Source organism: Camellia sinensis, chromosome 5, assembly GCF_055761805.1.
Source record: "Camellia sinensis isolate YWXY chromosome 5, ASM5576180v1, whole genome shotgun sequence".
Classification (NCBI taxonomy): domain Eukaryota; kingdom Viridiplantae; phylum Streptophyta; class Magnoliopsida; order Ericales; family Theaceae; genus Camellia; species Camellia sinensis.
Window position 1 is genome coordinate 17,867,977 of NC_138965.1, and position 72,089 is coordinate 17,940,065.

Consider the following 72,089-nt stretch of genomic DNA (forward strand, 5'->3'; position numbering starts at 1 on the left):
CTAAACCGCGGAGTACATCCCCTATCTCCTCCTCTACACATAACGTATATAAACACATTGGTTCTATATACAATCACACAATACATACAATTAATGTATTCAATTAACCGTCAAGTTCCATGACACATTTCGTTGATTAGTTTCAGTTCACCTAATCATCATGCATCGTCTACAACAATCACGACTATCCTCCACCGATAGCCCAAAGCAGTTATTTCTAAACAGAAAATAAATGCACAATGGATATTCAATCAACATTTCATTTCTTCATTCTTCTCAATTAATTATCCCAATTAATTAAACAATGTAATTAGGTCAATTCCCATAATTAACATTTCAACCCTTAGGTTCCATTTTCATCAATGATTCAACAATCATTCCATTTTTCTATGCCAAACATGCATCTAGGTTTATTATGAATAAAACCCCAACTTTTGTAAAATTACACAAAAGCCCCAAACTTTTACAAAATTACCAAACCAAGCCCAACATCTCAAAATACCAAAATTTAAAGACAAAACCCATAGAGAGGAGTAGGTTATCCCTACCTCAAAGTTTAAGCCAAAAAGGAGATGAAGACTCCAAGATCAACTTGCTCCAAATCCAAACTTTTTCAGATTAAATTGAAGCTCTCAACGCCCTCTATCTTTTTAACAAAGGCCCTAGGCTAGATTCACACCCTAGGGAGATGAAATCTTAGAGAGAGTGCAAGTTTAGAGTGAGAGGGTGTCGGATTTAGGGTTTAATCAAAGAAAAGGACTGAAAAAGTGATGTTTTAGACGCTGCTGTCCGCTGATATAAAACACGCTCGCTCGAGCGAAGGATTGGTCGCTCGAGCGACCAGACACAGAAAACTCTCGCTCGAGCCAAGAAGTTCTCGATCGAGCGAAGAAAAACCCAGACCGCTCGAGCCACGAAAAGCTCGCTCGAGCCAGAAACTACAACTCTCAGGTCCAGAACCGGGGCAACACTACTCTCGCTCGAGCGACAAACTCCTCGCTCGAGCGAAGGACCAAAAATCTGGGCAGCAACACTAGGCTCCCAAGCACAACCAACCTGTAACAAACCTGCCCAACACATTCCATAACTCAAAATACAAAGTAAAGAGGATGCAAACTAGGAAATAAACAACTATCAACATTCACGGACACATGTCCGGATCACTGTACAACAAGGGTAAACCCGGGATCGCTATAACCTCCCCCCCTTAAAGAATTTCGCCCCCGAAATTAAGCACAAGTTTTCAAAAACAGGTTTTCCTTCATTTTGAACAATGTTACAATTTAACCTTCAATAATTCGACCCATTACCGGTCATCCCATCCCTTTAACAAGAGACATATCACAATATGTAAACAACATATGTACTTTCAACATGCATCAACATTATGCACTATCTTTCCAATTTTAACAATATATTCAACATATATAATGTTACATTCAACTTCCATATGAGGCAAGTTCTAAAACATACTTCCAATAATCAAAACATTCTCAATGTTTCACAACTTAAGACATATATAAAAGCTCTTAAGTTCAACAAAATGTAAAATTTAAATACAAGATTACAAATCAATAAACAAGTCCGGATATTTCTCTCGGACTTCGAACTCACGTTCCCAAGTGGCTTCCTCCACTCCGTGATGTTTCCACAAGACTTTCACCAAAGGAATGGTCTTGCCACGCAGGACCTGATCCCGCCTATCCAAGACTCGAACCGGTCTCTCCTCATACGAGGCATCCTCATCTACCTCTAAATCAGTCCAATCCAACACATGTGATGGATCTGGCTCATACTTCCGAAGCATACTCACATGAAACACGTCATGTACTCCGGACAACTGCGGTGGTAAGGCTAACCGATAAGCAACCTCGCCAATCCTCTCAAGGATCTCAAAAGGACCAATAAACCGAGGGGATAACTTCCCACTCTTTCCAAACCTCATCAGACCTCGCCTAGGTGATATCTTCAGAAAGACATGATCACCTACTTCAAACGCCAAAGGTCTCCTCCTACGGTCAGCATAAGATTTCTGCCGACTCTGGGCTGTAACAAGCCTCCTACGGATAAGCTCAACCTTCTCCGTCGTCTCCCTAACCAACTCCGGACCCAACAAAGGTGCATCACCCACCTCGGCCCAACAAACTGGAGACCTACACGGTCGGCCATACAAGGCCTCAAACGGTGCCATACCGATGCTAGACTGAAAACTGTTGTTGTAGGCAAACTCTACCAATGGCAAGTGCCTCTCCCACGTCCCACTGAAATCAAGGACACAACCCCGAAGCATATCCTCGAGGATCTGAATAGTACGCTCGGACTGCCCGTCAGTCTGAGGATGATAAGCCGTACTAAAGGTCAACTTAGTGCCCAAGGCACCCTGCAAACTCTGCCACAACCTAGCAGTAAAACGAGGATCTCTATCTGAGACGATCATCACTGGGACCCCGTGCAATCTCACTACGTCCCGAATATACAAATCGGCAAGATGATCTACCGAATCTCTCACGCGCATAGGAATAAAGTGCGCCGACTTAGTCAACCGGTCTACAATCACCCAAATAGCATCACTACCCCGTTGAGTCCTCGGAAGACCTACAACGAAGTCCATAGTGACATGCTCCCATTTCCACTCGGCAATAGGCAAGGGTTGCAACAAACCCGCTGGCCTCTGATGCTCGGCCTTCACTTGCTGGCAAGTAAGGCATTTCGATACGAAAACAGCCACATCTCTCTTCATACCCCGCCACCAAAACTGGCGACCCAAATCCTGATACATCTTAGTACCTCCCGGATGCACCGCAAGGCGCGAATGGTGAAACTCTCGGAGTACTTCCTCTCGGCAAGACTCCGGTACAAACAAACGGTCTCGGTATCTCACACTCAGGTCGGGATACACCGTCAAACCCTTCTCAACTTTCCCACTGGAGATCTTCTCTCGGAGGAATTCTACCTCAAGGTCACCTCTCTGCGCCTCTAACACTCTAATCACAAGTGTAGGCTGCGCAACAACAGAAAACAAGGCCGCAGCCTCGACAGATTCGCCCAGTAGCAAATCAAACTCGCCAAGTGCTCCCAACATCTCCCATTCCCGGATGGCTATACAAGCTACATCACTAATAGATTTCCTACTAAGGGCATCGGCCACAACATTGGCTTTTCCCGGATGATAATGCAACTCAAAATCATAATCCTCGATGAATTCCATCCATCTCCTCTGCCTCAGATTCAAGTCTCTCTGTGTAAACAGATACTTCAAACTCTTGTGGTCCGAGAACACCTCGAACTTCTCACCATAAAGGTAGTGCCTCCAGATTTTCAAGGCAAAGATCACAGCTGCTAACTCTAGGTCATGTGTGGGGTAATTCTTCTCGTGTATTTTCAACTGACGTGAGCCATAAGCTACCACTTTCCCCTCTTGCATCAACACACAACCCAAACCCTCTCGTGAGGCATCACAATATACAGCATAACCCAACCCTCTCTCCGGAATAATCAACACCGGAGCGGTGGTCAATCTAACTTTCAACTCTTGGAACGACTTTTCACAAGTCTCACTCCACACAAACTTGACTCCCTTCCGAGTCAATCTAGTCAACGGTGACGCTAACCTGGAAAAATCTTTCACAAACCGACGGTAATACCCAGCCAATCCCAGAAAACTGCGGATCTCAAACACACTCTTAGGCTGTGCCCAATCTTGCACTGCCTCAACCTTGGATGTATCAACAGACACCCCTTCCCCGGATACCACGTGACCTAAGAATTTGACTTCCCCCAGCCAGAACTCACACTTCCCAAACTTGGCATACAGCCTATGGGCTCTAAGTAACTCAAGCACCACTCTCAAGTGTGCCTCGTGCTCCTCCTCAGAAGACGAATAGATAAGAATGTCGTCCACGAAGACAACCACAAATCGGTCTAAGAACTCCCGGAAAACCCGGTTCATCAAGTCCATAAAGACTGCCGGTGCATTGGTAAGCCCAAATGGCATCACCAGAAACTCATAATGGCCATACCGCGTACGGAATGCCGTTTTCGGAATATCTTCCTCCCTGACCCTCAACTGGTGGTAACCCGATCTCAAGTCTATCTTAGAGAAACAACGGGAACCCTTCAACTGGTCAAACAAATCATCTATACGGGGCATAGGATACTTATTCTTAACCGTAGCCCGATTCAACTTCCGATAGTCAATACACAATCTCAAGGCACCATCTTTCTTTTTAACAAAGAGGGCCGGCGCTCCCCACGGTGAAACACTAGGGCGAACAAAGCCCTTCTCTAGCAATTCCTGGAGCTGAACTTTCAACTCAACCAACTCTGCTGGAGCAAAACGGTAAGGTGCCATAGAAATCGGCGCCGTACCAGGCACTAAATCAATAGAGAACTCTATCTCTCGGTGAGGTGGCAAACTAACAAGATCTTCGGGAAAGACATCCGAATACTCACAAACCACCTTCGGTAACACAATCTGAGTCTCAACACACTCGCTACTCTCAAAGCTAGCTAGTAAACCACTAAGCTCACTTCGCCCTCGCGAATCATACCCCGGTGGCAAAACACTACCAACCCGGTCTCCCAAGAAATGGAACCACTCCCCGCTCAAGGTACATAACGTGACCCTCTGGCGGTAGCAATCAATAACAGCCCGGTATGACGATAACCAGTCCATACCCAAAATAACATCAAAACCCTTCATGGGCATGACAACAAACGGAAAAGGAAGCCTATAGTCGGCGACCTCTATATCACATCCTCTAACACCCTGTTTCAGGATCAACTCACCGCCCAAAGGCGATACCACACAAATAGGAGATGCTAACTGTGCTAACTCCAATTCCAAAACAGATGCAAATGCAGCAGATACAAAAGAATGAGATGCACCCGTGTCTATCAACACACTAGCAACCGAGTTGCAAAACAGAAAAGTACCTCTCACCACCGATGGAGCCGGTACTAAATCCTGCGCGGTAACAGCATACACGCGCCCCGTAGGCCCCTGGTCTACCTGCTCACCTCTCGGAGCAAAAGACTGCTGCACAGACTGGGATGACGAAACTCCCGGATTGGCCCTCGAGGCCTGCACAGACTGAGCTGGCTGAAAACCCTGCGTCTGCCTAGAGCCAGACGCTCCCGAAGTGGCACTCAACTGTGGGCAAAACCTCTTCATGTGCCCAGGTTGTCCACACTGATAACAAGTCAAGAGCTGCCCCCTGCCCAAACTCTGACTCTGCGGTCTAGCTGATGAAGAAGCAGCTTTCTGACCTCCACCCTTCTGCGGGCAAACAGAAACCTTGTGGCCCAGCTGGCCACACTTGTAACAAGTGAATTCCCCCTGACCACCTCTCCCTGAGCCTACACTCGGCACTGGGAAGGTCGATCTAGCAACACCACCCTGCGACTGCTGAGGGTTAGAACCCCTCTGTCTCCTGCCATCACTCTGACTATCCTGGCTCCTCTTGGAGCCTCTCTGCCCCTCATCCTCCTCCTGCATCATAAGCTCCATATGAGCTGCAGCATCCACCAGGTGTCTATACTCTCGGATATAGGACCCACCAACTCTCAACTTGAGGCCCCGCCTCAACTTCCGCTCAAACTCATAGCAACGGCGTTCCTCAGACGCCACCAGTTCAGGCGCAAACCTAGACAGACTGGTAAAAGTAGCCTCAAACTCGGCCACTGACAAGCCCTGCTGATTAAGCCGGCTAAACTGATCCCTCAGCTTCTCCCTAGCTACTGCAGACAAAAACCTCTCCTGAAAAGCATTCACGAATGCCTCCCAAGTACCACCAACACGAGCTTTCTCGTATTTCCACCATTGACCCGCATCTCCCTTCAGCTGGAAGGATGCCAAGGTCACTTTCAATGCTCCATCCTCGATGCCAAGCATCTCAAACGTCTTCGTTGTCTGTTCGAGCCATTCATCTGCCTTAAGCGGCTCTTTAGGATCCCCGATAAACTCGTCCGGATTACACCGAAAGAACTCCCTCTTCAAGAAGGAAGGCCCTGCCTCAACTGCCTGATTCTCAGCCCTAAGAATACCCAAAGCTCCTGCTATCTCTCTGGCCAAGGCACCCATAGCCTGCTGACCCACTGGTTCGGCCACATTAGCCTGCCCCACTCCCTCCTGCACTGCCGGAATCTCACCCTGTAACGGTGCTTCCTGCCTCGCAGGTCTACCTCGCCTAGCTCCTCTTCCTCGTCCTGACATCCTAATAAAGGTAACACAGAACGTTAGCACATTCATAAATGTGCCGAAACTAAACACTCACGTCCTAATGCATGGACAACTGTAATTCACTCCACATAAGCACATAAACACATAAGCACTTACGAATTTCATTTCCGGATAATGATAGTCCCAAGACGTTACTAGAGTTCCGGTTAGAAACAGCATTGATCAAGTGCTTTTCCAACAAGACTTCCAGAAACTCAAGGATCCAGTCAACATCCCAGAAATTAAATCCCATACCCACATAGTCACATAAGCATGTTATCAAGTAAGCACAAAGCATGTGATACTACATCCAAGTCTCTATCAAGCGAGACAAACCCATTGTGATACAAATCACTTCCCACGTACCCAAAGTATTCGAACCCGGTACGCTCTGATACCAAGTTGTAACGCCCTCTAAATAATAACATTAAACCCAACAAATAAGACAAGCGTTGATAGATAAACTAACCACCTTCTATCATTCATTAGAGTTCCATTACATAAGTATTACATGTTAATCTCATAACAAAATGCCCTACGGGCTTACAGCTTTCCAAGTTAACACTTGGTTACAACAAAGAGTTCTAACTCGTTTACACATTAAGCCCTTGGCTTGAAATTACATGTAATACATCAAAAGTAAAACGACAAAACTATGCCCGCCACTAGCCTCCCAGCTATGTCCTTGGAGGTGGCATGCTTCCTGCACCTGAAAATGATGTTCCCATATAGGGTGAGCCACAGCCCAGTAGAAATACACTAAACCAACCATGGACAATGACTAAAACATTAGCAATTGATAGTTGGTCAACACTGATACAATCACATAAATTACATATTTATGTCAACGACTTACAAGTCCCATTTACTTTTCATTTTCCCTTTTTCAACAGATAAGCATGCTAGCTCTATCATCATTTCCACAGATATGTATAAAAACTATATCTCACATTCAGATAAGCATAAAAGCTATATCCACAATCTCAACAGATATGTATATCAACAATATCCACAGATAAGCATACAAGCTGTATCCACATTCTACAACAGATATGTATATCAACAATATCCACAGATAAGCATACAAGCTGTATCCACACTTCACAAAGATAAGCATATGAGCTCTATCTTCACTTCTCTAGACAAGCATATGAGCTCTGTCTACGGAGTACATCCCCTATCTCCTCCAAATACCTATCCGGTTTAGAGGTACATCCCCTATCTTCCCCTAAACCGCGGAGTACATCCCCTATCTCCTCCTCTACACATAACGTATATAAACACATTGGTTCTATATACAATCACACAATACATACAATTAATGTATTCAATTAACCGTCAAGTTCCATGACACATTTCGTTGATTAGTTTCAGTTCACCTAATCATCATGCATCGTCTACAACAATCACGACTATCCTCCACCGATAGCCCAAAGCAGTTATTTCTAAACAGAAAATAAATGCACAATGGATATTCAATCAACATTTCATTTCTTCATTCTTCTCAATTAATTATCCCAATTAATTAAACAATGTAATTAGGTCAATTCCCATAATTAACATTTCAACCCTTAGGTTCCATTTTCATCAATGATTCAACAATCATTCCATTTTTCTATGCCAAACATGCATCTAGGTTTATTATGAATAAAACCCCAACTTTTGTAAAATTACACAAAAGCCCCAAACTTTTACAAAATTACCAAACCAAGCCCAACATCTCAAAATACCAAAATTTAAAGACAAAACCCATAGAGAGGAGTAGGTTATCCCTACCTCAAAGTTTAAGCCAAAAAGGAGATGAAGACTCCAAGATCAACTTGCTCCAAATCCAAACTTTTTCAGATTAAATTGAAGCTCTCAACGCCCTCTATCTTTTTAACAAAGGCCCTAGGCTAGATTCACACCCTAGGGAGATGAAATCTTAGAGAGAGTGCAAGTTTAGAGTGAGAGGGTGTCGGATTTAGGGTTTAATCAAAGAAAAGGACTGAAAAAGTGATGTTTTAGACGCTGCTGTCCGCTGATATAAAACACGCTCGCTCGAGCGAAGGATTGGTCGCTCGAGCGACCAGACACAGAAAACTCTCGCTCGAGCCAAGAAGTTCTCGATCGAGCGAAGAAAAACCCAGACCGCTCGAGCCACGAAAAGCTCGCTCGAGCCAGAAACTACAACTCTCAGGTCCAGAACCGGGGCAACACTACTCTCGCTCGAGCGACAAACTCCTCGCTCGAGCGAAGGACCAAAAATCTGGGCAGCAACACTAGGCTCCCAAGCACAACCAACCTGTAACAAACCTGCCCAACACATTCCATAACTCAAAATACAAAGTAAAGAGGATGCAAACTAGGAAATAAACAACTATCAACATTCACGGACACATGTCCGGATCACTGTACAACAAGGGTAAACCCGGGATCGCTATAACCTCCCCCCCTTAAAGAATTTCGCCCCCGAAATTAAGCACAAGTTTTCAAAAACAGGTTTTCCTTCATTTTGAACAATGTTACAATTTAACCTTCAATAATTCGACCCATTACCGGTCATCCCATCCCTTTAACAAGAGACATATCACAATATGTAAACAACATATGTACTTTCAACATGCATCAACATTATGCACTATCTTTCCAATTTTAACAATATATTCAACATATATAATGTTACATTCAACTTCCATATGAGGCAAGTTCTAAAACATACTTCCAATAATCAAAACATTCTCAATGTTTCACAACTTAAGACATATATAAAAGCTCTTAAGTTCAACAAAATGTAAAATTTAAATACAAGATTACAAATCAATAAACAAGTCCGGATATTTCTCTCGGACTTCGAACTCACGTTCCCAAGTGGCTTCCTCCACTCCGTGATGTTTCCACAAGACTTTCACCAAAGGAATGGTCTTGCCACGCAGGACCTGATCCCGCCTATCCAAGACTCGAACCGGTCTCTCCTCATACGAGGCATCCTCATCTACCTCTAAATCAGTCCAATCCAACACATGTGATGGATCTGGCTCATACTTCCGAAGCATACTCACATGAAACACGTCATGTACTCCGGACAACTGCGGTGGTAAGGCTAACCGATAAGCAACCTCGCCAATCCTCTCAAGGATCTCAAAAGGACCAATAAACCGAGGGGATAACTTCCCACTCTTTCCAAACCTCATCAGACCTCGCCTAGGTGATATCTTCAGAAAGACATGATCACCTACTTCAAACGCCAAAGGTCTCCTCCTACGGTCAGCATAAGATTTCTGCCGACTCTGGGCTGTAACAAGCCTCCTACGGATAAGCTCAACCTTCTCCGTCGTCTCCCTAACCAACTCCGGACCCAACAAAGGTGCATCACCCACCTCGGCCCAACAAACTGGAGACCTACACGGTCGGCCATACAAGGCCTCAAACGGTGCCATACCGATGCTAGACTGAAAACTGTTGTTGTAGGCAAACTCTACCAATGGCAAGTGCCTCTCCCACGTCCCACTGAAATCAAGGACACAACCCCGAAGCATATCCTCGAGGATCTGAATAGTACGCTCGGACTGCCCGTCAGTCTGAGGATGATAAGCCGTACTAAAGGTCAACTTAGTGCCCAAGGCACCCTGCAAACTCTGCCACAACCTAGCAGTAAAACGAGGATCTCTATCTGAGACGATCATCACTGGGACCCCGTGCAATCTCACTACGTCCCGAATATACAAATCGGCAAGATGATCTACCGAATCTCTCACGCGCATAGGAATAAAGTGCGCCGACTTAGTCAACCGGTCTACAATCACCCAAATAGCATCACTACCCCGTTGAGTCCTCGGAAGACCTACAACGAAGTCCATAGTGACATGCTCCCATTTCCACTCGGCAATAGGCAAGGGTTGCAACAAACCCGCTGGCCTCTGATGCTCGGCCTTCACTTGCTGGCAAGTAAGGCATTTCGATACGAAAACAGCCACATCTCTCTTCATACCCCGCCACCAAAACTGGCGACCCAAATCCTGATACATCTTAGTACCTCCCGGATGCACCGCAAGGCGCGAATGGTGAAACTCTCGGAGTACTTCCTCTCGGCAAGACTCCGGTACAAACAAACGGTCTCGGTATCTCACACTCAGGTCGGGATACACCGTCAAACCCTTCTCAACTTTCCCACTGGAGATCTTCTCTCGGAGGAATTCTACCTCAAGGTCACCTCTCTGCGCCTCTAACACTCTAATCACAAGTGTAGGCTGCGCAACAACAGAAAACAAGGCCGCAGCCTCGACAGATTCGCCCAGTAGCAAATCAAACTCGCCAAGTGCTCCCAACATCTCCCATTCCCGGATGGCTATACAAGCTACATCACTAATAGATTTCCTACTAAGGGCATCGGCCACAACATTGGCTTTTCCCGGATGATAATGCAACTCAAAATCATAATCCTCGATGAATTCCATCCATCTCCTCTGCCTCAGATTCAAGTCTCTCTGTGTAAACAGATACTTCAAACTCTTGTGGTCCGAGAACACCTCGAACTTCTCACCATAAAGGTAGTGCCTCCAGATTTTCAAGGCAAAGATCACAGCTGCTAACTCTAGGTCATGTGTGGGGTAATTCTTCTCGTGTATTTTCAACTGACGTGAGCCATAAGCTACCACTTTCCCCTCTTGCATCAACACACAACCCAAACCCTCTCGTGAGGCATCACAATATACAGCATAACCCAACCCTCTCTCCGGAATAATCAACACCGGAGCGGTGGTCAATCTAACTTTCAACTCTTGGAACGACTTTTCACAAGTCTCACTCCACACAAACTTGACTCCCTTCCGAGTCAATCTAGTCAACGGTGACGCTAACCTGGAAAAATCTTTCACAAACCGACGGTAATACCCAGCCAATCCCAGAAAACTGCGGATCTCAAACACACTCTTAGGCTGTGCCCAATCTTGCACTGCCTCAACCTTGGATGTATCAACAGACACCCCTTCCCCGGATACCACGTGACCTAAGAATTTGACTTCCCCCAGCCAGAACTCACACTTCCCAAACTTGGCATACAGCCTATGGGCTCTAAGTAACTCAAGCACCACTCTCAAGTGTGCCTCGTGCTCCTCCTCAGAAGACGAATAGATAAGAATGTCGTCCACGAAGACAACCACAAATCGGTCTAAGAACTCCCGGAAAACCCGGTTCATCAAGTCCATAAAGACTGCCGGTGCATTGGTAAGCCCAAATGGCATCACCAGAAACTCATAATGGCCATACCGCGTACGGAATGCCGTTTTCGGAATATCTTCCTCCCTGACCCTCAACTGGTGGTAACCCGATCTCAAGTCTATCTTAGAGAAACAACGGGAACCCTTCAACTGGTCAAACAAATCATCTATACGGGGCATAGGATACTTATTCTTAACCGTAGCCCGATTCAACTTCCGATAGTCAATACACAATCTCAAGGCACCATCTTTCTTTTTAACAAAGAGGGCCGGCGCTCCCCACGGTGAAACACTAGGGCGAACAAAGCCCTTCTCTAGCAATTCCTGGAGCTGAACTTTCAACTCAACCAACTCTGCTGGAGCAAAACGGTAAGGTGCCATAGAAATCGGCGCCGTACCAGGCACTAAATCAATAGAGAACTCTATCTCTCGGTGAGGTGGCAAACTAACAAGATCTTCGGGAAAGACATCCGAATACTCACAAACCACCTTCGGTAACACAATCTGAGTCTCAACACACTCGCTACTCTCAAAGCTAGCTAGTAAACCACTAAGCTCACTTCGCCCTCGCGAATCATACCCCGGTGGCAAAACACTACCAACCCGGTCTCCCAAGAAATGGAACCACTCCCCGCTCAAGGTACATAACGTGACCCTCTGGCGGTAGCAATCAATAACAGCCCGGTATGACGATAACCAGTCCATACCCAAAATAACATCAAAACCCTTCATGGGCATGACAACAAACGGAAAAGGAAGCCTATAGTCGGCGACCTCTATATCACATCCTCTAACACCCTGTTTCAGGATCAACTCACCGCCCAAAGGCGATACCACACAAATAGGAGATGCTAACTGTGCTAACTCCAATTCCAAAACAGATGCAAATGCAGCAGATACAAAAGAATGAGATGCACCCGTGTCTATCAACACACTAGCAACCGAGTTGCAAAACAGAAAAGTACCTCTCACCACCGATGGAGCCGGTACTAAATCCTGCGCGGTAACAGCATACACGCGCCCCGTAGGCCCCTGGTCTACCTGCTCACCTCTCGGAGCAAAAGACTGCTGCACAGACTGGGATGACGAAACTCCCGGATTGGCCCTCGAGGCCTGCACAGACTGAGCTGGCTGAAAACCCTGCGTCTGCCTAGAGCCAGACGCTCCCGAAGTGGCACTCAACTGTGGGCAAAACCTCTTCATGTGCCCAGGTTGTCCACACTGATAACAAGTCAAGAGCTGCCCCCTGCCCAAACTCTGACTCTGCGGTCTAGCTGATGAAGAAGCAGCTTTCTGACCTCCACCCTTCTGCGGGCAAACAGAAACCTTGTGGCCCAGCTGGCCACACTTGTAACAAGTGAATTCCCCCTGACCACCTCTCCCTGAGCCTACACTCGGCACTGGGAAGGTCGATCTAGCAACACCACCCTGCGACTGCTGAGGGTTAGAACCCCTCTGTCTCCTGCCATCACTCTGACTATCCTGGCTCCTCTTGGAGCCTCTCTGCCCCTCATCCTCCTCCTGCATCATAAGCTCCATATGAGCTGCAGCATCCACCAGGTGTCTATACTCTCGGATATAGGACCCACCAACTCTCAACTTGAGGCCCCGCCTCAACTTCCGCTCAAACTCATAGCAACGGCGTTCCTCAGACGCCACCAGTTCAGGCGCAAACCTAGACAGACTGGTAAAAGTAGCCTCAAACTCGGCCACTGACAAGCCCTGCTGATTAAGCCGGCTAAACTGATCCCTCAGCTTCTCCCTAGCTACTGCAGACAAAAACCTCTCCTGAAAAGCATTCACGAATGCCTCCCAAGTACCACCAACACGAGCTTTCTCGTATTTCCACCATTGACCCGCATCTCCCTTCAGCTGGAAGGATGCCAAGGTCACTTTCAATGCTCCATCCTCGATGCCAAGCATCTCAAACGTCTTCGTTGTCTGTTCGAGCCATTCATCTGCCTTAAGCGGCTCTTTAGGATCCCCGATAAACTCGTCCGGATTACACCGAAAGAACTCCCTCTTCAAGAAGGAAGGCCCTGCCTCAACTGCCTGATTCTCAGCCCTAAGAATACCCAAAGCTCCTGCTATCTCTCTGGCCAAGGCACCCATAGCCTGCTGACCCACTGGTTCGGCCACATTAGCCTGCCCCACTCCCTCCTGCACTGCCGGAATCTCACCCTGTAACGGTGCTTCCTGCCTCGCAGGTCTACCTCGCCTAGCTCCTCTTCCTCGTCCTGACATCCTAATAAAGGTAACACAGAACGTTAGCACATTCATAAATGTGCCGAAACTAAACACTCACGTCCTAATGCATGGACAACTGTAATTCACTCCACATAAGCACATAAACACATAAGCACTTACGAATTTCATTTCCGGATAATGATAGTCCCAAGACGTTACTAGAGTTCCGGTTAGAAACAGCATTGATCAAGTGCTTTTCCAACAAGACTTCCAGAAACTCAAGGATCCAGTCAACATCCCAGAAATTAAATCCCATACCCACATAGTCACATAAGCATGTTATCAAGTAAGCACAAAGCATGTGATACTACATCCAAGTCTCTATCAAGCGAGACAAACCCATTGTGATACAAATCACTTCCCACGTACCCAAAGTATTCGAACCCGGTACGCTCTGATACCAAGTTGTAACGCCCTCTAAATAATAACATTAAACCCAACAAATAAGACAAGCGTTGATAGATAAACTAACCACCTTCTATCATTCATTAGAGTTCCATTACATAAGTATTACATGTTAATCTCATAACAAAATGCCCTACGGGCTTACAGCTTTCCAAGTTAACACTTGGTTACAACAAAGAGTTCTAACTCGTTTACACATTAAGCCCTTGGCTTGAAATTACATGTAATACATCAAAAGTAAAACGACAAAACTATGCCCGCCACTAGCCTCCCAGCTATGTCCTTGGAGGTGGCATGCTTCCTGCACCTGAAAATGATGTTCCCATATAGGGTGAGCCACAGCCCAGTAGAAATACACTAAACCAACCATGGACAATGACTAAAACATTAGCAATTGATAGTTGGTCAACACTGATACAATCACATAAATTACATATTTATGTCAACGACTTACAAGTCCCATTTACTTTTCATTTTCCCTTTTTCAACAGATAAGCATGCTAGCTCTATCATCATTTCCACAGATATGTATAAAAACTATATCTCACATTCAGATAAGCATAAAAGCTATATCCACAATCTCAACAGATATGTATATCAACAATATCCACAGATAAGCATACAAGCTGTATCCACATTCTACAACAGATATGTATATCAACAATATCCACAGATAAGCATACAAGCTGTATCCACACTTCACAAAGATAAGCATATGAGCTCTATCTTCACTTCTCTAGACAAGCATATGAGCTCTGTCTACGGAGTACATCCCCTATCTCCTCCAAATACCTATCCGGTTTAGAGGTACATCCCCTATCTTCCCCTAAACCGCGGAGTACATCCCCTATCTCCTCCTCTACACATAACGTATATAAACACATTGGTTCTATATACAATCACACAATACATACAATTAATGTATTCAATTAACCGTCAAGTTCCATGACACATTTCGTTGATTAGTTTCAGTTCACCTAATCATCATGCATCGTCTACAACAATCACGACTATCCTCCACCGATAGCCCAAAGCAGTTATTTCTAAACAGAAAATAAATGCACAATGGATATTCAATCAACATTTCATTTCTTCATTCTTCTCAATTAATTATCCCAATTAATTAAACAATGTAATTAGGTCAATTCCCATAATTAACATTTCAACCCTTAGGTTCCATTTTCATCAATGATTCAACAATCATTCCATTTTTCTATGCCAAACATGCATCTAGGTTTATTATGAATAAAACCCCAACTTTTGTAAAATTACACAAAAGCCCCAAACTTTTACAAAATTACCAAACCAAGCCCAACATCTCAAAATACCAAAATTTAAAGACAAAACCCATAGAGAGGAGTAGGTTATCCCTACCTCAAAGTTTAAGCCAAAAAGGAGATGAAGACTCCAAGATCAACTTGCTCCAAATCCAAACTTTTTCAGATTAAATTGAAGCTCTCAACGCCCTCTATCTTTTTAACAAAGGCCCTAGGCTAGATTCACACCCTAGGGAGATGAAATCTTAGAGAGAGTGCAAGTTTAGAGTGAGAGGGTGTCGGATTTAGGGTTTAATCAAAGAAAAGGACTGAAAAAGTGATGTTTTAGACGCTGCTGTCCGCTGATATAAAACACGCTCGCTCGAGCGAAGGATTGGTCGCTCGAGCGACCAGACACAGAAAACTCTCGCTCGAGCCAAGAAGTTCTCGATCGAGCGAAGAAAAACCCAGACCGCTCGAGCCACGAAAAGCTCGCTCGAGCCAGAAACTACAACTCTCAGGTCCAGAACCGGGGCAACACTACTCTCGCTCGAGCGACAAACTCCTCGCTCGAGCGAAGGACCAAAAATCTGGGCAGCAACACTAGGCTCCCAAGCACAACCAACCTGTAACAAACCTGCCCAACACATTCCATAACTCAAAATACAAAGTAAAGAGGATGCAAACTAGGAAATAAACAACTATCAACATTCACGGACACATGTCCGGATCACTGTACAACAAGGGTAAACCCGGGATCGCTATAACAAGGCTACAATTCTTAACGTTTGATGTTGTATCACATTGTACATTTTTTTAAGCCATTCTCTGCCAGGAACTTGTGCAATTTTTCAGTTTACAATGGTTGTACTAAATACTTGCGGCATGCACAACCTGCATGTACTGAAAGAAAAACAATGAGACGAGGTAAAAATTACGAAGAAAACTGTTAGTTATATTCAGAACAACCTTATTCAGAACAGCCTCATAGAAGAAAAATGAACAGCTTCACAAAAGAAAAATTCTAATTCATGAAAAACATTTTTCTTCTTATTCCTTTTGCAGCTGGGTCATGGTGATTTTTTATCTGCAAATACCAAAGTTTTGCGAATGGTGAATACCCTTGCAGTTGACAATAAGGCAAAACAGACAATAGAGACTTCACAAAGTGAGTTACAGAAGAGAAGTTGTAAGCTGTTGAAGAATTAAAAAAGCAATCACGTATCAGGGATTGTTCTTTAAACTATATCATGTCTCTATCATGGTTTGCGGTCCTTCTTAAGCAGCTTGTAGTTAATATCAGTGGTGCAAAAACTTGTTTTTTTATGGTAACACATTACAAAGTAGTAATTTTTTGGTTGAGAATTGTAAATTCAATTTTTGGATGTGTTATTTTGGGGGTGATGGTGATTGGATATTAAATTGAATGGGAAAGTGAATTAATGTTACATTTGCTGTTTGAATGGGAGTTATTATTTCAAATTAGTGCTATTCAGTTTTATTATAGGTATTTTTTTAGTTCAATCACATAAAATTATCACATTTCCAAAAAACAAAAAAAAAGAAAAGAAAAGAAAAGAAAAGAAAAAGGATATCACGTCGTTTCTTAAAACGCCATTTAAACCCTAAATTTTAAAAAAAAGATATGACGGTGTTTTAAAATATCGCTAAATATCATAGTGACGTCATGATACAGTTAAGTAGGACATTTGGTAGGGTTTTTAAAAATGCCTCCTATACTAATATAATAACGTTTTTAAAATGCCATAAAGCTATAGCGACACAATTTCAGCGTTTGGTACTAAACGTCACAGAAAGAATTAGCGATGTTTTTTTTCACCTATAGTGGCATTTCTTAAACGCCACTAAATGTTGATTTTCCAGTAGTGGTGGGACCACCACAACACAATGTGGCTAACGATGGAGTGTACACCAGTGGCCTTTTTCTCTAATATTATTGCCCCTTAATGCCTCCGTTTATAGTATTTACTGTGTGTATTGAAGAAAGCTATGACTCATTAATTTTGTTTCTTAGCGAAATTTTTTTCAAACATATAACCAATCACATGAATCGTACTAGGTGATAATATGAAATGTTGATAAAAATTCAGAATACATTTTTGCTATATATATATATAAAGTGTGTTCCTCATGCTATAATTCTTCACATAACATACAAATTTTAGCCAAAAATTCATAATACATTTTTACTATATAAAAAAGAATATATATACATATATATATATGCAGTGTGCTCCTCATGCTATAATTCTTCACATAACATACAAATTTTAGCCAAAAATTCATAATACATTTTTACTATATAAAAAAGAATATATATACATATATATATATATATATGCAGTGTGTTCCTCATGCTATAATTCTTCACATAACATACAAATTTTAGCCAAGTAGCATTTACGACTATGAAGCTAAGAGCCACCCTAATGGTCCTCTCTTATATCTTGCATTCATTCATTTAACAAGATAAATGCATAAATGCATAATGCTACATGACAAATTGTATAATACTTTTGTTACTAACTCAGAAATTAAATATAAAATTTATACAGATAAAATTTTACAAAAAGAATTGGATTTTTTGGAATTTACTTATTAGATAAGGATCTCGCATAAGGGAATGAATCGGATTCTACTTTTGAAAAATCTTATCATTTATATATATTATCTATTTAATTTTGCAACTGATTTTTGTGATCATAAATAATGTTATATAAATAAAATTTCTATACAAAAATTTTACACAAAATAATATGACTTATTTATAACCATACTCTGCAAATATATATATATATATATAAAGCCATCACAATAAATCATACTTATATAAATATTATTATCACATCATTTGTATAAATTTTTATATATTTAACATTTTATTTTTTGTAAGTACATAATTGTTTTAGATATAATTATTGATAGCAACTGTTCAACCTTTTATGATTGATTTCAATTGCATGGGAATGGTATATAGCATATTATTTTTTGGCTTGTCACGGAGTACTAGGTGAGTATTTACAACTTTAGCATCTATATTTTATTTGACTATGTATAGCATCCTACTATACGGCTTCTTAAGTACTAAAATGGGGTGTGTTAGGGATTTTAACTTTTAGTCATTCATGTGGCACATGAATTTCATACATAAGGAGCACATGCTCCTTTGCTTTTCTCTACCATTAGGCCGCATTTATAAAAATAGATTATTTTAGTAATTTTTTGACATTTTATGAAAAGATATATAGAAAAATAAAAAGAGTGTTGTAATAACTTCTAAAACTTAGGTTCTCTTGGAGATAATTCGAGTGTCCTGAAATTAACAACCGAACAAATATTCAGTAATTTTTTAAAATGACTTGAACTTGATATATTGAATTTTATTGTCAAGTTTTTACCGTTTGGACTAATCCATTGGGATTGTTAATTTTATATTTGATTTACAACTATTAGTGTTAAAATTCAATTATTTTCGTCAAAATAGTTTTACTTTTTGTCAAAAAAATATGAATAAATTACATTATAATCTTTCAAGAGATTTGAAGAAAATATATTGAGTCTCATAGGTTTGTCATAATTAAACTAGACTTCTAAAAATTTTAATTTACATAATATTTAATAAATTTTTCATCAGTAACTTGTTAGTCATATAGATAGAAATATGTATTATCACATATTTTACATAAAAATATATATTTTACTCATATTTATTTATGCGTCTACACACTATTAGTACTAATTTAACTCGCTTTAGTTTTTTATTAAAAGAGAAATAGATGTAATTATATCGAACTTAAAAATTTTATGATTTTTCACTATAATTTACTCAACAAATTATCTCTCTCTCTCTCTCTCTCTCTCTCTCTATATATATATATATATGAAAATGGTGACTCGTGAATTGTTTCTTAGAACAAAAATCTATAACTTATATATAAGAGAATGGAAGCTAGCAAGTCATTTTGAATCTAACGCATGAAATTCCCTCATTTGCCCTGCCTCGGTTGTAAATGTTTCTGTGAATCGGTTTGGTTTAGCTTTTTCTCCCCTGTTTCCCCTGTTGGTTTTTTGCTCTGGATGTTTCTCGTTATCAGTTCATAGTTCAGTCAGTTTGTTTTTATTGTTTCTTGTTTTCCCAAGATGCAGAGCCAAGAAGGTGGGTCATTCTGAGTAATAAATTAGTATACAGAAATTGTGAGGTTCTAATTTTCCTATCTGCAAATCACTGATTGTCTTACATGTGGTTTGCATCAGATGGCCAAGTGTATAGGATTATATATATATACACCTTCTACTGCTGATGTTGCTATTATCTGCATCTGTATCAAACAAAATAACTGGTATGCTTATCTTCTCTCTCTCTCTCTCTCTCTCTCTCTCTCTTTGCCTGTTTCCTTGTTTTATACCTACTTCTATTTAATGTTATTATACATTCATGGGCTTATTTTATTGATGATGTGTTGTGTTTTTTATGAGATGATTTGTCCACCATGTGTTTGTAAATATGTTTGAATAGGAGATTTAGATGTTTTGGCTTCCATACATTCTTCGCCATGTGCTTGACAATATGGCTAAACCACAAATTGAGTTTCAAAATCAGAAGATCAGAAGAGAACAAAATTGATTTGGAACACAAAGTTGTGTTGGCTTCCATATATTGTTCACCACGTGTTTAATAATGAATTACAGAATCAGAACAGAACAAAATTAAATTACAATAAAATATCAGAAAAAAGCAAGAAAAATTAATTTATCAAAACACTTAGTGATCCAAAAAGGCCATGAAAGATGTTAATTTCACTGCATTATCTACCCACTTCACTGAACAACCACAACTCGCATATTAGCAACCACCAAAAGAAGGGTGGCCAAATTAAATTTTGACAGTAGAATCTATCCAAACAAAGAAGTTCCACAAGAAGTAGATGCTATTTATGCAAGAATATTTCAAAACCGCGAAGGAATTTGCATTTATGCTTTTGGAGACACAATACCAATGAAATCTATAGAATATGCTAAAGCATCAGCTTTATGTCGTAGATTACAAATTGCAGCAAAAAATGAATGGCCAAAGATATGGGCAGAAGGTGATGTAAAATTCTTAATCGAAACAATTCTTCACAATACACAAAGAGATTATTGCAGCACCGTATGAAAACTCATAGGCAACATCCGAAGAAGTAGACCAAATTTTGAAGATTGCAAAATTACCTTCATTTGTAGATAATGCAACTCTACAGCAGACGCATTGTGCAACCACATCAAAGGAAAATATGGGAACTTCAAATACGATGACAAAACTTTTTCATGCAAAATTAAAAATATTGTACATCAAGAAAGACAAGGATATATCTATACACATTGTACATAATCACTCTAACATAGAGTACTTCTTCTACTTACTTCTTTTAAATAAATCCTCGCTATACATATCTACTATAATGTATGAATTTTGTTCTTTTCAATTGTTAAAAAAATTTAATTACTATGAATTTCAAAATACAGATTCTTTACAACTTATTTCGTACCATTATTAGTAAAAATTATGCTTATCCCCAATCGACAAGGATTAAACAAAAATTTAAACCAAACAATTAAATAAGGATAACCAAGCAACTGTGTTTTTTATTCAAATGCCTTGAAAGTACAAGTAGTTCTTTGGAACAAAAGTTACAATCAACAAGATCAAATAAAATAAACAAAGCAAACTAAAGATGAATTCAAGATGGAACCACCAATGTTTACAAAGATTATTTGTTTACAAAGATGTTTACAAAGAGAAACTACTCCTAAATTTAGATAAATCTACTTCTAAGATAGAACTAAGTTATTGTTGGATTGTTGATCTCCTTTTTTTCTCTTGCTCCTTTACTGCCTTTATAATGCCCCAAATCTCAGCCATGCCTTCCTTCATTTTAGCCACTATCCCATGATCTTTCAAATTGGCAGGCCACTTTCATTCAACTACTCAAAATTGCCTTGGCCTTCTTGAACCTTCAAACCTTCTTTGGTTCCTTTTTCTGAAGCAAAACGAAGTTCCTCAATACTGCCACATGTTCCGCATGATCTCTAGCACTACGTTCGACAGACGAAAACATTTTACTAATGCCCATAACTGCTTGCAACCTCCTTGGCTTCTTTAAACTTTTATCTTTGACCCAACTCCGTTTTTAAACCTCCAACCACATCATCACACAATTTTCCTTCAATTAATGAGCATGATCGACAGAGGAAAGCTGTCCAATGCACAAATATGGTCCCCTATAAATCAGTCCACCAAGCCAATTAACCAATTGATAACTAGCTCATGACCCTCTTAACCAATTGATGCACATGATCAATTCCTTCACAACACGTAGCCCCTTGACTGCTGAAAGACTTCATTTTGACTTCACTACCACATTTCATTGTCCGATTAATCCACCTGTCGATAGGAATTTTACAAAAATAGGTACAAACAATGCCCCCCAACTCTTTAAGAATGAGAAGACTCGAATTGTTGAAGAGTTGTATATAAAATTGATTTGTCAAGAAACCCTCACCAAAATAAATCTTTTTTACTAATGAACAAAAAAATAAATATTATAAGCACATGTTAATAAAATAGCCACCAAAGGCCATATGATAAGCATGTTATGCATCCTTTACAAATGTAATCCACTGTAGGCCATGTATGAGTTTTTAAATTGGTCATAGATTACTTTAATCGACAGTGTATGTACACAATTGACAGAGCAATGCATGAACCAAGTGTTTAAACCATAGAAATACTTCGACAAGAATTAGCCCATCAGTTGGAGCACAAAAATCTTCCAATGTCGACAGACACTCTAAACCATAAAGCAAATATTTGTGACATCAGATTGTTTTACTTATTGGTACTTCGAAATTGACTAATCAAGAAATCACAATGGGTAATATATTTCTATAACTTTTTGAACTTTGTTCTCTAGCTAGCCAATTCATAAAGAACAAACTTTGATGTGATCCACAAATCCAAAAAGGACTTTGAATAATAAAAGCCATAGCATAAGGTGGCCTTAAAAACTCTTACTTCACATCTTGAACAATGTCAAAGATTTCAAATTCATGAACATTTGATTGTTCATAATTTTCAACCATAGTTGGCTTAAGATCATATTTTTTAACCAAATTGTTTGCATTACTCTTTGGACTAAGAGTTGCAACAAAGGGATGATTTGTTGTTTCAGACATTAGTAGGTTAGAAATATTTTTGAAAAATCCAGAAAGTATCTCTTCTTTGTGAAATTGGCCCCTACCATGGAATTCTTATTCACATGGCCTTTTATTTTTTTCACCCATAACAACTAATGAATTAACTTTTTCATCATTCACAACCTTTAAAGGCATAGGAAGAACAACTGAAAAGCCACAAATTTTGGCTTCTGAAAGAAATAATTGCTTCTTCAAATAATTAACATTCCACCTCCGATGCAAAAAGAATGTAAACTTTATTGTTAGTTAAAAAAACAAATATGATAAGCCTTGCTTAACAGTGTAGACACCCCATTTTTGACCGTCCTCAAGACTTGGACATCACCATTGGAACACTTGGTGATTACCCCTGTTTGTGTTCGTTTGGAGTTCTCGGAGGTCTCAGCTACGCGCCTTGCCTCAGGATCTCCGAACTTGACTGTTTAGTGTCTGGTTTTGCACCAAACACTTGTGTTTTGCCTTGGAGGGGCAGGGAATGCCTTGTGAGGCATCCCCACACACCACCGGCAGTGGCTAGAGGTCACCGGCTGGTTTTTGCTGCCATCGGCACTTTTTGTTGCCGATCGGCACTATTTGTTGCCGGTCGGCACTCCTTTTTGCCAAAATAGCATCTTTGGCCAGCCGACTACTGTGCATCTGCTTTTGTAGATATTTTATCACAGCTGTCTTGCTTTTGGTGTATGGAGGGATCTCTCTCTTGAGAAGCTTGTCTTGTAAGCTTTACAAGACAAAAGGCTCTATAAGAGAGAGCCTTCTCTCTTGCCTTAAGGGTTAGACACTTGAGAGACTTGAGATATTTTTAGACAGCCATTTTTAGGGTTTTGAGTTCTAGGGTTAGAAACCATACACTTTCTATCTCTATATCTCCCTCTTGTGTGTGTTAAGTTGTGTTTGTGTCTTACTATTGCACACAAACACATAGTGTTTCACCTTCACTTAGCTACTGAGGTTCTAAGAGGTTGGTTTCGAAGTTTTGGAGTTGTTTTCAACCTAAAAGGGGCTGTTGGAGCACCATTGTTGAAGGGGTCTTCAAGGGTAACAATTTTGCCTCTTTATTCCCCAATCTTGCATTGTATTTCTACCTGTCTTAAAATCATTTTTGAGCTTGGTGTATAATACAAAAAAGTTCTATTTTTTAGCCCTCTTAATTGTTTGTTTAGAGTGTTTTGTGGTTTGGAGGTGTTTGACCCCTCTTAGGCCTTGAAAGGCCCCATTTTGTGCTATTTTGAGTGAGTTTCGAGATTTTGGTGTTTGGGCCTCTTCACCACTGAAATCTTAAGGGATTTCAGTGACGGAGATGGTGCCTTGAAGTCTCCAAAAGGGGAGGGCCACCCCCTCTCCTTGTTGTCCTTGAAATGGACCCTTTTTGGCCTCTTGAGAGAGCATCATGTTAGAGTGTGTATTAATCATATCTTGACTGTTTTCCATGCTTATTATGCCATGATATAACCTTGTTGTGTGTTGGTTTTGGTACACCATGCATGCTTAGCATACCTACCATGTAATGCCTTGTTATTGCCTTAATATGCCTTAGGTTGTTAGCCTTTGCTCGAGCATGTTTTTGGTCTCGTTTTGTGAAGCTTGTGTGCTTATTTTGCCATGCTAGAGGTCTGTCCACAGTTGTTTGGGTCGGCCATGGCACGCATTATATGCCCCCTTTGCATTTTGGCTTGTTGGCCTCAAGTGTGTGAGTTTGTAGCATGCACTATTTGCTTTATTCTAATGATTTGGCATCATTTTTAGCATAATTTCAAACCTTATAGCATGCTTGTATGTTTTCTTTGGACACCTCTTTGAAGCTTTGGAAGCTTGACTTGCATGCCCTATGTTTTGGCCTTTGTGTATGCTTTTGATTTTGAGCCACTTAGATGCCATCTAGGGGGTCCCCTTTGCATGGTCTAGGTCTGCCTTGAACCTATTTTAAGTCCTCTTAACCTTGTGAGGCTTGGTTGGCTTGGTCATGGTTCAAGCCCCTTTGACTTGCTTCAAGCACTTGGGCTATTTGTTGCATGTTTAGCTTGACTTGTTACTTGGTTTGGCACCATGTTTTAACATGATTTTCAATGCTTACCTTGCATGCCATATGTACATGATTACCTTCTTTCAAATGTGTTTGAGAGTTGTCCCATTTGTGCCTAAGTGTTGACCCTTAACATGTGCATGTGTGTATGTATTTGGTCCTTTATTTTGGTCACTTTGGCCACTGTTTTAGGCCTATTTAGAGTTGCCTAAATCATGTCTAAATCCACCTTTTCATAAGTTTGCATTGCCTCATGTTTGCTTGTATGCTTGCATAAGTGTCTTGCCATGCCATGTTGCATCCTTAGCATGTATGCCTAGGTTGCATTGCATCTTGCATGCATGCCTTATTCCTTGACTTGGTGATAGGAATTGGGCCTTGGTTTGTTTGTTTGGTTTACATTTAAGTTGACATGAAAGTTGCACACTTGATCCTTTGGGCCGTCATGCATGGAAATGCGTGATTGGCGGTCCGAGAATCGAGACACATGCCCTTTTGAGTCAAAAACATGATAGAGGGCATAATTGGTGCATACATTGTTTGAATTGTATTGCCATGCAAGTTCTGTCCTCTGCTGCTGTGAGTTGCAGGTTCTGCAGGCATTCTTTGCCGACCGACAGTGTACATTGCCGACCGGCAGTAATTCACCAGCCGATGGATTCATTTTGTGCCGGTGACCACATACCACTGCCGGTGGTAATTATACTCAGCCGGTGGTGATTCCCAGTATCCAGAGAAACATCCCTGAGGTTTTGGTAGCCTCCAGAGGAGCAGAGCAGGGAAAACAGAGGCAGACTATGCATGGCCGTGCACTTCCGAGCGAGACCCGAGCATGCGCTGCATTTGGCTCTCCTCCCGAGGCGGTTTACTATTTTTCCTAGCTTAGTTAATTTATTAATTAATTAGGCAATTTGTAATATTTAATTAGCTTGTGTAGTTAATTAATTTGTATTATTTATTTGGTCCCTCCGCGCGAGGGCAAATCTGTAATAAGTGTGTGTGAGTGGTGTGTATGTCTTCCAATCCCCACTTCTTTCTTCCCTTTTATTTACCTGCTTATGATGGTAGACTAGGGCATATTTAAAATTAGCATACCTTATGCAATGCATGCGTGCATTCATACATTTGTCCTGCATACACCGGGCTCGGTACATCATGCTAACTGCATTTGTATTTCAAATTCCAAATTGAATACGTGCATCAATTGGTTGCATCTCACATGCCATGTTTAGGTTAGCCGAGCCTACTCTAATTGCACCTTGCATGTGTTGCATTAGTCAACTTGGCATGAACTAGGATCACGCATGTTTGCTAACTAGTTTGTTGTTTTGGCACGGAGTACGATGTAAGTATTTATGCTTTAGCATCTCGCATGCGTGTGAATGTTGCCATGATAATGTGCTTACCATGTGGCTAGATGCTTATGTGTTATAAACTGTTCGAATGCCTGTGGGTGAAGGTTGGATTGTTTGAGTCGGAAAAACTCGTTGAAATCCGTATTTTAGCCTACTTGCGAGTAGTAAATTCCAAAACATTTTTCCAAAACAAACGGATATGCAATGCTTATTTCCAAATTAGGCAATCTAGTCTATACTTGTTTGCTGTGCGCATAACATAGTAACGCTAGGCTAATAATTGGTTTAAGAACACATAACATTTTCAAAATCGGATATCATGGTTAGTAGAGGCCGGTCTTCGGACCGGACGAAAGGGGGTGCTCATAGCTAACCTTTCCCGATCGTACCCAAGCTCCCGAGCCGAGACAACTCCGGTGATGACGGACATGTGGCCTTCGGCACCGAGTCAGGGTTTCTTAAATTCCCTCATAGAAAATATTTAGGTGGCGACTCTGTATCTGGCAAAGCAGTCCATGTTTGGCACTTCTTTCCTAAAATCTGTTTTCTCAAAACGATTTGCCAGATTTGGACTCTTTGGTTCAAGATTAAGAACCGTGACACAAATTGAGTCTGAGCTATAGTGACCCCAAAATGAACGGAACGGGACTCACCCTCCCGGGGCGTTCGGGGACGTCTACAGTTTCTGGCGACTCTGCTGGGGATTTAGAGAGCTTGACTCGAACTCGTGATATCCAGCTTTGATTTAGTTTATGTGTCTCTTTGCATTGCATGTGCATTGGTGCGCTTAGGAACACAGTGTTTGCCATCTGCCATTCCTAAACAGTTTGCCGGAGGCTTGTCTTGTCAAGACATGACTATAAGGCTGACCGGTTATGGGCTCTGACAGTATGGGAACACAAACCCCGGTTTTACCGGGGCACCCTTTTCGACCATTCGACCTAGTGCATATTTAGAATCCATAGTGACCATTCCAAGCTAGGACAGGTTGCTTACCCGATTATAGGTTGTTTAAAACTGCTGCGTGCATAGTGGAACCCTAGCTCCTGACAAAATAGGACAGGGGAACCCTACCCCAACATAGGGGTGTTTTGGCTCTCTTTACTTGCTATGTGCTTTTAGAATGTATTTCTACAGGAAAGTACATATCAATTTGCAAGTTTGAGTATCAGACCTGAGGACGCCAGTATCAGTGTCAGTTATGAGAATCAGTTATCTGCGGGTATCAGGTTCAGTTTTGGGACAGTGATTTTTGGGAATAGTGATCAGTAGTAGAGTGCAGATTGTTCGACTACGCCCGTGTTTGATCTGTTTGGGCTGAAATGCTGTTTGTTGTCTCTTTAGGTTCGGACAGCTGGTACAGAATAGCTAGTGCTCTCCCTTTGCTGAGGAAGGACTTATGATGACACAGAATTCGGAAGAAATCATGGTTATGACAGCTGCACTAGAGCAGGGGATCACTCTGCAAGGTGAGACCAATACTGATATGCCACATCCACCCAGGTCGCCTGTTGCGCACCCAGTCTGGGCCCCCCAACTATACCAGGCTCGCGAGCCTACTACATTCGAACTAATGGGGATGATAGGTGATCTCCAGAGGTCTGTGGTGGATCTCGCCTACGGAATGTCAGCTTCACCTCCAGCCGCACCATATGCCGGGAGTTTTGTACCCCAGGAGCCCCCGCTGTTGGGGCGAATTGTGATTGAACTTAGCCAACCGGAGATGGCCTCCAGCTATGGCAATGACATATCAACATCAACCCAAACCCTCGATCAGGCTGAGGCCAGAGGAAAAGGAAAAATGAAGGCGGATGCCGATCCCATTGAACAACTGCTGTGGGCAGTCGAGGCTTTGAAAGCCGGAGGGATGAACAAGCAACAGATATCCGCAGTTGTGGCCAAAACTGTGGAGGATGCTTTCCCCACTCCACCTGAGGGTAGTTCAAGCCAGTCAGAAAATCGGGATAGGCCCCGTCATGCCAGAACAGTTCCTCCTGTTCCCGCTCCTGCACCTGGGAAAGATCAGAAAGCTAACGTGGCGCCTGCCGACCCTTTCGCTTGTGCGGCTAGTAAGAACGCTCAGACTCCAAAGTACCTACCCCGGGGGCGCAGGACCTTTCATGCTCTCTACATGCCTTTGTCTAAAGCACTTCAGATCCTTGCCGAGAGGGGGCACCTTAAACCCTTGGTGCCTCGGCCTCTCCCGAAGAATCTCCCTGCTACGCATGATGCTGCTCAATACTGCGCGTACCACCAGCAGACAGGCCATGCAACCGACAATTGTTTCCGCCTCCGTCATGAGGTGCAAGATTTGATTGACAACGAGGTTATCCTCCCGCCCACCTCAGCCAAGTCTGTTACCACCAAGTTATTGGACTTTGAGGACACAGATACTGCAAGTATGTAATCAGAAAGTGAACCACTTGCGGGCGGCATCTGGTATATTTTGGATGTGGCGTCTGGCATGCATTTTTGAGCATCTGTGAACGCTAGCTTTGTAAATTCTGGCTTGGGTATCGAGTCAGTCTTTTGTTTTGAGTCTGTCTCTTTGTCTTGAGTCAGTCTTTTTGTTTAAGGGTCTGTCTTGTTGTAGCGAGTCAGTCCCCTTTGTATAGAATACCAGGTGATTCCGGGGTTGTCGCCTCGAACACCGTTTTGTCTTGTAATTACCCGTTTTGTTTTTGAGTCTGTTTCTGTCGAGGGGCCAGTTATACCAACAAATCTAAATGAAACAGCTGTGGCTATCTCACTTTCATGCTTACTTTCAGTGTGAGTTATTTGTGCCAGAGGATTTGAATGGGCCAACGGTACATCTCGCATGCTCTCCTGCGCGCCAAACTCATTGCATTGACCTAAGTTTTTCAAAAACCTCTTTTGAACACCGCGGTGATAAAAACGAAGAGGAGGGAATTCCTCGGGTTTTACAAAACTTTGATCAAATTGAGAAAAGGAGAGGCATGCTAAGCCCTTAATGAATGAAATCATGCTTGTCGGCGTGAGTACTGGGAAGGATCCTGGCTTGATCCCGATTAGTTCCACACTATCTTCGGCGCGAGCGATTTGTCGCTTTCTTAAAAACTTTCAAAAAAAAATGTTTTACACGGCCCTGTGAAGACCTGTGTGGAACCGCTCTTGAGATTGTGCAGCCTAGGATCGCTCTCAGCCTCAGGATTCGACCTGTTGTCTCGAACCTCGAACTCATTCGGAACACTCCACAGTCAACTGTCAGAGGAGGCCCGTGTGGCCAGTTTTGAAGCAGCCCTCGACCAAGAGGCGCCGAAATTGAACCAAAGGATTAGATCTCACCAGAAGAAGCTCGTGGAACAACCATGATGGGTTCTTCCGCAAATCAGTGCAACAGCCGTTCTCCTAGACACAGAGAGGCTTCAACTCAAAAAAAAAAAAAAAAAATCATTTGGCATGGACTTGTTACACTTTTACCTTAGCATTTAGCATTGTGTATGCCATGCTATGCCTTGCATTGTGTATGCTAGGTTGCTAGTTGCATTGAGTATGCCATGTAGTTGCATGTTCGCATGCTAAGGTTGCATTACACAGCATTGTGCATGCCATGTTTCTTGCTTGCATCGTGTTTGGAATAGGTGTTAGTCCAAACACAGGAAATGAGGGACGTTTCATACTTAAAGTGATGAATCGTGCCTTAATTCCCGGTCGCCGACGCTCTTGATCATACATGATAGAGTTTTAGGCTTTAGGTGTTTACTTGTGCATTCATTTCATATTGAATTCTGCAATTTCACCTCTCAGCCATCATGCATTGAAATGCACGATTGGTGGCCCGAGGGTCGAGAACCACACCCCCTTGAGTTCATGACATGATAGGGAGGGTGGTTGTGCACACATATCTTGCAAATACATTGCCATGCCCTTTCTTGCTCTCTATTGCAGCAAATTGCAGTTCAACAGCAACAACTGGCCGGCCAACCAGAAAAATTAGCTGGCCAACCACTTTTCTGGTTTTTCAACAACCAAAAGTGGTCGGCAGGTGTCTGGAGAGACCAAAAGTGGTCACCCTCCCACAGGATTCCTAAGGTGAAGTTTCAACTTTCTAGAGCTTGGTGCAAGTTTTTGAGAATAGATGAAAACAGAGGCAAATCGGGGCATCGCATTGGATTTCCGAACGAGGCGACCGAGCATGCATCCAGTCTTCTCCCTCCGAGAACTTCCTGTTTTACTGCTTTCCTTAGCTACCATGCTTAGATAGCTAGTTTACGCTATGGTTTGTACTCTTAATAGTTAATGCGTTAGCTATTCAATTCATTTTGTAATAATTAGTTAGCTAGGATTAGTTAATTAATTTGTTGTGTAATAATTAGTTTAATTAGTTTAGATTAGCTAGTTAGCTTCTTATTCGATCCCTCTTTCAAGAGGGCGCATTATTGTAATAAGTGTGCGTATGTGTGATGCATGTCTTCCAACCTCCATTTCTTTCTCCCTTTTACTTAACTGCTTACGATGGTTAGTTTTGGGCATATTTTATTTAGCATACCTGATGCTCGCATGTTTGCATCCATTCATCTGTATTGCATGCACCTGGCTCGGCGCATCATACTAACTGCATTGTATTTCAATCCCAATTTGAATACATTATCAAGTTACATCTCACATGACACTCTTAGGATAGCCGAGTCTATCTTAGTTGCATTTTCACATGTGTTGCATTAGCCATCTTAGCATGAACTAGGATCATGTATGATTTCTAACTAGTTCTTTGTTTTGGCTCGGAGTACACTGTGGGTGAAGGTTGGATTACTTGAATTGGAACAATTCATTGAAATCCACATTTTAGTCTACTTACGAGTAGCAAACTTCAAACCATTTTCCAAACAAACGGATATGCAATGCTTCGTTCCAAATTAGGCAATCTAGTCTATACTTGTTTTCTATGTGCATCACACAGTAAGATTAGCTAATTAATCGGAATAAGAGCGCATGTGTTTTCAAAAACAAGATATCATGCTTAGTACAGGCCGATCTTTGATCGGGCGAGCGGGGGTGCTCATTAAATGACCTTCCCCAATCGTACCCAAGTTCCCGAGCCGAGGCAACTTTGGTGATGACAGACACGTGGCCTTAGGCACGAGTCAAGGTTTCCTAAATTTCCCTAAAATAAAATATTTAGGTGGCGACTCTGTATCTGGGAAAGCAGTCCATGTTTGGCACTTCTTTATTAAAAATTAGTTTTCCAAAATAATTTGCCGGATTTGGACTCTTTGGTGATTTATCGGTCTCACATCGCACATTGTGAGATTAGATTCAAAACCGTGACATTTGAGCCCGAACTGTGGTAAGCCCAAATGAACGAAACGGGATTCTCCCGGGACATTCGGGCGCGTCCACAGTCCGCAAATGTCAGAGTGAACTAACTCTAGAGGATATAAAGCCCTAGATGCCTTTCCAAAAGGCTTCCTACAAGCCTTTTCTGCCAAACAAGGCTTACACACAAGTAGACTTACATTAGCAAGATGCACCAACAGGTCTTCTTTAGCTAGTCTAGTCATTCTATCTTTTCCTATGTGACCAAGTCTAGCATGTCAATTAAAAGAAACCATTGGAAAGAAAACCATGTCCGTACAAGACTTTATTTAAATAGAAATCTAACTGACTACCATCAAAATGAAAACTAAAACCCAAACCTAACAAAGCAATAACTGATAAAAGATTACATTAGACACCAAGTGCATAAAGTATGTCATGGAGGAGTAAGGTGCGCCCCAAACGTGTCTTGAGCTGATAAGAACTCCAAGGACATCCTCTCGAGTTCCATTACCCAAGGTAACGTACTGTTTGCCAATAGGTATCTTTCTATAATCTACAAACCTAACTCTTTCTCTAGCTATGTGTAGACACCCCATTTTTGACCGCCCTTAAGACTTGGGCGCTACTGATGGTTTGCTCGGTGATGAAAGGTGTGCAGGGCAAAGGTTCAATTTCTTCGGCAATGAGAGGGTCAAATCCCAACTTCACACCCCATTTTGGACCAAAGCTATTTTGAATGGTTTTTAGACCTTAAAACCCTCTCTTTCAAAACATTTTTGAAATAAAGTTTCTACGATGTTCCGAGGCTCACATTTTGTCAAAAAAATACGCTTTTCGATAAACCGAGCAAGGACAAAGTGGAAATGAATGAAAGAGAGATGAAATCTTTGAAAAATCTTTCAAAACACCTTGCTTAGGGGTTTAAAGTTGAAGAAAAGAGGAGAAGAGGGGAGAAGCCAAGTTGAAGAAGAAGATAGGCAAGAATTGCTAAGAGAGGGACGAGCAGTCCTCGCTAAATCAAGCTTATTTGTCTATACACTTTGAGTTAAGGTATGAGGCCACCACCGTTGGAAATAAGACTTCCGGGGCTTCATTTTTCATTCAAGAATCTCCTAAATCCGAGACCGGAGGGCGGAGATATGATTGGTTGAAGTTGGGCATCATCCCGGTTGGACCGAAACTGAGCAGCCTTCACTAAAACAAGCATAACTTTTTTCATAGTTGGAATTTTGATGCAAGGCTGGTGCCATTGGAAATCTTACTTCCGGGGCTTCAATTTTGACACAAGAATGACCTGAAAAGAAGTTCATATGAAGAAGTTATGCCCGTTTGAAGTTGGACCTGCAGAGCAGATTTTTCCTGCCGACCGGCCAAAACAAATGGCCGACCTACCAAATAGATGGCCGACTGGCCAAATAGATTGCCGACCGGCCAGAAAAGATGGCTGACCGACCAATTTTGCTAGCCGATGACCTTCCGGAGTATTCTACAGATTGAATGGATGCCAGCTGTGCCAGCTGGAATGCACAGACTCTGCTCCCCATGCACGTGTGTGGCTGTTTTGCACCCTTTGCACCCCTTTTGACCCTCTTTTTTGCACCCTTTGCTCAAAGATTCTTAAGGAAGCTTTGACCCCTTGTCTTGGCTTCCTCAAGAAGCTTGCACCTTTGCATTAGCTTCTCTTAGAAGCTTGGTCCCTTTGACCCTTTTGTATAGCTTCTTTGAGAAGCTTTATGCCATTTCCTTGCTCTATAAAAGAAAGCCATCCTCCTCCATTGTTTTGGTCCAGCAAAATCAGACCTAATACATACATATAACATATATATCACCCTCTCTCTCTATATCTCCCTCTCTCTCTACATTTGGGTGTGTTAGATTGTCCAAAGACCCTTGTTCTTGGCCTATTTGCACTGCACCCTATAGCACCACACCACCACTCCATTCCAGCAGCTTGGAGAGCCTTCTTAGAGGCTAGGAGGCAGCTTTTCTTGGTCCAAGAGGTAGCAAAGGATTGGTCTTCAAGGGTGAGTTGATTTCTCCCTTTTTCTAGCTCATTTTTGCAAGTTTTCTTATCCCCTTTTGCTTGCTGTTTTGAGCTCCGACCATAACTGGAAATATCATTTTTTTGAGCTCATTTTTCTGTTTCATTAAGGGTTTTACCCTGTTTGGGACACCCATCTTGCACTTGCTTCATTACCCCTTTGTATGCCATAATCTTGCATAGTATTTTTGGCCTATGTGTGATCTGTTTTGGAGCATGATGCAAACTGTATATAGGCTTATTTTGAGCCCTTCTTCAACATTGAAGAAGGGCTCATCACTATTTGGGACCTCCATGTGCCACTTGTCATTATACCCCTCTTTGGTCCCCATTTTTGCATGACTTATTAGCCTATTGTGTCTCTATTTCTGGACTTTGGTCTGAACTGAAAATGGCCCTATTTTGACCCCCTCTTCATGTTTAATTAAGGGTCCATGGCTGTTTGAGACACCCTTTGTATACTTTATGTTGTAGCTCTTTTTTGGTCTTAATCTTGCATAGCATTTTGAGCATACTTGTATACTGTTTTGGGCTTGGCCATCAACTGTAAAAGGTCATATTTTGGGCCCTTATTCAACATTGTTGAAGGGCCCTAATCTGTTTGGGGCCAGCAGCTGTGAGTTGCTTCTTTATCTCACATTTAGGCCCATTTTTGCATGCTAGTTTTGCCCTATGTGTTTTCTGTTTGGCCTTGTTTAAAACTGAAAAAATGCTTGTTTTGGGCCTTCCTAGAATCTGTCTTCACATGTCATAATCGAATAATGCATGTTTTATATAGCTATAGGCCAATGCATGGGCCTAGTTTTGCATTTCGGTTTCATTTCATGCATCGGGTGCTATTTTGCCGTGATTCGGGGCTGTTTTATACCACATTTCAGTGCTGAAATTACATGCTTGTATGCCATATTTCATGCCTCGCCATGCCTTGTTAGAGTTTCATACTATGCCTTAGGTTTGGTCCTCGGTTTGCGTGCATGCGTGCACGCGTTTCGAGAGTCTCATTTTCATCTAATGGCCACCGATTTTGGCATGCTTGCGAGCTATCCATGTTAGTTTTAATCCATCATCGCATGTTGTTGCATGCCATGTTTACTTACATGTTTAGGTTGCGCGCCTAGTATACATTGCTCATTTGCATGTTCATGTTGCATACTTAGCCTCCATGCCTAGGTTGCATTTCATTAAGCATGCATCCCTTGCCTCTTGATCAATCATGATAGGGGTTGGGGCCCTTTGATGTGTTTTGTTCTTGCATTTCATTTGATATCAAAGTTGCAAAACTTGGCCTCTTAGGCCATCATGCGTAATTGATGGCCCGAGGGTCGAGGGTCATGCTCCCTTGAGTCCCTTGCATGATAGGGAGTGTGCCCGCGCATACATGTGCTTGAAATTCTATGCCATGCACTGTCTGTCCTTGTTGCTGTCAAAAACCAGCTTCTGCAGGAAGTTTCTGCCGACCGGCAAAGGATATGAGGCCGATGGACTTGAAAGCAGCCGATGGAAATTTCCCATGGCCGGTGGTCATTTCACTTAGCCGGTGGTGTTATGCAGTTCTCATTGAAGATACCCTGAGACTTTGGCAATTTTCAGAGGAGCAGGGCAGCATTAACAGAGGCAGCAGTGGCATGGTATGGGTTTCCGGGCTTTCGGGGGAAGATAAATCCGAGCATGCATCATTCACGCATCCCGAGGCGGGGGCTGCGGCCATCCTCTCTTTGCATTTAATTTGTTAATTATATTAGAAATTTTGTAATAATTAATTTAGTATTATTTATTCAGACTGTAATATTTATTTGGACCCTCCGAGTGAGGACAATTCTGTAATAAGTGTGGGTGAGTGTGTGAAAGTCTTCCAACCCCCACTTCTTTCTTCCCTTTTATTTACCTGCTTATGATGGTAGATTAGGGCATATTTAAAATTAGCATATCTTATGCTATGCATGCGTGCATCCATATATTTGTTTTGCATGCACCGGGCTCGGTACATCATTCTAACTGCATTTGTATTTCAATCCCAAATTGAATACGTGCATTAATTGGTTGCATTTCACATGCCATGTTTAGGTTAGCCGAGCCTACTCTAATTGCATCTTGCATGTGCTGCATTAGTCAACTTGACATGAACTAGGATCACGCATGTTTGCTAACTAGTTTATTGTTTTGGCACGGAGTACAATGTAAGTATTTATGCTTTAGCATCTCGCATGCGTGTGAATGTTAACCTGATAGCATGCTTACCATGTGGCTAGATGCTTATGTGTTATAACTTGTTTGAATGCCTGTGGGTGAAGGTTAGATTGTTTGAGTTGGAAAAATTCGTTGAAATCCGTATGTTAGCCTACTAGCGAGTAGCAAATTCCAAAGTACTTTTTTTTTAAAGACAAACGGATATGCAATGTTTCTTTCCAAATTAGGCAATCTAGTCTATACTTGTTTGCTGTGCGCATAACATAGTAATTCTAGGCAAACAATTGGAATAAGAACACATAATGTTTTCAAAAACGGATATCACGGTTAGTAGAGGCCGATCTTCGGATCGGGCGAGAGGGGGTGCTCATAGCTGACCTTCTCCAATCGTACCCTAGCTCCCGAACCGAGAAACTCCGGTGATGACGGACATGTGGCCTTCGGCACCGAGTCAGGGTTTCCTAAATTCCCCCATAAAAAAATATTTAGGTGGCGACTCTGTATCTAGCAAAGCAGTCCATGTTTGGCACTTCTTTTCAAAAATCTGTTTCTCAAAACGATTTGCCGGATTTGGACTCTTTGGTTCAAGATTAAGAACTGTGACACAAATCGAGTCCGAACTGTAGCGGGGTCCCTCGCGGACGTGTTACAGTTTTTGGCGACTCTGCTGGGGACTTTAGAGAGCTTGACTCGAACTCGTGATATCCTGTTTTGATTTCACTTATGTGTTTCTTTGCATTGTATGTGCATTGGTGCGCCTAGGACACCGTGTTTGCCATCTGCCATTCCTGAACGGTTTGCCGGAGGCTTGTCTTGTCAAGGCATGACCATAAGGCTGACCGGTTATGGGCTCTGACAGTATGGGAACACAAACCCCGGTTTTACCTGGGCACCCTTTTTGACCATTCGACCTAGTACATATTCGGAATCCATAGTGACCATCCCAAACTAGGACAGGTTGTTTACCCGATGCTAAGTTGTTTGAAACCGTTGTGTGCGTAGTGAAACCCTAGCTCCTGACAAAATAGGACAGGGAAACCCTACCCCAACATAGGGGTGTTTTGGCTCTCTCTTACTTGCTATGTGCTTTTAGAGTGTATCTCTACAGGGACGCATATACCAGTTTGCAAGTCTGGGCATCAGGCCTGTGGGCATCAACATCAGTATTTGGGGAATCAGTTTTACCCGAGGGTGTCAGTTTACAGGCAGATATTTGGGAAACAGTGATCAGTATTGAGTACAGTCATCCTAGTATGCTCAAATCCGTTCCAGTGAAATTGTGCTGAGATGCTGTCTGTTTTCTCTTTTGCTAGGTAGTCCTGGAACTATAGCTTCAGAAGGCTCCGATATCCCCGGGGTACATTGGACTAGTGTTGATAGACTTTGTTAGGTCAGAAATTCAATTCAAGGGCAACCAGTGTTCTTTCGCTGAGGCAAGGCAAAGAAAGGCCAGTCAGGGCTCACTGGTTCATTTGATCCGTCAGTCGCCAGTCACATCACCTTTGTTCAGACTCAGCAGACCATGATGGCCCAGGGTTCGGAAGAATTTGTGGCCGTGATAGCAGCGTTAAATCAGGGAACTGCCATGCAAGCTGAGACCAGTATTGAAATGCAGCGTCCATCTGGGGCATCTGCCTCACATCCAGCTTTGGGACCCCAGCCAAACTTTGACCCACTTCTACCAGTTGAAGATTTGCAGTGTCCGAATCCTCGAGAAAGGTTGACTCAAGCTCAAGTGCTGAGACCCCTGGTGCAGCCTAATGAGAGGCTTTATTCCCTTGATGTTAATGAGCTCAATCTGACTGCAGTGAAGATTGCGAACCTTGAGAAGCAATTCAAAAAGGCACAGGGCCTTAATTCCATTCCCGACATTGAGGATAGGCACACCGAGGTTGCCGTTCGGCTCCCAAACAGATTCAAAATGCCATATATTGACCGTTTCGACGGGTCTGGAGATCCAATGGTACATATCTGACTTTTCTTGGATGTCTTAAAGCCGATGGGACTGACTACGCCACAAAAACTCTCTCTGTATGGAAGAACCCTGTCGGGTGTAGCAGCCACTTGGTACACTAAGTTGGAGGACAAAGTGAAGCAAGACTGGGAAGAATTGGCTGAGGCCTTTGTTGATCAGTATTCCTACAATACCCAAGTTGAAATGACCATGCAAGAGCTTGAAACAACCCGCCAGAAGCCAACAAAGTCTTTTGTGGAATTTGTAGTAAGGTGGAGGGCAAAGGCAGCACAGATGACAGATCGCCCTTCTGAGAGGGATCAAGTGCAAATGATGGTGCGAAACCTCGAGCATGATATGTTGCAAAAGTTGATAGTCGCTCCGCTATTCACTTTCAAAGGTTTGCATGATCTGGGGGTTCAGATCGAGAATGCGTTCAACAGTGGGATCATTCCCAGAACAAGTGAACCGACGAGGAAGGTTTTTGCAGGGAGTACCAATGCTGGTAGTAGCGTCATTCCCAAACCCACTGAGATCAATGTAGTCGCCTCAGCCAACCCTTTTTCCAAACCAAGCCTACAAACAGTCGACCCAGCCCGAGCTCAGGGCAGAACTTTCACTCCCCTCTATATGAGCTTGACTAGCGCACTAAAAGCCTTGATGGAAAGAGGGCATCTCAAACCCCTCGATCCTCAACCTCTGCCTAACCCACTTCCAGCCAGACATAATCCCTCCAAGTACTGTATGTACCATCAGCAGCGCGGTCATGGCACCGACCGTTGCTACCGCCTTCGTCATAAGGTCCAAAATCTCATCGACAACCAGACGATAGCTCCACCTTCAGACCCTAATGACCAAGTACATCACCCACATCTCAATCTGATCCACACACTGGCCGTCCCTTACGACCCCAGCATGTACATCACCCCAGTCCATCTACCCAGGCCTAATGTGTTTATCCCAGAGAGCCTGGACTTATGCATGATGGGTGCATCTGAACCCCAATCATCTCAAACCCACGAGCCCACTACTTCTGAGCTGATGAAAATGATTGAAGACCTTCAGAGAACTGTGGCAGATCTGGCCTTTGGGGTTTTGGCCCCATCATCAACCACATCACGTACCAGGGAGTTCATATCTAAAGGCTCCCCAACTTCGGGACGAGTTGCATTAGAAGAAGGCCAATCTCTTGACAAAGTAGAAGCGACTGGTAAGAACAAGGTAGGGGCAGGCAATGGTCCCCATGAACACCTTCGGTGGGATATTGAGGCTTTGAAAGCTGAGGGACTGAACAAAGAGCAAGTCCTCGCAGTTGTTACAAAAACTGTGGATGACACTTTCGCCACTCAGAATGAGAGTAGTCTGAATCAAGGGGCAAGCCAGGAGAAGGGCCTTTGTACGAGGAATATTCCTTTCAGCCCTAATCCCGTGCTCGGAAACGATCAGTAAACCCAGTCAACGCCTGCCAATTCCTTTGCTGGTGCATCCAGCAAATCTCCACAAACCTTAAAATACCCACCTCGAGGCCAGAGGGTGTTCGCACCACTGTACATGTCTCTATCAGCAGCCTTTAGGATCCTGATTAGAGAGGGGGATTTGAAACCCTTGGAGCCGCGACCACTGCCAGATAGACTTCCTCACTCCCATGATCCGACCAAGTACTGTGCCTTTCATCAGCAAGTCGGCCATGTCACTGATGGTTGTTTCCGTCTTCGCCACGAAATACAAGATCTGATTGACAATAAGGTCATCGTCGCACCAACTCAGCAAAGTCTATCGTCATTGGATCAGTGAACCTGGGGGATAATGCGGTGCGATCGGGGGATGAACCACCTACGGGCGGCGCTCAGTTTACTTCAGATGTGGCGTTTGACACGCACAGTTTTGAGCAATGTGCGAACACTAGTTTTTGTACTTTCTGACTTGGGTATTGGGTCAGTTTTGTTGTTTTGTATATGGTCAGTCTTTTTGTACTAAGTCAGTCAGGTCTGTCTTATTGTATCGAGTCAGTCCTGTTTTGTTAGAGTCAGGTGATTCCAAGGGTGTTACCTCGGGCATCACTATTTTGTTTTGTGTCTGTCTTTTCGCTTTCTTTTGAGTCTGTTTCTACCATGGAGCCAGTTACACCAATAGTTATGAATGAAACAGCAGTGGTTTTTCATGCTTTTTGTGCTTGCTTCTGCCTTGTGCCAGTTGTGCCAGAAAGTTTGAGCGAAACGGTAGTACTTTTTGCCTACTCTTCTGCACCCCAAAATCATTGCATTGACCTAAGTTTTTCAAAACTTTTTGAACGCTGCGGTGAAAACGAAGAGGAAGGAATTCCTTGGGTTTTGCAAAATTTGATTATTTGAGAGAAAGAGAGGCATGCTAAGCCCTTAATGATTGAAATTATGCTTGTTAATGTGAGTACTGGGAAGGATCCTAGCTTGATCCAGATTGGTTCTACACTGTCTTCGACGCGAGCAATTTGTCGCTTTCTTAAAAAATTTCAAAAAATATTTTGCGCGGTCCTGCAAAGACTTGTGTGGAATCGCTCTTGAGATTGTGCAGCTTAGGATCGCTCTCAGCCTCGAGATTCGACCCCTCACTTTCAAACCTTGAACCTGAGTTCAGAACGTTCAATGGTCAACCACAACGTGAGGCCTGTGTGGCCATTTTTGAAGCAGCCCTCGAACAAGAGGCACCAAAGTCAAATCAAGAAGATCAGATCAAAGGAAGCTTGTAAAGCTAGATCAGAAGCCCCCCCTCCAACTAGGGGCAAAAATGTCAGATATGCTCGAAGAGCCAAAGATGGATCCTTCAGTAAATCAATACAACAGCCACTCTCTTGGATACAGATGGCTTCAAAACCCTAAAACCATTTGGCATGTACTTGTTACACTTTTACCCTTGAGAGGCTCGCTGGGTCAAAAACCCGGAAGGGCGACCCAGGCAAAAATTAGAGCAAGAAAAAGAACAAAAAAAAAAGAAATGAAGAAAAAGAAATGAAGAATTCTGAAAAAGAAAGAAAAGAAAAGATGAAAAAAAAATGAAAAGAATTGAAAAGAAAAGAAAAACAAAGCTCGCAAGGTTAAAAACCCGGAAGGGCGGCCTTGGCAAAAGTTAGAGCGCAAAAGGAGAGGTTAAATACTCGAGTGTACCTTAACCCCGAGCTACGTGAGGCTTGATTCCCATCTTTGGGATACGTAGGCAACTTCATTCTGAAGTCCAGCCGTAAAATACTTCAAATTCAACTGTGTCCATGTGATGGTTCTAGTCATCTTTGTCTTTTCTGTATCCGGGAGTTCGGTTGCAATCATCGCTCTGAGGACTGATTACAATACACTACGGTGCCATTCAGACAAGGGGCAACTTTCCATTGCCATTCAAATGCACCGCGGTGTCATTCAAACAAGGGGCAACTTTCCGTTGCCATTCAATGCGCTGCGGTGCCGTTCAAACAAGGGGCAACTTTCCGTTGCCATGTAGCTCTCTTCGAGCAAGGGGGAAATTTTCCTCCAAATTCGAGGTTGTGCATCTCAAGAGTAGGTTCCGTGCTTGTTGAACATTGGCCGTTTGCAAAAATAGTTTTTGAGAATTTTTACTGAGGTTGACTATTCTCTCGAAAATTATTCCATCTTTTCCAAAACTGGACCATTTCTTGGACCCAAAAAGGGAAAATTTTCAGTGCTCATAACCTAACTTGCATGATTTTCAAATCAAAAATTGAACAAGTATGTTAATCTGACTCTCATATTGGTCAAAATTGTTTCAGTAGAAAGCAAAAACAAAAAATGGTCAAAATAATGAACTAGGGGCACAGTTGAGTCAGGCTTCCTGTCTTTCTCTCGTTGTCAATGCATCTGCCAGAAAGGGCACTCTACCTGCCAGAAAAGGGCACCACTGAAGCTGACCGCAAAAGGGCAGAAGGCTCTCTCACATCCTCCACACAACGAGGTATCAAGCCAAGTGCGAAGCACGAACGGGAACGGATCAAGATATTCCACTCCTTTGTTTGGACAGATCTAATCACGTCCAAACTCCCCAGTAAGAGCATCGTCAACCAATGTCGATTGCAGATCTGCTGCACATCCAGCCGCATCGCAACCCCTCTGTGGGAGAAAGTTCACTATTGTGAGCAGAAGAAGAGAATCTAGCAGAATGCTTGCGGCAAGAACCCGCAACTTCCTGTTTATTCATCAACCACCTTGGGGAGGGATGAAAAATGAGAGATTAAAGAATAGAGAGATGTGCGTTGAGAGAAAAAGTGAGGAAAAGGGCTTTTTCAGAAAAACGGAGGCTGAGAGCCGAGCGATGTGAGAATCACAAATGAGAAAGGGTGGGAAACAATACCCGGGGAAACAGGCTCCATGTGCACATTTGAGTCTTGTATTTTATTTTGTCTGTCTCGATTCTTGTTTTGAGTCGCTTCGAGTGTTACTCGATGTGTTTAGGTTGTTTACCTTTGTTTTTCCCTTGTCGAGTCGTTTTGGCTGTGGCCAATCGTCGGCTCAATACCCGGTTAAGAACTCATTTCTCAATTTCCAAAAAAATCATCTTGTGCTCAGAGTGCTGTGCCATTCTCCACATTTGTGCAAAACAGTATTTGTTCTTTCATAAAACTGCAGGGTCCACCCCCGATAAGTGTGAACAGTAGAACAAGGACCTATTTGAAGCTATGTAGGTTCCAGACTGCAAAGCAAAAGAAAAAAAGGAAAATTTGGAGCATCTTAGGGTGTTCCAGCATTGGCAAGATCCGAGACCGCATTTTAGGTGCACCTTCCCAGACCTCGCCATTTCTCTGGAGTATGAGTGTATCTCGACCCCAAGTGTAAGCCTGCTTCAAGTCAGAATGGCAATTAGAGCAGCAGCAGATGTTATCTCTTGCCAACGTAAACAGGGTGTGCCCTTTTTAAGCTGAGTGTGTTACAAAGTCCTCCGAACGGTAAATCGGAGGCACCAGAGTACATGTTTGATGCCCTTCCATTGCATAGAATGTGCACTTTCATATACACTTCTGTGACATGCGTGCCGCGCATCGTTATGATTCATGCATAGAATATGCTTGCTTTCGATTCTGCATAGAATTTGCTTTCAATATTGCATAGAATATGCTCCTGTTTCTTGCATAGAAAATGCTCGTATCTTTTGCATAGAAAATGCGCTCTTCCATACTTGCATGGAAAATGCACCTCATTTGCATAGAACATGCATTCACTCGCACTATCTTGTGCACTTACACTTTGTATCTCACTAGCACTGTCTCGTGCATCTTGTGGTTGTATCTCACTCGCACTATTTTGTGCATTGCATTTCAATCGCGCTGTTTAGCGTATCGCACTGTTCAGTGCATTTCAAATCAATCGCGCTGTTTAGCGTATCGCACTGTTTAGTGCATTTCAAATCACTCGCGCTGTTTAGCGTATCGCACTGTTTAGTGCATTTCAATCGCGCTGTTTAGCATATCGCACTGTTTTGTGCATTTCAAATCAATCATGCTGTTTAGCGTATCGCACTGTTTAGTGCATTTCAAATCAATCGCGCTGTTTAGCGTATCGCACTGTTTAGTGCATTTCAATCGCGCTGTTTAGCGTATCGCACTGTTTAGTGCATTTCAATCGCGCTGTTTAGCGTATCGCACTGTCTTGTGCATTTTAAAATCAATCGTGCTATTTTGCGCATTGCACTGTTTTGTGCAGTTTACATTCGCGCTATTTTGCGCACCTCAATCGCACTGTTTTGTGCAGTTTATCATTCGCGCTATTTTGCGCATTGCACTGTTTTGTGCAGTTTACATTCGCGCTATTTTGCGCACCTCAATCGCACTGTCTTGTGCATTTCAAAATCAATCGTGCTATTTTGCGCATTGCACTGTTTTGTGCAGTTTACATTCGCGCTATTTTGCGCACCTCAATCGCACTGTTTTGTGCAGTTTATCATTCGCGCTATTTTGCGCATTGCACTGTTTTGTGCAATTTACATTCGCGCTATTTTGCGCACCTCAATCGCACTGTTTTGTGCAGTTTATCATTCGCTCTATTTTGCGCATTGCACTGTTTTGTGCAGTTTACATTCGCGCTATTTTGCGCACCTTAATCGCACTGTTTTGTGCAGTTTATCATTCGCGCTTTGCGCATTGCACTGTTTTGTGCAGTTTACATTCGCGCCATTTTGCGCACCTCTATCGCACTTTCTTGTGCATTTCAAATCATTCACGTTATTTTGCGCATCGCACTATTTTGTGCACTTTACTTGTCAAAACCGGCTTCGCACAGTGTATAAGTCCAATTTTCAAACCGGCTTCGCGTGGCGTATAAGTCCAATTATCAAAGTCTTCCTGCATATTATTTGCATCCTGCCCCTGAACTACGCTGGTTTGATTCCTTGCAAAGGGATACGTAGGCAGCCTGTGGGCACAACCATTTATTTATCGGTATTTTGTTTGTTTGCCCAAGTCTTCGGCCCTGTCAACAATGGGTCGTCTCTGGGCTTTGACATTCACTCCAGTCAAGGTTATGACCTTCGAGTTCTGTCAAAGAGGGGCAACTGTAGACACCCCATTTTTGACCGCCCTTAAGACTTGGGCGCTACTAATGGTTTGCTCGGTGATGAAAGGTGTGCAGGGCAAAGGTTCAATTTCTTCGGCCATGAGAGGGTCAAATCCCAACTTCACACCCCATTTTGGACCAAAGCTATTTTGAATGGTTTTTAGACCTTAAAACCCTCTCTTTCAAAACATTTTTGAAATAAAGTTTCTACGATGTTCCGAGGCTCACATTTTGTCAAAAAAATACGCTTTTCGATAAACCGAGCAAGGACAAAGTGGAAATGAATGAAAGAGAGATGAAATCTTTGAAAAATCTTTCAAAACACCTTGCTTAGGGGTTTGAAGTTGAAGAAAAGAGGAGAAGAGGGGAGAAGCCAAGTTGAAGAAGAAGATAGGCAAGAATTGCTAAGAGAGGGACAAGCAGTCCTCGCTAAATCAAGCTTATTTGTCTATACACTTTGAGTTAAGGTATGAGGCCACCACCGTTGGAAAGAAGACTTTCGGGGCTTCATTTTTCATTCAAGAATCTCTTAAATCCGAGACCGGAGGGCGGAGATATGATTGGTTGAAGTTGGGCATCATCCTGGTTGGAACGAAACTGAGCATCCTTCACTAAAACAAGAATAACTTTTTTCATAGTCGGAATTTTGCTGCAAGGCTGGTGCCATTGGAAAGCTTACTTCCGGGGCTTCAATTTTGACACAAGAATGACTTGAAAAGGAGTTCATATGAAGAAGTTATGCCCATTTGAAGTTGGACCTACAGAGCAGATTTTTCCTGCCGACCGACCAAATAGATGGCCGATCGGCCAAATAGATTGCCGACCGGACAGAAAAGATGGCTAACCGACCAAGTTTGCTAGCCGATGACCTTCCGGAGTATTCTACAGATTGAATGGATGCCAGCTGTGCCAGCTAGAATGCACAGACTCTACTCCCCATGCACGTGTGTGGCTGTTTTGCACCCTTTACACCCCTTTTGACCCTCTTTTTTGCACCCTTTGCTCAAAGCTTCTTGAGGAAACTTTGACCCCTTGTCTTGGCTTCCTCAAGAAGCTTGCACCTTTGCATTAGCTTCTCTTAGAAGCTTGGTCCCTTTGACCCTTTTGTATAGCTTCTTTGAGAAGCTTTATGCCATTTCCTTGCTCTATAAAAGAAAGCCATCCTCCTTCATTGTTTTGGTTCAGCAAAATCAGACCTAATACATACATATAACATATATATCACCCTCTCTCTCTATATCTCCCTCTCTCTCTACATTTGGGTGTGTTAGAGTGTCCAAAGACCCTTGTTCTTGGCCTATTTGCACTACACCCTATAGCACCACACCACCACTCCATTCTAGCAGCTTGGAGGGCCTTCTCAGAGGCTAGGAGGCAGCTTTTCTTGGTCCAAGAGGTAGCAAAGGATTGGTCTTCAAGGGTGAGTTGATTTCTCCTTTTTTCTAGCTCATTTTTGCAAGTTTTCTTAGCCCCTTTTGCTGCTGTTTTGAGCTCCGACCATAACTGGAAATATCATTTTTTTGAGCTCATTTTTCTGTTTCATTAAGGGTCTTACCCTGTTTGGGACCCCCATCTTGCACTTGCTTCATTACCCCTTTGTATGCCATAATCTTGCATAGTATTTTTGGCCTATGTGTGATCTGTTTTGGAGCATGATGCAAACTGTATATAGGCTTAGTTTGAGCCCTTCTTCAACATTGAAGAAGGGCTCATCACTATTTGGGACCTCCATGTGCCACTTGTCATTATACCCCTCTTTGGTCCCCATTTTTGCATGACTTATTAGCCTATTGTGTCTCTATTTCTGGACTTTGGTCTGAACTGAAAATGGCCCTATTTTGACCCCCTCTTCATGTTTCATTAAGGGTCCATGGCTGTTTGAGACACCCTTTGTATACTTTATGTTGTAGCTCTTTTTTGGTCTTAATCTTGCATAGCATTTTGAGCATACTTGTATACTGTTTTGGGCTTGGCCATCAACTGTAAAAGGTCATATTTTGGGCCCTTATTCAACATTGTTGAAGGGCCCTAATCTGTTTGGGGCCAGCAGCTGTGAGTTGCTTCTTTATCTCACATTTAGGCCCATTTTTGCATGCTAGTTTTGCCCTATGTGTTTTCTGTTTGGCCTTGTTTAAAACTGAAAAAATGCTTGTTTTGGGCCTTCCTAGAATCTGTCTTCACATGTCATAATCGAATAATGCATGTTTTATATAGCTATAGGCCAATGCATGGGCCTAGTTTTGCATTTCGGTTTCATTTCATGCATCGGGTGCTATTTTGCCGTGATTCGGGGCTGTTTTATACCACATTTCAGTGCTGAAATTACATGCTTGTATGCCATATTTCATGCCTCGCCATGCCTTGTTAGAGTTTCATACTATGCCTTAGGTTTGGTCCTCGGTTTGCGTGCATGCGTGCACGCGTTTCGAGAGTCTCATTTTCATCTAATGGCCACCGATTTTGGCATGCTTGCGAGCTATCCATGTTAGTTTTAATCCATCATCGCATGTTGTTGCATGCCATGTTTACTTACATGTTTAGGTTGCGCGCCTAGTATACATTGCTCATTTGCATGTTCATGTTGCATACTTAGCCTCCATGCCTAGGTTGCATTTCATTGAGCATGCATCCCTTGCCTCTTGATCAATCATGATAGGGGTTGGGGCCCTTTGATGTGTTTTGTGCTTGCATTTCATTTGATATCAAAGTTGCAAAACTTGGCCTCTTAGGCCATCATGCGTAATTGATGGCCCGAGGGTCGAGGGTCATGCTCCCTTGAGTCCCTTGCATGATAGGGAGTGTGCCCGCGCATACATGTGCTTGAAATTCTATGCCATGCACTGTCTGTCCTTGTTGCTGTCAAAAACCAGCTTCTGCAGGAAGTTTCTGCCGACCGGCACTGAAGAATGCCGACCGGCAAAGGATATGAGGCCGATGGACTTGAAAGCAGCCGATGGAAATTTCCCATGGCCGGTGGTCATTTCACTTAGCCGGTGGTGTTATGCAGTTCTCATTGAAGATACCCTGAGACTTTGGCAATTTTCAGAGGAGCAGGGCAGCATTAACAGAGGCAGCAGTGGCATGGTATGGGTTTCCGGGCTTTCGGGGGAAGATAAATCCGAGCATGCATCATTCACGCATCCCGAGGCGGGGGCTGCGGCCATCCTCTCTTTGCATTTAATTTGTTAATTAGATTAGAAATTTTGTAATATCTAATTTAGTATTATTTATTCGGACTGTAATATTTATTTGGACCCTCCGAGTGAGGGCAATTCTGTAATAAGTGTGGGTGAGTGTGTAAAAGTCTTCCAACCCCCACTTCTTTCTTCCTTTTTATTTACCTGCTTATGATGGTAGATTAGGGCATGTGTAAATTAGCATATCTTATGCTATGCATGCGTGCATCCATACATTTGTTTTGCATGCACCGGGCTCGGTACATCATTCTAACTGCATTTGTATTTCAATCCCAAATTGAATACGTGCATTAATTGGTTGCATTTCACATGCCATGTTTAGGTTAGCCGAGCCTACTCTAATTGCATCTTGCATGTGCTGCATTAGTCAACTTGACATGTACTAGGATCACACATGTTTGCTAACTAGCTTATTGTTTTGGCACGGAGTACGATGTAAGTATTTATGCTTTAGCATCTCGCATGCGTGTGAATGTTAACCTGATAGCATGCTTACCATGTGGCAAGATGCTTATGTGTTATAAATTGTTTGAATGCCTGTGGTTGAAGGTTGGATTGTTTGAGTTGGAAAAATTCGTTGAAATCCGTATTTTAGCCTACTTGCGAGTAGCAAATTCCAAAGTACTTTTTTTTTAAAGACAAACGGATATGTAATGTTTCTTTGCAAATTAGGCAATCTAGTCTATACTTGTTTGCTGTGCGCATAACATAGTAATTCTAGGCTAACAATTGGAATAAGAACACATAATGTTTTCAAAAACGGATATCACGGTTAGTAGAGGCCGATCTTCGGATCGGGCGAGAGGGGGTGCTCATAGCTGACCTTCCCCAATCGTACCCTAGCTCCCGAGCCGAGAAACTCCGGTGATGACGGACATGTGGCCTTCGGCACCGAGTCAGGGTTTCCTAAATTTCCCCATAAAAAAATATTTAGGTGGTGACTCTGTATCTGGCAAAGCAGTCCATGTTTGGCACTTCTTTTCAAAAATCTGTTTCTCAAAACGATTTGCCGGATTTGGACTCTTTGGTTCAAGATTAAGAACCGTGACACAAATCGAGTCCGAACTGTAGCGGGGTCCCTCGCGGGCGTGTTACACTATGTGCCGGGTTATTCTTGAGTCTACAATCCAACCATGGAGAGAATTAGCAACACATACATGTGAACAAACACAAGTATTTAAAGAGTTAAGTAAAAGGTCTACCTTTTTTGCATCAGGGCATTCCTAAGAAAAGTGATCTAGCTTCCTACAATTATAGCACTTGACTTTGGTCTTGTCTTTGTTTCTAGCATGCTTGTCTCGACGGCGCTTCATCACATTACCTTTCTTAGGACTAAGGCTACCCGCTGCACCACCATGTTTTCGTTGTTTGTTGCTCTTAGGCCTGAATGCCTTACATTGCCCATCTTTGGCGACAAGTGCAATCCTGCGATACATCCCCAGGCACTCCGCTTCAAGCTCAAGGTGGCGAGAGATATCAACAAAAGTCTTGATGTTCTCACTGTGTGTAAGCATAAGTTTTATTTGCCCCCATGAATCGGGTAAAGAACGTATCACAGCTGTAACCTGTTGCTCATCAGTAAGAACATAACAAACAGCCTTCAAATCATGTATCATGGCTGACATAGCTTTGAGATGCTCAACCATTGAGTGTTTTGGATCCATAGTATATTGCTCAAATTTCAAAATAAGAGCACGTAACCTAGTTGCAGATGTGGTACCATAGGTAATTTTGAATTGATTCCACATATCTTGAGCAGTAGGGATTGCCTCATACTCTCTAATGAGATCATTGTGCGTGCTACTAAGCATAGTATAGCACGCACCGATCTCTCCTGACCCATTTCTCATAGATTTCCATGTCACAGCGATGTTGGGTAGTGGTCTCTTCCTCAAGAAGGATCATAGGGGTGGTCAAAGTATCTAGGACTTCTTATTTATTAAGTAAGTATTGAATTTTTCTGTGCCACATATCATAATTGGACCCCATCCAATTTTTCTCCTTTGGTGAGGTCAGTAACAACATTCTTAGAAGCCATTTCACTGAATTCATTGCACAGGGTTTGACATTAGCACAATTTTTTTTTTCCCCTTAAGTTTTATTCCAAAAACACAATGGTTATACAATATTTCTACTTACATAAAGTGATCGAAAATTTTGCTAAGCTCATAATCATCTCCTTCTAGGTGAGCCAAAATATGGCACCCAATTAATGTTGAAAAAATTATGTAAGATGTAAAAAATCTCTTAAATCCACGACATTAAACCATACATAATATATATGAATCCAAAAAAAAATGAGCCATACAATTTTGCACGTGGGCTCCACTTGAAACCCTGTCGGTAATATTATGCAATACATTAAGACAACCTTAAAATATATTGGTGACAGCGAAACACATCCCCTTACATGGATATAGAAGAATAGATCCAAAAATAAATAAATAATTACAACGCAAAAGAATCCTAATACATTGATCCTAATATATTTCTAACAATACAAAAATAGCTAAATAAACATGTGCACAAAAAATTACCAACATTACCTCCATTCATCCAAACATACATCAACAATAAATAAATGGCCACAGAATAGAGGTCAAACTATAATTCTTACTAAGGAAAGGAGTATAGTCATGAAAGTAGGACTCAAAATACATATATATATATATATATTTGTGATAACCTAAAATATTTTTTAAATAGTCAGTGCATAAATTAAATGAGTAATATTTGAATTGGAGTGTTGTGTAAAGTTATATGGGAAAATGGTTCAATTTTGTAATAATTTTTTTAAAAAAATAAATAATTTTCGATCTTAGAAATTATAAATTTTATTATGTTGTTCTTATAAGAGATTAGCATGTTGGATAAAAATTCCGGAATTTAATGGTGAGTATTTATTTTTTGAGAATTTGTAGACTGATTGGTGTTTAGTTTAATTTATAGTAGAATTTGAAATTTGAGTTTTGAGTGTTTGGACCATGATTTGAGATAAATTATTGGGTCTATTTTGTTATATAATTGGACCATGTTTGGCTTATGGGTGGGACCCATGACTTAGATTTAATTTAAATTGAGTTTGTTTAATAACCAATGTTTAACTATTTGGTCCTCTTTAATTATGTGATTAGTAATAACTACCTTAGGGGTTTTTATTATTTATTATATAAGATTATAATAAATATTTGATAGTTGATTTTATGGCGTGTGCCATATGGTGAAAAATTATATATTTTTTATAGTGAATGAAATGGGTGTATATTTCATAGTGAGCAAAATATTATATTTTGTGGTGTACAAAAATATTATATTTTGCGGGGAGAAAAATTATATCATTTTATAATTTATATTATAAAATTTGGAAGTATTATTACAAAAAAATTATATTCTTGGAGAAACCAAACTTTGGGAAACAAACCCACATGGGTTGCCTCTCCACTTTTTCCTTCCATCTTTTCATTTCTTTTTTTTTATTATTCATTTCTTTTGGCATGGAGCAGAGAGCTCCTGCTCTCTCCCTCTCTGTCTGTCTCTCTCTCAGTCTCTCTCTCTCTCTCTCTCTCTCTCTCTCTTCCTCCATTGTTGGCTTAAACTTTAAGCTCAAAGTGGGAGTCTTTAGAGTGAGATTTTGCAAAAGCGTTATAAATAAAAGTCGGAGAGCTCGTCGTGATCTTCGCAATGGTGGTCTCGGATTCATGATCGGGTGATGTTTGCATTTTTTGATTAGTTTTTTTTCATATTTGAGGTAGGAACTTTCTTCATATTATTACATTAAAGCTATGTTAGGGTTATTTTGAGAAAATATGTCATTATAAGAAGTATTGCATATATATATATATTTCAGATTTTTGTTTGGTAATTTTTTGGAAGAAAAATTATGTTGAAGTGTTAAGGACATTGGTATTTTGAACTTGATTTGGAAAAATCATCTTGTGTTGATAATTTTGTTAAAAAGATCTGAAAATAAAATTTATAGTTGTATAGGTTGTATCTACCTCATATTATGGTTAGATAATTTATTTTGAGAAAAAAATGTTGAAATATTTGTCTCATTCTTGAGTTTTAGAATTTATTTTTGAGAAAAATAAATTGATATTGAGGAATATTGTGTAAATTGTTAAGTTGGGATTATAGAGTTGTTTTAAGATTAAAAACTCTAAAATGTGTTATATTCATGATATTTTATGGAAGGTGATATGTTGATGATTAAGTTGTGTTCATTTTTGTGAAAATAAAAAATGTGAAATGTGGACTTTTGAAATCACAACCTTGAAAATGTTACTCTTGGGCATATTTCATAATTTTTTATGTAAATATCATATTGATTAGTTAACTTTAGAAAGGTTGTGAAAATTGTTATATGAAGAGAATTTGGGAAAGATTGGCTATTTGAGTAGCTTGGCATAAAATGTGATTATATTTGAAAGATGAGTTGGGTTAAATTATGTTTGGTGTTATTTCTTTTGGAAAAATATGAAGATAATAAAATTACTGATTTAGTGGATTAAATTAGTTTGGTTAAAAGTGTGTTATTGAGATTATACCATAACTTTTAATATAGCAGGATGGAAATATTAATATTTCATAAGTATGAGATTTTGGAGAAAATAAGTGAGATGAAGTTGTTCGGTTCTGAAACAAAGTTGAACTAAGATTTTTAGTTAAGTTGAGGTGATTTAGTATTGGGCTCCTAGTTTTACTAGTTGAGTAATGTTATAATAATAATTTCGTACTTCAAAATTTTTATGAGATATTTGAATAGTTTTGATGGTCTTTGACAAGAAAAGAAAATAACGTGATTTTAGCTCGTTTGGAGCAAATGGATGAATTGGTTAAAATGAGAATGAGTTATCAAAACTTTTAATTATTTATTTATTTTCCTTGGTTTAAATCGATGGGGTTGATGTTGATAATTGGAAAGTGAACACCGCGTTATATTTTATAATTATAGTCAAGAGAAGATTTTGATAAAATTGATTAAGTGTTGGAATATCCACTTATGCTTATGAGAATTATGATTGAACTTGAAGATCCCAAGATTTTACTTGCATGAGAAAAATGGAAATTTGATTCTATTTAATGTTTGGGAAGGGGAGGAGTTTTTGGAAGGATTGTAATTGCATTTCATTCATAAAGTATGTGAGCTAGAATTTGATAAAATCTTGAACTCGTTTTGGTGTCATATGTTATTGTTATTGATGAACCTATTGTTTAAAAGTTTGGGTTTTGGTAACCAGTAGAGAATTACCATGTTGGTTTTTAAAGGAGGAGATTCTTGGAAAGGTAAGAAAATGTTTGATTTTGGAAGTTTGTTTTATATAAAAAAAATATTGTTGAATTGTCTTGAAAAGACTAAGTTAGAAATTGTTGATTTATATGTGTAAATACATGAACATTGACATTATTATGTTATCTCTTTGGATTGTATCACGGTATTACATTGATAGAGATATGAAAATTGATCACAATGGAGCATTATGTGGTGGCATTGAAATTGAAACTATTCTAATGCACTGCTACATTTTGCATTGCCATTCCATTTCATTGTTATCATGGATTTTGAATTGCAATTGAAAACTATTGTTTTGAGAAAGGAATGGTTTTTGGTGAAACAAGACCATTTTGATTTTTTTTAGGTAAATACATTGGTAAGTCCGGATAGGGGGTGTAGTTTGATGTTGGTTAAGTTGGCCTGAGTGTCCAGGGTGAAAGATCGAAAACACGCGCGGAGGAGGTACCACTGTCCTTCTGGTGAGAGACCAGTAAAGTGGGGATTTGGTAGTGCTCGATATGCCTACTTGCAGACACCAGTCTAGGGATTACCTGAGTTGTATTTACCACCTTGAAATTGTATTGAAATTGTTGGATTAATGTGTTTTCAAATTGACATTGTGCACGAGATTTTCAAAAGATGAGAAAAATATTTTGAGCATGACATGGCATATGCATTCATCTCATAAGACTATATAAAATGTATTTGATGCTTTGTTAAATGTCATTATGAATTGTCACGTCCCAATTTTTATTACTCGAAATTATAACCAAAACCTTAACTACAATTATTATTACAAACACCCATTACATGGGGTAACAACAACAACATTGTTCTCTCTCGAATAATACAACAATAATACATGTACAAAATTCACATTGAAATACACATGAATCTCTCATTTACAACAAGCATCTCTCTTTTACACTATGACCAAATAATAGAAAATAAACTCTTCAATCCTCAATCCGGCGTTCCAAACTTTGTTCCTAAAAAATGGTTAAGATGATTGGGATGAACATGAAGTCCAATAGGAATCTTCCCTGATTCTAAACAACGTAGTCCTTAAATACATGAGATCATGAAGTGCTAAAGAGTGATATAAACATAAATTCTTTGTGCTCTTTTTATACTCAAATTACAATACATATAGGTAACACCATTCTCATAAAGGAAATTCATGAAAACTTTTCAAAGAAAACCCTTTCATTTGTTTTTGTATCAGTCAAATATATGTTTCAAAAAAAAAAAAAGGAGCCTATTCAAGAATTCCTTGCTAACTTTATCTAGAATTATAAACATAGCAACGAGTCATACTCCTACATGTCACAACACATTATAACCCATTATAATCCACATAAAAGAACCCATACAATTCCATATATTCGATTTTTCCCAATCGAGATTATTCACTTTCCATTATCTCAAACCCATGTACAAATCTTATTATAATCATTCCACACTATCCAAATTGGACAACAGCTCCATTACCAAGCCCTAACGTCATACCACATGCTTTACCTGTCACAACCCGGAAGGAATGCGGAACCTCACGCTTTACTGGTCACAAGCCGGAAGGAACGCGGTGTAGACGCGCCCGCGTGGGGCCCTCGTTACAGTTCGGACTCGATTTGTGTCACGGTTCTTAATCTGAACCAAAGAGTCCAAATCCGGCAAATCGTTTTGAGAAACAGATTTTTTGAAAAGAAGTACCAAACATGGACTGCTTTGCCAGATACAGAGTCGCCACCTAAATATTTTTATGGGAGAATTTAGGAAACCCTGACTCGGTGCCAAAGGCCACATGTCCGTCATCACCGGAGTTGCCTCGGCTCGGGAGCTAGGGTACGATTGGGGAAGGTCAGCTATGAGCACCCCCTCTCGCCCGATCCAAAGATCTGCCTCTACTAACCGTGATATCCTTTTTTGAAAACGTTATGTGTTCTTATTCCGGTTATTAGCCTAGAATTACTATGTTATGCGCACAGCAAATAAGTATAGACCAAATCGCCTAAATTGGAACAAAACATTTCATGCTTGTTTTGAAAATGGTTTGCTACTCGCAAGTAGGCTAAAATGCAGGTTTTGCCACCCTCGAGTGGGCTTTTAGAAAAGATGGTTTTGCCACTATCTAGTGGGCTTAAAACTCACAGTTTTAATGCGTTATCCCAATTTAGGTAATTCAACCTCCATCCACCGGCATTTAAGCAGTTATATCACATAAGCAGCTAGCCTCATGGTAATCATGCAATTATGGCAACACTCACACGCATGCGGTATGCTAAAGCAAAAGGACTTACAGAGTACTCCAAGCCAAAACAGAAACTAGTTAGTAATCATATGCATGATCCTAGTTCATGTTAAGATGGCTAATGTAACACATGCGGAATGTCACTAGAGTAGGCTCGGCTAGTCTATAAATGACATGTGAAAATGCACAAGTAGTATGTATTCAAGTTAGATTTGAAATACTTATGCAGTTAGTATGATGTGCCGAGCCTGGTGCATGCAATACTGATGAATGATGCACGCATGCATAGCATAAGGTATGCTAAAGTAAACATGTCCTAATACTAACCATCAAAAGCAGGTAAGTAAAAGGGAGAAAGAAGTGGGGGTTGGAAGACATGTACACACGCACCCACACTTATTACAAATTCACCCTCGCTCGGAGGGACCAAAAGAATAATACAAATTAATTAACCTACAAGCTAATTAATTATTACAGACCAATTAATTAATTAACAAATTAACTAATCTAATGAAAGCAGTAAACGGCCTCGGGAAGAGGGCTCAATGCAATGCGCGCTCGGCTCCGCTCGGAAAGTCACTGCCATGCACAAGTTTGCCTCTGCTTTGACTATTCTGCTTCTCTGAAAATTGCACAACTCCCAAGGTTGCTTCTCTGAGTGTTTTGGAACACCACCAGCTGAGTGGGATCATCACCGGCCATTTAAAATAGTCATCGGCTAAAAGTTATACTCTCGGCCAAACACTCTTTGCCGGTCGGTACTCAACACTGCCGGCCGGCCAAATCTTCCTGCAAAAACTGGTTTGACAGCAGCAGAGGACAAAACATGGCACGGCGATGCATTTCAAGCCAATGTGTGCACCACCACACTCCATATCATGTTTAAGACTCAAGGGAGTATGGTGCTCGACCCTCGGACCACCAATCACGCATTTCAATGCATGATGGCCCAAGAAGCCAAGTTGTGCATTTCGATTTCAAATGACATGCAAACCAATTAAACACATAAGGCCCAACCTCTATCATACTCAATTCAAGAGGCAAAGCATGCATGCTCTATGCAATGCAACCTAGGCATGGAGGCTAAGTATGCAACATGAACATGAGGACAAGTATACAAGTTAGCAAACATGCAAAGTATAATCTTAACCATGCACACATGCAAGGCATGTAACATGTTAGGAAACTTAGCAAGAAATGCATGCCAAATGCAACACCAATTAAACATGCAACAAAATGTCATGAGCCAAGTACCTAAGCATACAAACATGCATGCAAACATGGTTGAATACCTAAGCATATAGAAGCACCTTCAAAGCACACTTAAAAGGGGGAAACATTGGCACATAGCATACATGATAAGCTTTGAAAAACATGTAGAAGATGATGCCAAATCAACCTACCAATGCAAGCAAAGCATGCATCCAAGCCCAAGTACTTAAACTATGATCATATGACACATGAAGCAAATGATCAAAATGAATCAAAACAGTCCCAAATCATGCCAAATTAAGGTCAAAGACATACCTAGATGGCATCTAAATGGCCTATACATGGAAGCACACAAAAGGGGCCAAACATGGAACATAAGATACCAACCTTATACAAGCATGCTATAAGGTCTGAAATGGCATGATAAATGGTTCCAAACCATTGAAACAAAGCAAGTAAAGCATGCTAGGGGGGTCAACACTCAAGGCCTACAAGGGAGATTGCATGGTAGCTATACAAAGCAAAGCATGGATGACCCAAATGACCAAAAACGGACCTTAAGCACACTAAAACATGCATAAAAGCTTCACAAAGCTAAGCCAAAATATGCAAGCATGGTGGTCCAAAGGCAAGATGCATTTCTAGGCAAAATAGAGGAATACAAAGCAAGTGCATGATGCACATGGGATCTCACCAAACCATCAAAAATTAGTGAATAAAAAATATGAAAATAGGCCCAAATAACCACTGGTATGCAACCATGGCATGCAAAAATGATGAGTTACTTTAGAGGGCCATGCAAGGAGTTATTAAGCACATGCAAGATAGACATTTAGCAAGACCAAATCAACTCTGGAAATGGCTTATGGGGGTCCTAAAACCCACTGAAAAATGCTTGAAACAAGGTTTGAAAGCATGCAAATAGGAGCCCCTTTGGAAGGCCAAAAAGGACAACAAACAAGACAACAAGGAGAGGGGATGACCCTCTCCTTCTTAGGACCTTAAACCACCATCCTCACCACTGAAATCCCTCAAGATTTCAGTGGTGAGGAGGCCCAAACAAGGTGGTCCCGAAACTCACCAAAAATAGCACAAAATGGGCCAAACAAGGCCTAAGAGGGGGTAAACGACCCCAAACACAAAAGTGGTCTTAATGAAGTATCTTAAACACAAAAAAAAAAAGAACTTTTTTATGTTATACACAAAGCCCAAATCCGAAAACAAGACAGGATAAAATGGTGTGCAAAAACGGCGAATAAAGAGGGAAAATGGGTTACCTTTGTAGCCAAAAGGGGACAGCAGCCTCTAGACCAAAAAATGTAACCCTCAACCTCTGAAAATGGCCTCCAAGCTCCTTAGGTTGATGATGGAGGTGTTAGGCCAAGAGTTGTAGTTCAAATGGCCAAGAACTAGACCCTTTTGAACCCTCTAACCAACACAAATGTAGAGAGAGAGGGAGATATAGAGAGGGAGTGATATATATGTGATATATCAGATTTTTCTCACCCCTAAAATGGAAGGAGAGGCTCTCCTTATATAGAGAAACCAATGGGGCAAAGCTTCTCTTAGAAGCTTTGACCAAAAAGGCCAAGCTTCTCTTAGAAGCTTGGAGCAAAAGGGCCAAGAAGGCCAAGCTTCTTGGAGAAGCTAGACAAAAGGGCCAAGCTTCTTGGAGAAGCTAGACAAATGGGTCAAACTTCTTGGAGAAGCTAGACAAGGGTTCAAGAGGTGCAAGCTTCTCTTGGAAGCTTAGAAGGGTTCAAGCTTCTTGAAGAAGCTAAAAAAAAAAGGTCAAGCTTCTTGGAGAAGCTAAAAAGGGTCAAGCTTCCTCAAGAAGCTAAAAAAAGGTTCAAAAGGGTCAAGCTTCTTGGAGAAGCTAAAAAGGTTCAAGCTTCCTCAAGAAGCTAAAAAAAAGTTCAAAAGGGTCAAGCTTCTTGGAGAAGCTAAAAAGGTTCAAGCTTCCTCAAGAAGCTAAAAAAAGGTTCAAAAGGGTCAAGCTCCCTCAAGAAAAGGTCTCGGCTAGGAAAAGTGGCCGATTGATCAGAAACAGTGGCCGGCCGACCAAACACAATGCCGACCGACCATAAATAGTGCCGACCGGCAATATATATTGCCGATGGCAACAAAACACTAGCCGATGGCTCCTGGCCATGGCCGGTGATGTGTGGGGATGCCTTACAAGGCATTCCCTGCCCCTCCAAGGCAAAACACAAGTGTTTGGTGCAAAACCAGACACTAAACAGTCGAGTTCGGAGATCCTGAGGCAAAGCGCGTAGCCGAGACCTCCGGGAACTCCAAACGAACACAAACAAGGATGATCACCGAGTGTTCAAACGATGACGTCCAAGTCTTGAGGTCGGTCAAAAATGGGGTGTCTACACGCGGAACCTCACGCTTTACTGGTCACAAGCCGGAAGGAACGTGGAACCTTTACACATTTCATCAACCCACACGCTTTACCGGGCGCTACTCCAGAAGGAAGGCGGAACCTTTATTAAGCGCCACGCTTTGCCGGCTCAAATACGGCGGGAAACGGACCCCAAGGCAACATTACAATCCATTAATTTCTTAAGTCATTGCTCATTATGAATTGTGGGCAAAGCCGACACATTCATTCATTATTTCCATTACTTATTAGCTCAAGAACACGTACTCATTATTTTCCACCATTCTCTAGTATTCATCAAGTCATTCCTTGTTACAATCCCAACAAAACCAATAATAACATTCATTATTTTTATCACAAAATTCATCCAATAACACCTCCACTAAGTGCATTTGGCACATTTTTAGAAGCATTCTCAATTCTTATATTTTAAAGGGCTTTTAACTTTTCCACAAAATTATCAAATCTTCATACTCAATTTCATAACACAATAATCATCATAAATTATCCCCAATTAATTAATATAATTACTCATCTCAATTTCTTCAAAATAACCTTTCTATACAATAGTTATTTTCTAACCATTATTCATCATAATTTGTTCTCATCTTCTACAAAACATGAACTTAATTCCATAAACCAAATGTCAATTGAAGCTTTCTTTATTCCTATCACAGATTCCATAACTAGGGTTAAACATAAATTAGGACTTTTTTCTATTTAACACAAAACCACATTCTCATGACCCAAATATCATATATTTCACTTAAATCATCAATTCAAATTTCATAAATCAAAAACCCTAGCTCCCTTCACATGCCATTTCTAAAACTCTCCTCAAAATGAGGGTTTTATGCAATAAAAAGTGTCACCCATCTATCCACAAGACAATATTGAAGAGAAACAAGGAAAATCCCTACCTTAAGTAAGGAGAGAGAGAGAGAGACCCGAAGTTTCAACTTCAACGAAAACACGATCCACTTGGATAGATTGAAAGCCCTTGGCACTCTCTACAACCTTCCTCAAGGGACCTAGGTGAGAAGATGCTTCTAGATGAGTAGATCTAGCAATCTAAGTGGGAAAAAGTTGGGTTTAGAGAGATATGAGAGAGGCTCACAGTTTGAGAGGAAATGGGAGGAGAAAAGTGAAATGAAACCATGTTTGGAGCCTATTTATAGTAGTAGAGAAGTAGCTCTAAGATCAATAAAATAATAGTCCCCAAACCCTCCAAAGGTAGGGCCCATTTGAACCCCAAAATCTGGAAAAAAAAAACACGCAGGGTTCGACCCTTCGGGCAGGGAGGTCGACCCTTTAGGTAGAAAAGACAATCTGGCATAAGCAAGGGGGGTCGACCCTTAGACAAGAGGGGGTCAACCCTATTTTCTAGCAACCAACACACAAATTCTGCAACATAAGAGGGTCGACCCTTCCCAGAATGGTGTCGACCCTATAGAAAACCAGCAGAGGAACTAAGAATTCAAACAGGTTAAACTCTCTCGTTCGGACTCCGTTTTAGGTCGCTCTTGTGTCCAAATCGAAGCCCCGGAAACAAGCTTTCCAATGGTTCTGACCTCACATCAAAATTCAAAGTATGGAAAGAGAAAAGGGTAAAATAGTGAAGACTGGTTAAAAACAAAAATTCAAACTTGGGGCTTTTGATCTAATCTTGCCTAAATATCTTGTTAAGGCTTCAATCAAGGTTCCAAACATCACCCAAGGGTCCTCAATTATAATATTTAAAGTTCATTTTCCAACCCATCAATACCAAGAATCCGATAACCACACAAGTTTTAAGTTGACAAGCACCAATTTACACCAATCCGACACGTATTAGAGTCCGAGCCACTACATAAATTGTTTAATTATTTGATTCAATTGATAAATGGGTAATTGAATGAATTGAAAAGGACGTCATGTTGCATTTGAGGCATGCTTATTTATTTAAGTTAACTAGTCGTGATTAATTAAATAAATTAGATTTAAGAGATTATATAATAGAATCATATGGTTTTGACATGATATGATATCATGTATATGTATGAGTATCTTTGTACCTGCATATCTTCTAATGTTTTAATATGAGATTGTTTGGTGAGCTAGTGGTTGCTCACCCCTTACCTGTACATGTGTACATGAATGCTTTTTGGATTTGAAGATCAAACAATGGGTTTTACCATTTCAGAAGTGTAATGTACTGATGGATTGTACTATTTCATTTGTTTGTTTGGCTGAGTGCTATTTTTGTTTGTAAAGAGTAGTGTCCTCTCTTTTATTGTAAGCCTCAGTGTGTTTCTTTTATTTGTATGAAAATGTCACTGTTGTATAACGAGAGGGAACATGTATATTTAATTATGCATCATTTCATCAAGGGATGAATTGTCATTTGTAAATTGGACTTAATTAATGATATTGGTAATATTATCCGAGTAATAACATGTAACGCCCTCAAAATGATACATGAAACCCATCACGTTAGACATGCATCGATATAAAAGAGACCAACTATTTCTATTCATCAGAGTAATCCTTACAACTGTATTACATGTCAACAATAAAAGCAAATGCCCTATAGGCTTACAGCTTTCCAAGTTAACACTTGGTTACAAAAAGAAAGAGTACTAACTCAATACATATTAAGCCCTTGGCTTGAATTTACATGTAATACATCTAAATAAACAAAAAAAAAGAGTCTTCAACTCTCATCATCATCCAAGCTAAGTCCTTGGAGGTGGCATACTACCTGTACCTGAAAATAATGTCCCATAAAGGGTGAGCCAACGCCCAGTAGAGATATGCTAAACATTGTATGAGCAATAACTAAGACATTAGCAATTGATAAATGTTCAATTTTCATAAACCAATTCATAACCCATTTCCATTTCATGACCACCATGTTCATATTTCATTTCAATTTCCATTTCTTATCAATTTCACAATTTACATCAACGGCTCAGAACCTGGCCAACCATTTCTATGAGACACTGACTCATATTAGACATTTCCCATTTTTCAATAGATAAACATAGTAGTTGTATCAACATCTCAACAGATAAGCATACAAGTTGTATCCATATTTCAACAGATATGCATATTAGCTATATCAACACTTCCAATGACAAGCATATGAGCTGTGTCAACACTTCCAAGGATAAGCATATGAGCTATATCAACACATTATCTGACAAGCATATGAGCTGTATCAGTGGAGTCCATCTCCTATCTCCTCCCAAACAACATCCGGTTTAGAGGTCCATCCCTTATCTTCCCCTAAACCGTGGAGTACATCCCCTATCTCCTCCCCCATACACAATGTATATATACACAAAGGTCATATACACAATCAGTCAATACATAACGTTAATATATTCTGTCAACCGTCATACTCTATGACATATTCAATTGATTAGTTTTAGTTTGCCTAATCATCATGCATTGTCTACAACAATCAAAACTACCCTCCACCAGTAGCCCAAGCAATTATTTCTAAACAGATAATAAAAGCTCCAACAGATAAAATATCAATGTTTTCCAAAGCGAGCGATTTATAAATCCAACTCCATCATTTCACAACATAATGAGCCAATTTCATTATTTCCAACTCAATTCCATAAGTTCACAATTTTTCCAAATTAATTATACCAATTAATTTATTCAATTAGGGTTTTCTACCCCATTTCTCAATATTAACCCAGTGGTCTAAATATCAATAACCAACATCAATAACACTATTTTGAAACCCAAAATACATATTATGAGCCCAAAATCACAAAACCCTCTTCAACACATTTTGAAACCCTAAGTCTCAAAATTCCCCAAATTCAACACTTTATCAAAACAACTAAAAATCTAGGTCAAAGACCATAAGAGTGAGTAGGTGTAGACGTCCCCGAACGCTCCCGGGAGGAACGAGCTCCCGTTCTGTTCATATTGGGGTCACTACAGCTCAGGACTCTCAAATTTGTCACGGTTCTAAGTCTGAACCAAAGAGTCCAAATCCGGCAAATCGTTTTGAGAAAACTGATTTTTCGAAAAGGAGTGCCAAACATGGACTGCTTTGCCAGATACAGAGTCGCCACCTAAATGTTTTTTAATGGGAAATTTAGGAAACCCTGACTCGGTGCCAAAGGCCACGTGTCCGTCATCACCAAAGTTGCCTCGGCTCGGGAACTTGGGTACGATTGGGGAAGGTCACTTCGTGAGCACCCCTGCTCGCCCGATCAAAGATCGGCCTCTACTAACCATGATATCTATTTTTGAAAACATTGTGAGTTCTTATTCCGGTTATTAGCCTAGGTTACTTATTGGATGCGCGCAGCATACAAGTATAGACTGAGTCGCTTGAATTGGAACAAAACATTTCATGTTCGCTTTTTTGAAAATGGTTTGCTACCCCCAGGTAGGCTTAAAATGCAGATTTTGCCACCCGCAGGTGGGCTTAGAAAAGATGGTTTTGCCACTATCTAGTGGGCTTAAAATTCACACTCAATGATTTATTCCAATCCAAGTAACCCAACCTTCATCCACAGGCATTCAGGCAGTTATATCATGTAAGCACATAGCCTCATGGTAAGCATGCTATCATGGCAGTCACTCACACGCATGCAAGGATGCTAAAGCATAAAACTTACCGAGTACTCCAAGCCAAAATGGAAATCACATTAGAAATCATGCATGACCCTAAGCATACAGAAATGCCTAATGCAACACATGCAAAAAATGCAACCTATAGTAGGCTCGGCTATTCTAAACATGGCATATGGAATGCTACAGCTAACACGTATTCAACTTTGAAATTGAAATACAATGCAGTTAGTATGATGCGCCGAGCCCGGTGCATGCAAAACAGATGAATGATGCAAACATGCTATCATACTGTATGCTAATTGAAATATGCCCTAATCTAACCATCATAAGCGGATAAATAAAAGGGAGAAAGACGTGGGGTTGGAAGACATACAACACACACACGCACACTTATTACAGCATTGCCCTCGCGCAGAGGGTCTGAATAAATATACAGTCCCAAATAAAAGAATATTACAGTCCAAATAATATACAAATTCCTAATTAATTAACAAATCAACTAGGAAAATAAATAAAACTAGCATGCAAGCCAGGGACTGCCTTGCTTCTGATGGATGATGCATGTCCGGGTTGTCTTGCGCGGAAATCCACCGGGATGCCCCAATTAGCCTCTGTTTAGCAGTTATTCTTGGAAAGCGTGCCAAGTCCCGAAAAGTTGCTGATTCTTCATTTTGCTGCAACAGAGAGCAGGAAAGGGGGCATAGCAATGTATTTTCACAAATATGTGCATGCCTCGATCCTCGTGCCACCAATCACGCATACCGAGACATGATGGCCGAGGAGTCGAATTGCACAACTCAATATAGAATGAATGCACAAGAAAACACAACAAGACCTAACTCCATCATGGATGATCCGGAGTGTCGGTGACTGGGGAATTGAGACACGTTCCGTCACTCGGAGTACGAAATGCACCTCGTTTCCCATGCCCGGGCTAACTCCTATTCCGAACACGATGCAATATGCATGACATGCATGAAATGCAACTAAGATACAGTCCTAACATACACAATGCTATGGAATGACATGCCTCGAAATGCGTGCACACGGGCACGCAAACTGAGGAAATGCATGAATGCAATCTAAGATACAACCTAGTATGCACTATGCTGTAAAAATGAGATGCCTCGAAATGCGTGCACACGGGCACGCAAACCGAGAAAATGACATACGCAATGCAAATGACATGGAAATATGATATGGACTTATACTAACATGGGAGAGCCTCAGCCACACTCACATAAGAGGCCGATAGATGAAAATGAAGTGTCTCGAAATGCGTGCACACGGGCACGCAAACCGAGGCAATGGCATATGCAATGCAATATGGCTAAAATGGCATATAGAATGCAACATGGACTTATACTAACATGAGGGAGCCTCAGCCACACTCACATAAGAAGCCGATGGATGAAAATGAGGTGCCTCGAAATGCGTGCACACGGGCACGCAAACCGAGGCGATGGCATACGCAATGCAATGGCATGGAAATGGTATGCAAACATGCTAATGGATTTTCAGCAATGAAATGTGGGGGAAAACAGCCCTGAAATGAGGCGAAAACACACCCGATGCATGAAATCTCTCCCGAAATGCAAATTAGGCGCATAGAATGAACTACAGCTATACAAAGCATGCATAATTGGTACATGGAATGAAAATACAGAAGCAAGACAGCCCCAAAATAAGCATTTTTACAGTACAAATCATGGCCAAACAGCAAGCAAAAAAAGGGCAACAATGGCATGCAAAAATGGCCCTAAACATGAGATTATGAAGCAACTCATAGCTGCTAACTCCAAATAGGTTAGGCCCCTTCAACAACATTGAAGAGGGACCAAAAATAAGCCACTTTACAGAACTGTAAAAACCCTAAAAACAAACATAGATATGGCTAAGCTCTTATTCAAGAAAATGGGCCAAAAGGTGGCCAAAGAGGCAAGTGGTATATGCACAGCCCAAACTGAAAAATTCCCTTCTACAACATTGAAGAGGGACCAAAAATAAGCATATTTAAAGAACTATAAAATGACCAAAAAAGTATACAAACATGCTAGAAATGCAATGCAAAATGAGGCTCAAAAGTGGCTATAACACAAAGTCTACAAAATATTCCACAAACGGCCAAAGACCCTTAATGAAACATGTTAATAAGGTCAAAATAAGACTACTTCTAGGCCTGTAAAAAGACCAAAAACAGAAGCATGATAGGCTGCCAAAGCATGCAAGAAAACGGCATTCAAGGAGGATATTGAAGCAAGTGTGATATGGAGGGCTCAAACAGGGTTGAGCCCTTAATGAAACAAGAAAATGAGCTCAAAAAAATAACCTTTTCAGTTTTTGTCAGAGCTCAAATCAATAAGCATGTATGGCTTATAAATGGTGCAAGAAATGGACCAAAAAGGGGGAAATGCTACTCACCTTTGAAGACCAATGCTTTTGTTGCTTCTTGGACCAACTTTGATGATTCTAAGCTGCTGGAATTCCTCCCCTTGCTGCTGGAATGGAGTGGTGGTGGTGGTGCTTGATGATGATGAAGAAATGAGGTGTAGCACTTGGATCTTTTGAGAAAATAAGAGAGATAGAGGGAGAGTTGTATGTAAAGCTTCAAAGCAATTTTTTTCCAACCTCTAAGTATAATGCTTGCAGCTGGTTATATGGACGAAAAGGAGGAGGAGCATGGAAGGAAAGGGTGGGGGAAAAGGACCAAGGCTTTCCCCCACAAAATATCCCCCGGATTGAGATATTTTCTGGGGGAAACAGCTATACAGCTGTAAAGTGTGTTTGGTGAGGATCATGGCCGGCCCATTTTTGGGCTTGCATGTGGCCGGCCGGCCATCTCCCCTAGCCGGCAGGCCAAGGGTCAAAAAGGCCAAGTTGCTTTAATGGCCGGCCACCACATATTGGTGGCCTCCCAGGTCTCCTCTTCACAACCCTGTGGTTTGAATTTGGAAATTCTAAAACAGGAGAGAGAACAAGCCACTTCTAGGGGGGGTCAAAAGGGTCAGGTGATATTAGTGGCCGGCCACCAACTTTTAGGGTCCTCCAATGTGTGTACATCACAGATATGTGGTTCAAAGTTCAAGAAAGTGGCCCCAAGGTGTTCAACATTAGCCCGGAAGTGTGAAAAACGGGCGTCGGAGGGCGTCGGAGGATATATAACTGGTTGCTGCAACAATTACTGGCCTCCCACCCTTCAGTGACCTTCCCGGTGATAAAACAGAGGTACCTGCCAAAAATGAACAAAAACCGATGCAAAACGAATGCTCGGGGGCCGAAACACGCAGTTCGGGGTCCCGAAAATTGCCTGTTAAGCACCGAAAGTGGCGTTCGGCCACGAAGTGGGTTTCTCAGACCCCAGTGTCCCTTGAAAGGGAGTAAATAAGATGTACGCCAAAAATCAGAACAAACAGAGATGGTTAGGCGGTCCCGAACCGAGGCACACAGCCAACGGTCCCGAAAAACCGGAAACCGGACTCCGAAATGGGCAAAATGGCCTATGACCATAAAACGTAGCCCACGGCCACTGAGAGATGATCTACTGGACCTCTCCCTCCCCTCAGGAAAAGAAACAGAGAAAATCGAGTCTGGTTCGTAAACCGAGGCAAGGCACAGAAGAGGGTTCGAAAATCCGGAGGCAGGGCTCACGGCCGCGACTCTGAAACTTCTGAACGAGCACATTATGCAACATCACCAAGCGCTCAATCGGTGACGTCTGAGTCTTAAGGTCGGTCAAAAATAGGGTGTCTACAGTTGCCCCTCTTTGATAGAACTCGGAAGTCATAAGTGACGGGAGTGAATGTCAAAGCTCAGAGACGACCCATTTTTGACAAGGCCAAAGACTTAGACAAACGTACAAGATAAACATAGTGATGTGCCCGCAGGCATGCCCGCAGGCAAGGGGGGAAAAATGCGAATGGTACGTAGAAATATTTTGAAGATTGGACTTATACGCTACGCGAAGCCGGTTTTGAAAGTTGGACTTATACGCTACGCGAAGCCGGTTTGAAGATTGGACTTATACGCTACGCGAAGCCGGTTATCACTCATGATCATGCAAAGAGAGCTGTAATGAAGCAAATATGCGAAATAAATGCAACATTTTAAGCGAATGCTAGGCAAGCAAGTAAACTTGAGCCAAACTACACCTCGTGCAGAAAGGATGCAAGAAAATTATGGAATTCTCACTGCAAATATAGTGTGCATGTGTGATAGATACACAGAACGAACATGTGATTGATACACAAAAAGGTGAACACAAAGTGTGATAGATGCGCTAAGTGAACAAGTATGATAGATACACAAAGCGAGAGTGTGTGATTGATACACAAAAAGGTGAGCACAAAGTGTGATAGATGCACTAAGTGAGCAAAGCGAGTGTGTGATAGATACACTATTTGAGCAAAGTGTAATTGATATACAAAGGGTGAAGTGAGCAAAGTGTGATGGATACACACTAAAGGTGAACACAAAGTGTGATAGATGCACTTAGTGAATCAAAGTGTGATTGATACACTAAAAGCGAACACAAAGTGTGATAGATGCACTATGTGAACAGAGTGTGATTGATACACTAAAAGTGAACACAAAGTGTGATAGATGCACTATGTGAGCAGAGTATGATTGATATACTAAATGTGAACACAAAGTGTGATAGATGCACTTAGTGAACAGAGTATGATTGATATACTGAAAATGAACACAAAGTGTGATAGATGCACTATGTGAACAAGTGTGATGGATACACAAAAGGTGAACACAAAGTGTAATAGATGCACTTAGTGAATCAAAGTGTGACTGAAACACTAAAAGTGAACACAAAGTGTGATAGATGCACTATGTGAACAAGTGTGATGGATACACAAAAGGTGAACACAAAGTGTGATAGATGCACTATGTGAGCAGAGTATGATTGATATACTAAATGTGAACACGAAGTGTGATAGATGCACTTAGTGAACAGAGTATGATTGATATACTGAAAATGAACACAAAGTGTGATAGATGCACTATGTGAACAAAGCGAGTGTGTGATAGATACACTATTTGAGCAAAGTATGATTGATATACTAAATGCGAATGTATGTGATGGATACCCAAAAGGTGAACACAAAGTGTGATAGATGCACTATGTGAGCAGAGTATGATTGATATACTAAATGTGAACACGAAGTGTGATAGATGCACTTAGTGAATAGAGTATGATTGATATACTGAAAATGAACACAAAGTGTGATAGATGCACTATGTGAACAAAGCGAGTGTGTGATAGATACACTATTTAAGCAAAGTATGATTGATATACTAAATGCGAATGTATGTGATGGATACACAAAATGAAAGAAGTGTGATTGATACACAAAATGAGAATGTATGTGATAGATACACAAAAGTGAATGAAGAAAAGTGTGATAGATACACTAAAGAAATGATCTTAAACCAAACTTCTTTGAACGAACCGTACATACAATATCGTGCATGAATGAGAAAGAAACTTGATAGGTACAATGCAATACAATGCATGATGTTTAATGAACGTAATAAACAAGCGTAGCGGCGCTTTAGAAAGCACCTCATAAGGTGAGTGGCGGTGAACCGCTCTTCTCTGATGGAGATCTCCCCTTGTGCTCTTCGAACACTTGCCTTCAATCTTATAGTATAAAGGCTCTGAAATATTGACGAGGATTCTTCACGTAGAACACTTTGGATGTTGCCTTTCTTCCTGATCATATTCACAACTTTCCCTATTCTCCAACGGGGTGACAGACTAGGTTGGTTCAGTATCCAGAATTGAGGTGCATACACGCTATCTCAACCTATGGGGCTTCCATACAGATTTCAAGCCGAGGACGCGCCTCTGGGTATTTAAACCAGACTTTAGTCCCGGAAATCCCGAACCTTTACGTTCTAGGCATCAGCCATTCGAACTCTAGTTTCCACCGTCGCAGTTGGTCTCCTAGGAACTCATTGCGAACACAGCCAAGATGCCTCTGGCGGGGAATGGTACTCAGGGAGAGCACTTTTGATTGCCATTTTGGCTTGAAGCAGCCTTGATCTTGAGCTTGAGGTAGAGGCGCACTCATACTTCGGAGCTTTGGCAAGACTTGAAGAGGTACACACGGAATGTAGTCTCGGAACTTACTGAAGTTGAAACAAACTCAGATACTCGACATTTTCCTCTTTTGCTTTTGCTTTGCAGGCCGGAACCATATATAGCTTCAGATAGGTCCTAGTTTTACTGTTCTGACATGACCTGGGTTGAACCCTGCGGTTTTATGAAAGAACGAATCTTGTTTTGCACAGATGTGGAGAACGACACGGCACTCGGAGCGCAAAATGATTTTATTTTGGAATTGATAAATGAGCTCTTGACCGGGTATCGAGCCTACGACTGAACACAGTAAGACAATTCAACATGGAAATAAAAGGCACACAATCGAAACACCACTCAAGAAAGGAAAAACAAAGTAAAACAACCTAAACACATCGAGACACGCTCGGAACGACTCAAAGCAAGAATCGAGACAAACAAAACAAAAGACACGACACACAGACGTGCACAGGGAGCCTGTTTCACCGGGTATTGTTCCCCACCCTCTCTCATTTGTGATCCTCACATCACTCGGCCCTCAAGCTCTGCTTTTCTGAAAAAGCCATTTTCTCACTTTTTCTCTCATCGCACATCTCTCTATTCTTTAATCTCTCATTTTTCATCCCTCCCCTGGGTGGTTGATGGATAAACAGCAAATTATGGGCTCGTGCCCCTAGCATTCTGCTAGATTCTATTTCTTCCACTCACTGCTAGTGAATTCCTCCCACGAAAAGGTTGCGCTACAACTGGGTGTGTAGCAAGTCTGCAGCTAACATCAGTTGATGATGCTTTGCTGGGGAGTTTGGACGTGATAAGATCTGTCCAGATGGTGGAGTGGAATATCTTGTCCCATTCTAGTTCGTGCTTCGTACTTTGCCTGATATCTCGTTGCTTGGAGGATGTGAGAGCTTTCTGTCCTTTGTTGTGCCCTTTTCTGGTGAATACGGTGCCCTTTCCGACAAGTAGAGCGCCCTTTCTGGCAAGTATTTTGACGAAGGGGAAAAGACAGAAAGCCTGACTCAACTGTGCCCCTAGTTCATCATTTTGACCATTTTTGTTTTAGTTTTCTCCTAAAAAATTTTGACCAAAATGAGAGTTAGATTAACGCGCTTGTTCGATTTTCTGATTTAAAATCATGCAAGTTAGGCTGTGAGCACTGAAAATTTTCCTCTTTTGGGTCCAAGAAATGGTCCAATTTTTGAAAAAGATGGAACAATTTTCGAGAAGATTAGTCAACCTTAGTAAAAAATTCTCAAAACTATTTGTGCAAACGGCCGATGCTCAACGAGCACGGAACCTACTCTCGAGATGCACAACCTCGGACCCATAGCAAAGGAAAATTGCCCCTTTTCTGAATAGCACTGCATGGCAACGGAAAGTTGCCCCTCGTTTGAAATGACACTGCGGTGTTCTGAATGGCAACGGAAAGTTGCCCCTTGTCTGGATAGCACCGCAGCGCATTGAATGGCAACGGAAAGTTGCCCCTTGTTTGAACGGCACCGCGGCGCATTGAATGGCAACGGAAAGTTGCCCCTTGTTTGAATGGTACCGCAACATATTGTAGGCAGTCCTCAAAGCGACGAACACAACCCGACTCTCGGATACAGAGAAGGCAAAGATGACCAGAACCATCGCATGGACACAATCGAATTGTTTTACGGCTGGACTTCAGAATGAAGTAACCTACGTATCCCAAAGATGGGAATCAAGCCTCACGTAGTTCGGGGTTAAGGTACACTCGGGTATTAACCTCTCCTTTTTAGGCTCTAACTTTTGCCAAGGCGCCTGTTGCAGGTTTTCGACCTTGCGAGCTATGTTTTTCTTTTTTTTTTTCAATTCTTTTCATTTCTTTTTATTTCTTTTGATTTTTTGATTTTCTTTTTTTTTTTGTTCTTTTCTTTGCATTTTTCTTGCTCTATCTTTTGCCTGGGCCGCCCTTCCGGGTTTTCGGCCCAGCGAGCCTCTCAAGGGTAAAAGTGTAGCTTGGTCCATGCCAAATGGTTATAGGGTTTCAAAGCCATCCGTATCTAGGAGAGTGGCTGTTGATTTGCAAGAGGACTCATCTTCAGCTCTTCGAGCATGTCTGATATCTTTGCCCCTAGTTTGAGGGGGGGCTTCTGATTTAGCTTTACAAGCTTCCTTTGATCTGATCTTCTTGATCTGACTTCAGTGCCTCTTGTTTGAGGGCTGCTTCAAAATGGCCACACAGGCCTCACGTTGTGGTTGACCGTTGAACGTTCTGAACTCAGGTTCAAGGTTTGAAAGTGAGGAGTCGAATCTCGAGGCTGAGAGCGATCCTAAGCTGCACAATTTCAAGAGCGATCTCACACAAGTCTTCGCAGGACCGCGCAAAACATTTTGTTTTTTGAAAATTTTTAAGAAAGCGACAAATCACTCGTGCTGAAGATAGCGTGAAACCAGCCTGGATCAAGCCAGGGTCCTTCTCAGTACTCACGCTAACAAGCATGATTTCATTCATTAAGGGCTTGGCACGCCTCTCTTTCTCTCAAATGATCAAAGTTTTGCAAATCCCAAGAAATTCCTTCCTCTTCGTTTTCACCGCGGTGTTCAAAAAGTTTTGAAAAACTTAGGTCAATGCAATGATTTTGGGGTGCAGAAGAGTAGGCGAAAAGTACTGCCGTTTCATTCAAACTTTCTGGTACAATTGGCACATGGCCGAGGCGAACACAAGAGCGTGAAAATTACCGCTGTTCCATTCAAATCTTTTGGTGTTACTGGCTCCTTGGCAGAAACAGACTCAAAACAAAACGAAAAAGACAGACACGAAACAAAATGGTGATGCCCGAGGTAACACCTCCCGGAATCACCCGACTCCTATACAACAGGACTGACTTGATACAACAAGATAGACCCAAAACAAAAAGAGACTGACTCAAAGCAAAAAGATAGACTCAAAATAAAACAACAAGACTGACCCAATACCCAAGTCAAAAACTGGCATTCACAAATGCTCAAAACAGTGCCTGTCCTTCCCCCATCTGGAGTAAATTGAGCGCCACCCGCAGCCGGTTCAATCTCTGATCAGATCACATTATCCCCCCACAAATTCACTAATCGAGTGCCGATAGACTTTGCTGGACTGGCGCGGGAATGACCCCGTTGTCAAACAGATCTTGTACATCATG